At 38.0% G+C, this 72,089-nt stretch overlaps 2 protein-coding genes across 6 annotated transcripts; one reads left to right on the top strand and one right to left on the bottom strand.

Moving 5' to 3' along the window:
- Positions 1-23,815: 23,815 nt before the first annotated feature.
- Positions 23,816-28,707, bottom strand: LOC110889933 (DNA polymerase I A, chloroplastic/mitochondrial-like). 5 transcript variants are annotated; one of them, XR_004872300.1, is made up of 11 exons: positions 28,449-28,706; positions 27,328-28,064; positions 27,177-27,228; positions 26,281-27,085; positions 26,076-26,224; positions 25,880-25,971; positions 24,789-24,882; positions 24,520-24,612; positions 24,190-24,403; positions 24,037-24,126; positions 23,816-23,955 (listed from the first exon to the last, which is right to left on the bottom strand). XR_004872300.1 is itself a non-coding variant. In XM_035979683.1 (6 exons), the coding sequence occupies exons 1-4, from the start codon at positions 25,536-25,538 to the stop codon at positions 24,230-24,232; spliced, it is 375 nt and encodes a 124-aa protein (XP_035835576.1). In that variant the 5' UTR covers positions 25,539-25,553; the 3' UTR covers positions 23,816-23,955; positions 24,037-24,126; positions 24,190-24,229. The 5 variants fall into 5 exon arrangements, 1 of the variants encoding a protein (XP_035835576.1); XR_004872297.1 differs by having other exon boundaries at positions 24,789-25,569; positions 25,880-26,224; positions 28,449-28,707; XR_004872299.1 differs by having other exon boundaries at positions 25,880-26,224.
- Positions 28,708-31,983: 3,276 nt separating this feature from the next.
- LOC110887988 (G-type lectin S-receptor-like serine/threonine-protein kinase At4g27290) lies at positions 31,984-41,639 on the top strand. The gene is made up of 7 exons (XM_035979831.1): positions 31,984-33,280; positions 33,368-33,505; positions 40,110-40,291; positions 40,490-40,700; positions 40,772-41,009; positions 41,082-41,232; positions 41,334-41,639. Exons 1-7 carry the CDS (start codon positions 31,984-31,986, stop codon positions 41,637-41,639), a joined length of 2,523 nt encoding a protein of 840 aa, XP_035835724.1.
- The last annotated feature ends 30,450 nt before the right edge of the window (positions 41,640-72,089 follow it).

Raw genomic sequence — 72,089 nt, 5'->3', positions numbered from 1 at the left:
ATCAAACACACAATGCTTTTGGACGGCCCATCAATTCAAATCTCATCAAGTGAATGGCGTACATATGTGTTCAATATTCGGTTGGTGATCCAAACCACCCAAATCATGTCTTCTAAAGGGTAATCTAATCATACAACATTTACCCCTTTATCCTAGCCGAACTTCAGTTCCCACGGTCTACATGGCCCAACTTTCGGCCCACTACCATTTTATATTACTATTAGAATTATACCCTAACTTCTCATTCATTGGTGGGCATAAACGGTTGAGTGTGGGTCCATTCATGCATGCACACATATAAAAGAATGCCCACCTCCAAGTAATACCCTAATGTAATAGGAAGTGGTTATTTCTTTATATTTTCCACTAACCTGTGCAAATAGCATACATACATAACTCATAAAAAAAACATGTAGGGTCCTTTCAATCGGTATGTGCACCGCCCTTTTGAGATCACATGATCAGCCACCCTATGTGTCTATTTAGTGTACAACATTGACTAAATTTGTTAATAAGTGCTAGCATGCAATTGTCAGTTATGATGGAACCTCTATGCATGTGAGATCAAATTTACTAAAACAATAAATCTGGATCACAACCCATCTGAATATTAACTCTTGTCAAACATTAAATATTGGTGAACAATACTCACGTAAGGAGGTTTTGGATAAAGAAAAATCATCACATAATTACCACACATCATCATACAAACCCTTTTTTTTACATGCTAATCGGCCCATAGCATACACACCAATCATTCAATTTTATGTAACATACCAACTATTTTATTACATGGCCGATCACATAACAATTTCGTCATCTACCTAGATCACATCATTGCTTCATGTTTTAAAGAACATACATGTACACTTTAGTTAGCCAACATCATATGTATACAAGATCAAACAAGATCAAACTATTATCAAATAACATGAATACGGACTTACAAATCAGTGGAATCAATGGGCTCGACTAAACAAGATGATGTCTCTAAAGTGTAAGATAGCCTCGATGGAGGGGGGGGGGGTCGCCTGCCGATCGCAATCTTGAGGGAAAAGGGTAGGGTTTTGTTATTATGTTTAAAAGATACCATACCACCAACCTAGTGCATACGTACTACATGCCTTTAATTCCCATGAGTTGGGTTTAGGGTGTATGTGTATACAATCATGAAGTGGCCGGCCCAACTCTCCCACCCTCACTTGGGCTTTACTTGATCCATGTCTTATGTGTGTGCCAAGATATCCATATGCGGCCCAAATGTAACGTGTGTGCGTTTTAAACATATATACGATATAGACGGCCCAAAAGCATAATCGGCCCAAACGTCTAACAAGTTTAACATGAGAGGAAAACGTTGGAAAGGAATAATGAGAAATTAAGATCACGAACGAAATGGCACTAACCTTGAAAGTCCGGGTTGTCACATCATCCCCAACTTGAAAGAAATTTCGTCCCGAAATTTGACAAGTAAGCACAAAGGAGTGAAGTGATAAATCAAGACTGTTGCGGATTTTGCTCGGGTGCTACATCATCCCCAACTTGAAACGGAATTTCGTCCTCGAAATTCACCAGTTGCATCGGAATTGATTCAGCAGATTCATACGACTGCGGATACTTAGTCTCGAGTTCCAATGAACTCTCATAATTGGAAGTTGACAGTGCTCGCAAACCTCAACCTCCTAGGGCATGATTTCACTAGGCAGCTTGACAACTGCAACTTGTCGTTAGCCTCAGACTCTAAGAAGGTATCACAAGCGCTTCGTCGGACAAACTCTACTTTAGACTCGCGACATAAATGACATAATGAACGTTACCCAATTCGTCGGGTAACTCATGTTTTAGGCCACGTGACCGATTCTTTCCAGAATTCTGAATACCCAACGTAACATAAATTAAGCTTGTTACGCTTCCCAAGCGTACCACACCCTCCCGGGGTGAGACTTTCAACACGATACGATCGCCTACAACGATCTTCCAGCGTTTCCCAAGTTTATGAGCTTTCCTGACGGTCACGCGTTGCCACCAATCGACTCCTGATCCAAACAACCTTCCCAAGAGTTTCGAGTGCTAGTCCTTGACCAGTAATTAAGTTGTCAGCCATCTCAATCTATCAAGAAGGTCGGCATTATTGTCTATGTAATGCCTCAACAGAGCCGTCTAGTTACCAAGATGATAACTCCCGCAGTAGTACTCAACCATAGATAAGAGTCCTTCCAATTTGCACCAAAGCTAGTCACACACATGCTCGCAGCATGTTTTCGAGTGCCAGGAGAGTTCATTTTCTCTGATCGTTTGCCCAACGGCGATAAGCAATGCTCTGGTCCTGACGTGAGCCAAGGGTGTTGTGTATTGCCTGACATAAATCATGCATAGATCAAATTCAGAGGTAACAGGAGTTGGCACCTCGTGCCTAGAAGCCGCCTCTCTCAGAGGAACATTCACAACTGTGAAGACTCGTCAGTTTTCTTGATTGCAAGAAAGTGTGCTGGTAACGTGTGTCCATCAACGATCATCCAGGTGATAATGTTTCCGTTTCAAGTTGTAAGTAGACTAGTGATAAAATCCATGGCAGTCCGTTCCCATTTCTTGCGTTTCTGGTTGCCAATTTCCCACCTTGACTTTCCCACAAGTCAAACAACGTTCTCATGCGCTGCTATGTGGGCCTTCAGGCCCGGTCATCCGTACATGGTCTTCAGGTTTTAATTCATCCTATCTAAACTCAGATGAATATGATATCGAGGCCTGTGTGCTTCGCCTGCACCAGTTCCCCAAGGTTGCTGTATAGTGAGGTCCATATACGTTCCATGAAGTAGCAAATATCGTTCGACTTGCCAAAGGTTGCTTCCCCATGCCCCGCATGGGTCAATCTTGGGAACTTCTTCCTTCAGTTCTCCAATATGAACAAGGCGAGTCTGATCAGGTATGTTAGAGTCGATCGCAAGTTGCAAAGCTCGTGCACGTCCAGGTTTCACAGTCGTATTCATTCAAAGGTTCCATCCAGCGGTGCCATCACATGTTTAGCTCACATGGGAGGCCCTTGTGATCGGTCTAGGTAGTGCATTTGGTACCGTCCAAGTAATGCCTCCAACTTAAATCCAAAGATCAGGGCTTCCACCGCAGGTCGTGACTCGTGCAGTTCTTCCTGATAAGTCCATTACGTAAGTCATCACTTTCTTGTGTTGCATCGGCGTGTAAACATCGCAGAGTTGGGATTCGAAAGCTGAGAAGACGTCCTCCTGTTTTGTCCTTCACGAACACAGCACCCTACTGTGCTAAAGAGATTTAAGCTGCGCGATCTTCGAAAATCCCATGGTGAATCTGCGATAGAGTCTAGTGTGACCAAGAAATTGCTGCATCCTCGAAGGGATCTTTGGTGCCGAACAATATCTAACGGGATGGGTCTTTAGCGAGATCCACGTGTATTCCCACTTCGTTGATCATATGACCAAAAAGGTATCTCTCGAATCCAGAAGTTACCTTAAACAAGACTTCGCGCGGAGTGGCTCCTCCCTCAGGAGCTCTAAAATAAGATACAAATGCCGCCCATGATGTTGCTTCCTCTTGAAAATGATCCAGAACGTTATCCATAAATACGGTCGATTCATGTGGTCCATAAAGCTGCTGGTGTGTTGATTAACTCAATGGTCATGGTGTACAAAGTCGCAATGGTCGTATTGCGTTCGATATGCCGTTTCAGGAACATTCTCCTCTTGGTCTTCCGTCAATACCTGGTCGAGGCAAACAGTTCTTGATTGTCACCTTGCTGAGTTCTGGATAATCAGTACACATACGAAAAAGGCTTTATCTTCCCGAATATAGCTGGGGTTTCCCAAAGCGAACAAAAACTATGTCCAATAAAACTCCTGTCTAACAGTTCCTGTAGATAGTCCTTGCAACCCTCCTGGTGCAAGACGATATGTAGCACGAGTAATCAGGGCTACCCGTGTCGTGAAATCAAACTGAGATTCTGCCTAACAGTGGTGGAAGTAAATCTGAAAGCTCCTCGGGTAGCACACTGAGAGGAATCACGGACAATTGGTGGATCCTCGATCCTCGTTTCCTTAGCCTCAACATCAGTAACGGTTGCTAACATAGCGGGGTGATCCCTCCGTAGACACTTCTGGGCCTTCATAGTTGATATGGCGCTAACCTTTGCACCATTCTGTTGCTTTAGAACAAATAACGATTCTCCACACAAAATTTTCTTCTCACAAGGTATGTCTGCGTGATTTCTGAATAACCAATCCACACTAACTACTGCATTTTAACCATCAGGGGTGGTAGAAGGAAGGTCGATGTCGAACACCTGTCCCCCAAGGTCGAGTTTGCATCCCAGCGAACATATAAGGCTTCAATTGACTTGCATCAGCCGACTCCACAACAGGTTCGGTTTCAAGAAGCATCAGGGTTAAACAGAACAGAGACGAAGCGAATAGCTACCCATCCAAGCTATCGTGTTGCTATTACGCCTGGTATAGCCTATGCCAATACTAAATGTCCTTCCATGAGCTTCATTTCCAGTGTTGTTTTTGTCACGAGAATTTCCAATACTGCCGTCGTTCCCTTGGTTGTCTTCACCTTGACTTAACACAGTCAATCCTTGTCGAGGTCACCTTCATTTCAATACTATAAGCTACGATCACGAGTACCTTGATGTTGCCGCGGCTGTTGCCTCTAATATTGTTGCCTGTAACGGTGTCCTGCGTCCTTTCACCAACAAGGTCCTTTTTTTTTCACATTCCGTGCCACGTCCTAAGGCACTACTCATGGTGCGGGCGGTTACACAATCTGCTCTACAGTCAATCGTCATCGATTTTGTCCCGATTGGTTCGCAAGAGTCGACTCCCATGAGTCGCTGGCTGGGGTTAAGGATTCGATTGGAGTCAAATCGTTGTTGTTCGTTGCCGGTAACTAGGGTCTTTCAAATGCTGAAGTCGGTAAGGTACTACGTTTACCCTCTTGTCCATCATTCTTGCAAGTTGACTGAGTAGTACACAGTATGTCGCGAGAGTGTTGCAGAAGTGATCGCACTCCGGGATCTAAGGCGTCAACATGCTAAGTGCCAACAAACAAAGATAAGTGAGGATAGTATAGTCCAATCATTTGACGTTGATCCATCCAACTCAGGGACGTTCGTACTAGCACCTAACGTCCTACACAGTTCGCTAGGCGTTCAGATGTGTGATCAGGTGATACTCGATAGCATCGAGATTCGTAAGGATTCAGAAAGGGGTGAAAAGATCATGTTCGAGTAGGAGACAATCACTGCTATGACTCCTATAGACTGCTGAGTCCTAACATAACATCAATTAACAGAGCGGAACCCCTCTCACACTCGTTAAGCCTCACTGGGATTCACATGCACCCCACATTATTATTATGTGTGCACCCATAATAATAAGGCAATTTGCATGCTTATCTCAGTGCCTCTTAACTCGCGCTAAAAGGTTCCCCGAATTCGAGCAATAAAACCGATGATGCCACAACATAGATCATGAAAGTTCAAGAAGAGTCGCACTCTTAAAACACGTAACATGGGTTGGTAACATAGAAGTTCATACTGCAGTGCTAAGTGTGCATTCACGTGTGATGTTATTCATAAGAAAACACTAGATATACTATGCAATAGTAAACAAGAAACGAACCTTGCAGTCTGGAGCTGAGTGTCATGGTCGTATTCTTGTGGTCAAAACTGTTCGGTTATAGTCTGGTTTAATAAAAACGTTTTAAAACCAAGTTCACTATAACCAGTGGCTCTGATACCAAACTGTCACACCCCCAAAATACCACATGCGGAAACCCCCGCGAGGCGTATGACGTACCAGGATCCAAGCCACCAATCACATTGAACTCATAAATGTATTTAAATAAACATTCATTCATTAACATAAAGTGTTACAAATGTTACATGTCATTCATTGTATACAGCGGAAGCATAATTCATTTGTTAAGTATTTCATAAACCATATGTACATAAACCATTAAGCTTGTATGGAGATTCTTTGTTTCTCGACCCATGACCACTCCAGCCTTCCAGACAGCAAGTTCCACAACATATAACCCTATAAGCCTGCAAGCATGCAGACAAGTGTGTCAGACGACGCTGGTGAGTTCAAAGTTTTGTTAACGCGTTTAGTTACCAGTTGTGTGTTTAAAACAGTTCAATGTTTTGTTTTGATGTTGATATTACTCGATTACCGTATGTGGCGACTAGCTGTGAATGCCCAACCCCAATGCCTCCAATTAGACATTGGTCATGATGCCAAGGTATCAAACAACCTTGAATAGATGTAAGGGGTCTTATATATACACGATGTGAATGCCCAACCCCAATGCCTTTAACTAGGCATTGGTCATGATGTCCAGGTAATTAGTTCACGCCCGTCCTTTCGGCCCGGTGTGAGGGTGCCAAACCTAATAGCGCTATCAACTAAATACCTCGTTGCTTCTTCAGCAACACGGTAGATGTATGGGGTCTTACATGATTTATACTGTGTTCAATAACCAACATCCCAAATAAACAGTTTACCCAGTATTCCCTTTGGAAACGTTTACCAAATGTCCCAAACCACCGGGACGCATGCTTAGAAAAGTGCAGTGAACTCACCTTGGTTTGCTCGGTAAGATTAATTACTTGTTCAGCAAAATTGGTCAACCAAGCCCTATGATAGTTTCATATCACAATCAGTTCACGTACACTTAACTCGCATGATAAACATCTTGCATATTATGCATAAGATCTCAGTATACACCCCAGACATTCAGTGCACGTAATGGTTCGCGATACATGTTTGGGGTTTACACATAACACATCGATCACATATTCTTCGTTCACATTTCAAAAGTAATGTACTAGCAAGACACATAGTCACACTCGTGTTCTAATTACCAACACATAGATAAGCAGATTTCATACGTTAATAAACGATAATTTCATCAAACACACAATGCTTTTGGACGGCCCATCAATTCAAATCTCATCAAGTGAATGGCGTACATATGTGTTCAATATTCGGTCGGTGATCCAAACCACCCAAATCATGTCATCTAAAGGGTAATCTAATCATACAACATTTACCCCTTTATCCTAGCCGAACTTCAGTTCCCACGGTCTACATGGCCCAACTTTCGGCCCACTACCATTTTATATTACTATTAGAATTATACCCTAACTTCTCATTCATTGGTGGGCATAAACGGTTGAGTGTGGTCCATTCATGCATGCACACATATAAAAGAATGCCCACCTCCAAGTAATACCCTAATGTAATAGGAAGTGGTTATTTCTTTATATTTTCCACTAACCTGTGCAAATAGCATACATACATAACTCATAAAAAAAACATGTAGGGTCCTTTCAAACGGTATGTGCGCCGCCCTTTTGAGATCACATGATCAGCCACCCTATGTGTCTATTTAGTGTACAACATTGACTAAATTTGTTAATAAGTGCTAGCATGCAATTGTCAGTTATGATGGAACCTCTATGCATGTGAGATCAAATTTACTAAAACAATAAATCTGGATCACAACCCATCTGAATATTAACTCTTGTCAAACATTAAATATTGGTGAACAATACTCACGTAAGGAGGTTTTGGATAAAGAAAAATCATCACATAATTACCACACATCATCATACAAACCCTTTTTTTTTACATGCTAATCGGCCCATAGCATACACACCAATCATTCAATTTTATGTAACATACCAACTATTTTATTACATGGCCGATCACATAACAATTTCGTCATCTACCTAGATCACATCATTGCTTCATGTTTTAAAGAACATACATGTACACTTTAGTTAGCCAACATCATATGTATACAAGATCAAACAAGATCAAACTATTATCAAATAACATGAATACGGACTTACAAATCAGTGGAATCAATGGGCTCGACTAAACAAGATGATGTCTCTAAAGTGTAAGATAGCCTCGATGGAGGGGGGGGGTCGCCTGCCGATCGCAATCTTGAGGGAAAAGGGTAGGGTTTTGTTATTATGTTTAAAAGATACCATACCACCAACCTAGTGCATACGTACTACATGCCTTTAATTCCCATGAGTTGGGTTTAGGGTGTATGTGTATACAATCATGAAGTGGCCGGCCCAACTCTCACACCCTCACTTGGGCTTTACTTGATCCATGTCTTATGTGTGTGCCAAGATATCCATATGCGGCCCAAATATAACGTGTGTGCGTTTTAAACATATATACGATATAGACGGCCCAAAAGCATAATCGGCCCAAACGTCTAACAAGTTTAACATGAGAGGAAAACGTTGGAAAGGAATAATGAGAAATTAAGATCACGAACGAAATGGCACTAACCTTGAAAGTCCGGGTTGTCACATCATCCCCAACTTGAAAGAAATTTCGTCCCGAAATTTGACAAGTAAGCACAAAGGAGTGAAGTGATAAATCAAGACTGTTGCGGATTTTGCTCGGGTGCTACATCATCCCCAACTTGAAACGGAATTTCGTCCTCGAAATTCACCAGTTGCATCGGAATTGATTCAGCAGATTCATACGACTGCGGATACTTAGTCTCGAGTTCCAATGAACTCTCATAATTGGAAGTTGACAGTGCTCGCAAACCTCAACCTCCTGGGGCATGATTTCACTAGGCAGCTTGACAACTGCAACTTGTCGTTAGCCTCAGACTCTAAGAAGGTATCACAAGCGCTTCGTCGGACAAACTCTACTTTAGACTCGCGACATAAATGACATCATGAACGTTACCTAATTCGTCGGGTAACTCGTGTTTTAGGCCACGTGACCGATTCTTTCCAGAATTCTGAATACCCAACGTAACATAAATTAAGCTTGTTACGCTTCCCAAGCGTACCACACCCTCCCGGGGTGAGACTTTCAACACGATACGATCGCCTACAACGATCTTCCAGCGTTTCCCAAGTTTATGAGCTTTCCTGACGGTCACGCGTTGCCACCAATCGACTCCTGATCCAAACAACCTTCCCAAGAGTTTCGAGTGCCAGTCCTTGACCAGTAATTAAGTTGTCAGCCATCTCAATCTATCAAGAAGGTCGGCATTATTGTCTATGTAATGCCTCAACAGAGCCGTCTAGTTACCAATATGATAACTCCCGCAGTAGTACTCAACCATAGATAAGAGTCCTTCCAATTTGCACCAAAGCTAGTCACACACATGCTCGCAGCATGTCTTCGAGTGCCAGGAGAGTTCATTTTCTCTGATCGTTTGCCCAACGGCGATAAGCAATGCTCTGGTCCTGACGTGAGCCAAGGGTGTTGTGTATTGCCTGACATAAATCATGCATAGATCAAATTCAGAGGTAACAGGAGTTGGCACCTCGTGCCTAGAAGCCGCCTCTCTCAGAGGAACATTCACAACTGTGAAAACTCGTCTGTTTTCTTGATTGCAAGAAAGTGTGCTGGTAACGTGTGTCCATCAACGATCATCCAGGTGATAATGTTTCCGTTTCAAGTTGTAAGTAGACTAGTGATAAAATCCATGGCAGTCCGTTCCCATTTCTTGCGTTTCTGGTTGCCAATTTCCCACCTTGACTTTCCCACAAGTCAAACAACGTTCTCATGCGTTGCTATGTGGGCCTTCAGGCCCGGTCATCCGTACATGGTCTTCAGGTTTTAATTCATCCTATCTAAACTCAGATGAATATGATATCGAGGCCTGTGTGCTTCGCCTGCACCAGTTCCCTAAGGTTGCTGTATAGTGAGGTCCATATACGTTCCATGAAGTAGCAAATATCGTTCGACTTGCCAAAGGTTGCTTCCCCATGCCCCGCATGGGTCAATCTTGGGAACTTCTTCCTTCAGTTCTCCAATATGAACAAGGCGAGTCTGATCAGGTATGTTAGAGTCGATCGCAAGCTGCAAAGCTCGTGCACGTCCGGGTTTCACAGTCGTATTCATTCAAAGGTTCCATCCAGCGGTGCCATCACATGTTTAGCTCACATGGGAGGCCCTTGTGATCGGTCTAGGTAGTGCATTTGGTACCGTCCAAGTAATGCCTCCAACTTAAATCCAAAGATCAGGGCTTCCACCGCAGGTCGTGACTCGTGTAGTTCTTCTTGATAAGTCCATTACGTAAGTCATCACTTTCTTGTGTTGCATCGGCGTGTAAACATCGCAGAGTTGGGATTCGAAAGCTGAGAAGACGTCCTCCTGTTTTGTCCTTCACGAACACAACACCCTACTGTGCTAAAGAGATTTAAGCTGCGCGATCTTCGAAAATTCCATGGTGAATCTGCGATAGAGTCTAGTGTGACCAAGAAATTGCTGCATCCTCGAAGGGATCTTTGGTGCCGAACAATATCTAACGGGATGGGTCTTTAGCGAGATCCACGTGTATTCCCACTTCGTTGATCATATGACCAAAAAGGTATCTCTCGAATCCAGAAGTTACCTTAAACAAGACTTCGCGCGGAGTGGCTCCTCCCTCAGGAGCTCTAAAATAAGATACAAATGCCGCCCATGATGTTGCTTCCTCTTGAAAATGATCCAGAACGTTATCCATAAATACGGTCGATTCATGTGGTCCATAAAGCTGCTGGTGTGTTGATTAACTCAATGGTCATGGTGTACAAAGTCGCAATGGTCGTATTGCGTTCGATATGCCGTTTCAGGAACATTCTCCTCTTGGTCTTCCGTCAATACCTGGTTGAGGCAAACAGTTCTTGATTGTCACCTTGCTGAGTTCTGGATAATCAGTACACATACGAAAAGGCTTTATCTTCCCGAATATAGCTGGGGTTTCCCAAAGCGAACAAAAACTATGTCCAATAAAACTCCTGTCCAACAGTTCCTGTAGATAGTCCTTGCAACCCTCCTGGTGCAAGACGATATGTAGCACGAGTAATCAGGGCTACCCGTGTCGTGAGATCAAACTGAGATTCTGCCTAACAGTGGTGGAAGTAAATCTGAAAGCTCCTCGGGTAGCACACTGAGAGGAATCACGAACAATTGGTGGATCCTCGATCCTCGTTTCCTTAGCCTCAACATCAGTAACGGTTGCTAACATAGCGGGGTGATCCCTCCGTAGACACTTCTGGGCCTTCATAGTTGATATGGCGCTAACCTTTGCACCATTCTGTTGCTTTAGAACAAATAACGATTCTCCACACAAAATTTTCTTCTCACAAGGTATGTCTGCGTGATTTCTGAATAACCAATCCACACTAACTACTGCATTTTAACCATCAGGGGTGGTAGAAGGAAGGTCGATGTCGAACACCTGTCCCCCAAGGTCGAGTTTGCATCCCAGCGAACATATAAGGCTTCAATTGACTTGCATCAGCCGACTCCACAACAGGTTCGGTTTCAAGAAGCATCAGGGTTAAACAGAACAGAGACGAAGCGAATAGCTACCCATCCAAGCTATCGTGTTGCTATTACGCCTGGTATAGCCTATGCCAATACTAAATGTCCTTCCATGAGCTTCATTTCCAGTGTTGTTTTTGTCACGAGAATTTCCAATACTGCCGTCGTTCCCTTGGTTGTCTTCACCTTGACTTAACACAGTCAATCCTTGTCGAGGTCACCTTCATTTCAATACTATAAGCTACGATCACGAGTACCTTGATGTTGCCGCGGCTGTTGCCTCTAATATTGTTGCCTGTAACGGTGTCCTGCGTCCTTTCACCAACAAGGTCCTTTTTTTTTTCTTTTTTTTTTCACATTCCGTGCCACGTCCTAAGGCACTACTCATGGTGCGGGCGGTTACACAATCTGCTCTACAGTCAATCGTCATCGATTTTGTCCCGATTGGTTCGCAAGAGTCGACTCCCATGAGTCGCTGACTGGGGTTAAGGATTCGATTGGAGTCAAATCGTTGTTGTTCGTTGCCGGTAACTAGGGTCTTTCAAATGCTGAAGTCGGTAAGGTACTACGTTTACCCTCTTGTCCATCATTCTTGCAAGTTGACTGAGTAGTACACAGTATGTCGCGAGAGTGTTGCAGAAGTGATCGCACTCCGGGATCTAAGGCGTCAACATGCTAAGTGCCAACAAACAAAGATAAGTGAGGATAGTATAGTCCAATCATTTGACGTTGAGCCATCCAACTCAGGGACGTTCGTACTAGCACCTAACGTCCTACACAGTTCGCTAGGCGTTCAGATGTGTGATCAGGTGATACTCGATAGCATCGAGATTCGTAAGGATTCAGAAAGGGGTGAAAAGATCATGTTCGAGTAGGAGACAATCACTGCTATGACTCCTATAGACTGCTGAGTCCTAACATAACATCAATTAACAGAGCGGAACCCCTCTCACACTCGTTAAGCCTCACTAGGATTCACATGCACCCCACATTATTATTATGTGTGCACCCATAATAATAAGGCAATTTGCATGCTTATCTCAGTGCCTCTTAACTCGCGCTAAAAGGTTCCCCGAATTCGAGCAATAAAACCGATGATGCCACAACATAGATCATGAAAGTTCAAGAAGAGTCGCACTCTTAAAACACGTAACATGGGTTGGTAACATAGAAGTTCATACTGCAGTGCTAAGTGTGCATTCACGTGTGATGTTATTCATAAGAAAACACTAGATATACTATGCAATAGTAAACAAGAAACGAACCTTGCAGTCTGGAGCTGAGTGTCATGGTCGTATTCTTGTGGTCAAAACTGTTCGGTTATAGTCTGGTTTAATAAAAACGTTTTAAAACCAAGTTCACTATAACCAGTGGCTCTGATACCAAACTGTCACACCCCCAAAATACCACATGCGGAAACCCCCACGAGGCGTATGACGTACCAGGATCCAAGCCACCAATCACATTGAACTCATAAATGTATTTAAATAAACATTCATTCATTAACATAAAGTGTTACAAATGTTACATGTCATTCATTGTATACAGCGGAAGCATAATTCATTTGTTAAGTATTTCATAAACCATATGTACATAAACCATTAAGCTTGTATGGAGATTCTTTGTTTCTCGACCCATGACCACTCCAGCCTTCCAGACAGCAAGTTCCACAACATATAACCCTATAAGCCTGCAAGCATGCAGACAAGTGTGTCAGACGACGCTGGTGAGTTCAAAGTTTTGTTAACGCGTTTAGTTACCAGTTGTGTGTTTAAAACAGTTCAATGTTTTGTTTTGATGTTGATATTACTCGATTACCGTATGTGGCGACTAGCTGTGAATGCCCAACCCCAATGCCTCCAATTAGACATTGGTCATGATGCCAAGGTATCAAACAACCTTGAATAGATGTAAGGGGTCTTATATATACACGATGTGAATGCCCAACCCCAATGCCTTTAACTAGGCATTGGTCATGATGTCCAGGTAATTAGTTCACGCCCGTCCTTTCGGCCCGGTGTGAGGGTGCCAAACCTAATAGCGCTATCAACTAAATACCTCGTTGCTTCTTCAGCAACACGGTAGATGTATGGGGTCTTACATGATTTATACTGTGTTCAATAACCAACATCCCAAATAAACAGTTTACCCAGTATTCCCTTTGGAAACGTTTACCAAATGTCCCAAACCACCGGGACGCATGCTTAGAAAAGTGCAGTGAACTCACCTTGGTTTGCTCGGTAAGATTAATTACTTGTTCAGCAAAATTGGTCAACCAAGCCCTATGATAGTTTCATATCACAATCAGTTCACGTACACTTAACTCGCATGATAAACATCTTGCATATTATGCATAAGATCTCAGTATACACCCCAGACATTCAGTGCACGTAATGGTTCGCGATACATGTTTGGGGTTTACACATAACACATCGATCACATATTCTTCGTTCACATTTCAAAAGTAATGTACTAGCAAGACACATAGTCACACTCGTGTTCTAATTACCAACACATAGATAAGCAGATTTCATACGTTAATAAACGATAATTTCATCAAACACACAATGCTTTTGGACGGCCCATCAATTCAAATCTCATCAAGTGAATGGCGTACATATGTGTTCAATATTCGGTCGGTGATCCAAACCACCCAAATCATGTCATCTAAAGGGTAATCTAATCATACAACATTTACCCCTTTATCCTAGCCGAACTTCAGTTCCCACGGTCTACATGGCCCAACTTTCGGCCCACTACCATTTTATATTACTATTAGAATTATACCCTAACTTCTCATTCATTGGTGGGCATAAACGGTTGAGTGTGGTCCATTCATGCATGCACACATATAAAAGAATGCCCACCTCCAAGTAATACCCTAATGTAATAGGAAGTGGTTATTTCTTTATATTTTCCACTAACCTGTGCAAATAGCATACATACATAACTCATAAAAAAAACATGTAGGGTCCTTTCAATCGGTATGTGCGCCGCCCTTTTGAGATCACATGATCAGCCACCCTATGTGTCTATTTAGTGTACAACATTGACTAAATTTGTTAATAAGTGCTAGCATGCAATTGTCAGTTATGATGGAACCTCTATGCATGTGAGATCAAATTTACTAAAACAATAAATCTGGATCACAACCCATCTGAATATTAACTCTTGTCAAACATTAAATATTGGTGAACAATACTCACGTAAGGAGGTTTTGGATAAAGAAAAATCATCACATAATTACCACACATCATCATACAAACCCTTTTTTTTTACATGCTAATCGGCCCATAGCATACACATCAATCATTCAATTTTATGTAACATACCAACTATTTTATTACATGGCCGATCACATAACAATTTCGTCATCTACCTAGATCACATCATTGCTTCATGTTTTAAAGAACATACATGTACACTTTAGTTAGCCAACATCATATGTATACAAGATCAAACAAGATCAAACTATTATCAAATAACATGAATACGAACTTACAAATCAGTGGAATCAATGGGCTCGACTAAACAAGATGATGTCTCTAAAGTGTAAGATAGCCTCGATGGAGGGGGGGGGTCGCCTGCCGATCGCAATCTTGAGGGAAAAGGGTAGGGTTTTGTTATTATGTTTAAAAGATACCATACCACCAACCTAGTGCATACGTACTACATGCCTTTAATTCCCATGAGTTGGGTTTAGGGTGTATGTGTATACAATCATGAAGTGGTCGGCCCAACTCTCACACCCTCACTTGGGCTTTACTTGATCCATGTCTTATGTGTGTGCCAAGATATCCATATGCGGCCCAAATGTAACGTGTGTGCGTTTTAAACATATATACGATATAGACGGCCCAAAAGCATAATCGGCCCAAACGTCTAACAAGTTTAACATGAGAGGAAAACGTTGGAAAGGAATAATGAGAAATTAAGATCACGAACGAAATGGCACTAACCTTGAAAGTCCGGGTTGTCACACGATACGCGTGGTCTAGTAACACATGGGAAACCCCCACTAATCTTCGCAAACATGTCAGAAAGACCGCGATGCAAACTCATACGATACATGGTTTTCAAAACGAACAAATGATTTACGAAACGAATGCTATAACTAAACAACCAACTGTGAATTCACTCAACTTTGTTGTTGACTCGTTGTTACATGCCTTACAGGTCGTTAAATGCTTGGAGCTTGCATATGGAGGTGGTCGTTGTGGGATGCGAACTGATATGTCCCGTATTTAATAAATAAACTTTATGAACTTATTAAACCTACGTTTTGGACTTTAAACTTATGAACCATGGACTATGTTTTGAACTTATGTTTTATGCTTCTGTTGTTTAACTAAAATCGATTTACTTCCTTTTGGTCACCAATCGTATTGTGGTTGGCTTTAATTACTTAAATACGTAGTTCAGTATGATTGGTGGCTCGATCCTGGTCATGTCATGCCTCCAAGCGGTAGTACTCCGCATGGTGGATTTTGGGGGTGTGATACATTGGTATCAGAGCCATTGGTTATAGTGAACTTGGTTTTAAAAAGGGAAAAGATTTTTGATAAAACCAGACTATAACCTGTACAGTGCTCAACGATCCACAACGACGCTTCGCTCCACGTGCAAGACTCGACACCATAAGTGGTATGATTTATGTTATATTGTCGGTTAGATAGCTCACACTGTGCATTTGTTAACGTGATAACTGCTACTTGAACCTTGTGTGCTTACTCTCTACTGTCGTCCCACACTTACGCACTTTCACGACACTTTTCTCACTTACGTTGCTTCGTGATGAAGATCATGAGCAGACGCGGAGGACGTATCAACCTCACTCAAGCCCAGTTGACGGCTTTGATCAACGAACGAGTTGCTGAGGCACTCGCAGCTGTTCCCGCAGGAGGTATAACCTGCTACTTCAACCCATCTTAGAACGTTTAGATCCCACCTTCGCAAAGCAACCCTCGTGCTTAACCTTGTCTTTTATTCTCGCGCCACAGGTCAACATGCTCAGCCTCCTGTGTGCACATTCAATACCTTCATGGATTGCCGACCTAGCACTTTCAGCGGCACAGAAGGTGCTGTAGGCCTTCTTCACTGGTTCGAGAAGCTCGAGTCTGTTTTCGAGATGTGTGATTGCCCGGAAGATCGTAAGGTGAAGTATGCTACTGGAACACTCGAAGGAGCTGCGTTAACCTGGTGGAAAGCACAGGTCCAATTGCTTGGGTTGGCGGTTGCTAACGCCACCCCATGGAACGGCTTCAAAGAACTGATTAGAGAAGAGTATTGCAGTCGTGACGACATCCACAAGCTAGAGGTGGAATTTTTCAACCTGAAGATGACGGGGTCTGAGATTGAGGCGTATACTAAGAGGTCAAACGAACTGGCCATCCTATGTCCTTCTATGGTAGACCCTCCTTAAAACGCATTGAGCTGTACCTTAAGGGCTTGGTGCCAGAAATTCAAAGCCACGTAACCTCAGCTAACCTTGGCACTATACAGCAAATCGTCAAGTTGGCTCACCGTCTCACTGATCAGGCAGTTGAGCAGAACAAACTGCCCAAACGTATTAGCGCCACTACTTCTGATGCTCCCAACGACAACAAGCGAAAATGGGATGAAAACTCCAGTAAGGGTTCTGCTTCGGTTCAGTCTCAGCAGAGAAAGACTGATGGCTACCAGAGTCCTGGTCAGCAATCCTCCGGTAATCAAGGACAGGGTGGGTATCGAGGAAACCACCCGAAGTGCAACAAATGTAACAGACACCATAGTGGTCAATGCAACAAAGGACGTTGTCAGAGGTGTCTCAAGATGGGTCACGAAGCCAAGGATTGCAGGAGCTCACGGCCTGCAAATCAGAATCGCCAGCAGCAACAGCAAGCACCGCAAAATCAACAACAGCAACGGGGCAACAGGGGATGCTTTCAGTGTGGCGCTGAAGGCCACTTTAAGAAGAACTGTCCCCAGCTTAACCAAAATCAGAACAACAACAACAACCAGGGAAACGGGAACAACAATGGAGGTAACAACGGGGGTAACAACAATGGTAATGGAGCAAGAGGTCGTGCTTTCGTGATTGGTCAGGGTGATGCAAGGAATGATCCCAACGTTGTGATGGGTAAGTTTCTTCTGGATGATTTCTTTGTTACTGTTTTATTTGATTCGGGTGCCGATACTAGCTACGTGTCCTTAAAAGTTAGCCAAATGCTTAAGCGCACTCCAACACTTTTGAACACCAAGCACACGGTAGAAATAACAAATGGCAAAAGTTTAGACGCTACACATATAGTTAAAGGTTGCAAGCTTGTCCTTGCCGATCAGACCTTTTCTATCAACCTCATTCCTATCGTTCTGGGTAGTTTTGACGTTGTCATTGGGATGGATTGGTTATCTCAACACCAAGCGGAGATTATTTGCAAGGAGAAAATCGTCCGCATCCCTCGCCCTGGTAAAGAACCCCTCGTGATTCGTGGCGACAAGAGTGGAGCTGTTGTAGGCATCATCTCTTTCCTTAAAGCCCAGAAGTGTTTACGGAAGGGCCACACCGCTATCCTAGCCCTCGTTACTGAGGCATTCGCGGAAGAAAGGAAGATAGAAGACATTCCTATTGTACGCGACTTTCCCGAGGTATTTCCTGAGGAATTACCTGGGCTTCCGCCTCATCGACAAGTCGAGTTTCAAATCGAGCTAGCTCCTGGAGCAGCACCAATAGCTCGTGCGCCTTATCGACTTGCTCCATCAGAACTCGAAGAACTGTCTACGCAACTACAAGAACTTCTGGAAAAGGGTTTTATACGTCCTAGCTCTTCGCCATGGGGAGCTCCAGTGTTGTTCGTAAAGAAGAAAGACGGTACCTTCAGGATGTGTATTGACTACCGCGAGCTCAACAAGGTGACCGTGAAGAATCGTTATCCTCTTCCACGCATTGATGATTTGTTCGACCAATTGCAAGAGTCGAGTTATTACTCTAAGATTGATTTGAGATCGGGATACCATCAGCTGAGAGTCCGAGAGGAGGACGTCTCCAAAACAGCATTCAGAACTCGTTACGGCCATTACGAGTTTTTGGTTATGCCTTTCGGGTTGACGAACGCACCTGCGGTTTTCATGGACCTCATGAACCGAGTGTGCAAACCTTATCTGGATAAATTTGTCATAGTTTTCATTGACGACATCCTGATCTATTCTAAGAGTCAGGAGGAACACGAGCAACACCTGAGGCTTATTCTGGAGCTTCTACGAAAACAGCAGTTGTATGCCAAGTTTTCGAAATGTGACTTCTGGCTTCGCGAAGTCCACTTTCTAGGCCATGTGGTAAACAAGGATGGAATTCATGTGGATCCATCTAAGGTTGAATCGATCAAGAATTGGCCTGCACCCCGCACACCAACAGAGATCCGCCAATTCTTAGGTTTGGCAGGATATTATAGAAGATTTATCAAAGATTTCTCCAAGATTGCGCAACCTCTCACTTCACTGACTCAGAAGGGTGTCACCTATCGTTGGGGTGATGCACAGGAGTCCGCATTTCAGCACTTGAAAGATAGACTCTGTAGCGCACCTATCCTCTCATTGCCTGAAGGCACAAATGATTTTGTGGTTTATTGCGACGCTTCCATCCAAGGACTTGGTTGTGTGTTGATGCAACGTGACAAGGTCATTGCCTACGCATCGCGCCAACTTAAGGTTCACGAAATTAACTACACTACGCACGACTTGGAATTGGGAGCAGTTGTTTTCGCGCTTAAGATATGGAGACATTACCTGTACGGTACCAAGTGCACCATTTACACCGATCACAGGAGTCTCGAGCATATCTTCAAGCAAAAGGAATTGAATATGCGACAACATCGATGGGTAGAGCTCTTGAATGATTACGAATGCGCTATCAAGTATCATCCGGCCAAAGCCAATGTTGTGGCCGACGCCCTCAGTCGAAAGGATACTATACCTAGGCGTGTACGTGCGTTACAGCTTACCATCCAATCTAACCTTCCTGCTCAGATTCGCGATGCTCAAGTTGAAGCATTAAAGGCAGAAAACATCAGGGCTGAGTCCTTACGAGGATCGAGGCAACGGCTAGAGCAAAAAGAAAACGGTGCCTACTATGTTAACGGACGCATATGGGTTCCACTGTATGGAGACCTACGCGAGCTTGTGATGGATGAAGCTCATAAGTCTCGTTACTCAGTACATCCTGGTTCGGACAAGATGTACCATGATCTCAAGACTACATACTAGTGGCCTCGTATGAAAGCCAGCATAGCAACCTACGTCGGTAAATGCTTGACTTGTGCCAGGGTCAAGGTCGAATACCAGAAACCATCAGGCCCACTCCAACAACTAGAGATACCTAAATGGAAATGGGAGCAAATTTCCATGGATTTCGTTACTGGCCTGCCGAGATCTCAACGCGGAAACAATACCATCTGGGTGATCGTGGATCGACTGACCAAGTCTGCACATTTTCTGCCTATCAAAGAAACGGATAAGTTTTCTACTCTAGCAGACATCTACCTAAAAGAAGTGGTATCAAGGCACGGAGTGCCAACCTCCATCATTTCTGATCGTGACGCGCGTTTCACCTCTGAACTGTGGCAAGCTATGCACAAGTCTTTTGGCTCACGATTAGATATGAGCACAGCTTATCATCCACAGACGGATGGGCAATCAGAACGCATCATCCAAACTCTGGAAGACATGCTTAGGGCATGTGTAATCGATTTTGGTAACGGCTGGGAAAAGCATCTCCCGTTAGTGGAGTTTTCATATAACAACCGCTACCACACCAGCATCCAGACCGCTCCGTTCGAGGCATTGTATGGACGCAAGTGCCGATCACCTCTCTGTTGGGCAGAAGTTGGCGATAGTCAAATCACTGGCCCAGAACTTGTAGTAGATACAACCGAGAAGATTGCTCAGATACGACAGCGAATGGCGGCAGCTCGTGACCGTCAGAAAAGCTATCCCGATAAGCGAAGAAAATCACTTGAGTTCCAGGTTGGGGATCGAGTGCTGCTCAAAGTCTCACCTTGGAAAGGTGTAGTCCGATTTGGCAAACGGGGCAAACTCAACCCGCGTTATGTCGGACCGTTCGAGATCATTGAGAGAATTGGAAAAGTCGCCTACAGGTTGAATCTCCCTGAAGAACTCAGCGGAGTTCACGATGTTTTCCATGTGTCAAATCTGAAGAAGTGTCTGTCAGATGAGACCCTCATAGTTCCTCTCAAGGAGCTCACTATCGACGACCAGCTACGATTCGTCGAGGAACCAGTAGAAATTACGGATCAAGACGTTAAGATTCTCAAACACACCAGAATACCGCTCGTCCGAGTTCGTTGGAATTCCCGTCGTGGCCCAGAGTATACCTGGGAACGAGAAGACCAAATGAAACTCAAGTACCCCAGCTGTTTAAGAAAAATGCAACCACTACTGATGCTGAAGCTACCGCAGAATTTCCGAACGAAATTCCAAATCAACGGGGGGATGATGTGACACCCCAGGAAAACCAGGAAACCAACGCAACTTAACTAGCTTCCTCAGTAACCACGCGCTAAATTTCGGGACGAAATTCTCTTAACAAGGGGAGAATGTGACAACCCTCAAATTTACATATAACCGTACAGTTTATTAATGAAAATTAAAGTGCTTGACGACGGTGTGGAATTATTTAACTGCTCTCTGATTACTGTGTTATACTTACATGTGTGTATTAGCATACTAGTAGTATGCAGAAAACTTGACTAAATGGTCCTGAATATTTTCCTATGTATTAGGAATTAAATGTGTTACAAACATATATGTATAAGACGCCTTACGGAACAATTTAACAACTTAACGGAACAGTATCCGACCGAACAACCGGACATTACCCAGGACACCAAATATTTGCCAAAAATATTATTTAATTATTCTTGGCTAGTCATGATCCCCGTTTGTCATAACACCCACTAAAAACCATATAACTAATACATTACCTCAAGTTACTTGCTATCTAACTTATAGTTACATTTTAGTTGAAACTTTGCAAATATACCCCCCCCCTCCACCGATTTTTGGTCCCTCATGGACCCCACCATATATTTTCACCATACTCTAAATATTTGTTTTGATTTTTTTGCCATTTGTTTATTAGATTACTTACTTATGTAAGTAAACAAAATGTGTAAGAAATCTATAAGAAGCATGGTCTTGAGATATTCATCATTACACCAAGATTCACACTCAACCCTCACACCATAAACCATACTTCATTATCTTCTCATTGATTTTATTCCATTTTTATAATGGATGGTTACTTGTGGATCTAACCAAAATATTGAAAGAACAATTATAAGTATGAAGCTTGGGATTTGTCATAATCATTTTCAAGATTCACACTCAACCCTCATCACTCTTCTCTCTCCCTCTATTCATTTTACCACAACCGAAACCACCACCATCATCTTTAAACATCTTCATCTCTTCCCTTATACAAGTTCCATTTAAGTTAGAAGGTGAATCAAGAAGGTTACTACTTGTGGAGCTTCAAGAAGGGCTTTGTTCTAGTCTTTTTTACCATCACTTTCTCATCACTTCTTCACAAGATTTCATCCCTAGCTATAAACTAGTAGTAAGTCCTTTGTTACACTCTTGTTAATTTTGTTTCATCTCGTTTTTATGATCAAAGGGTGTAGTACGTTTAAAATCACTAAAGTGTCAAGAACAAATAGATAAATATTAAAAGTTTACTTATGATTGATACATAAAGATGAAAACTTGTTGGTTTAAGGTTAGTTAATGCATATATGATGTTTGATCGTCAAACTTTTGATAAACCCGTTGTTCGGACACTTGTTAATACATTTTAGTAACATTTAAACCACAAAACAGCAAGCTGAGTAATGATTTCAGCCGACTTCATCAGGCTGTAACAGGACCATAATTTAACGAAAAATGTATTTTCTGAATCCTAGAATTATGTGTTATAAAATACGGTTCTAATGGCACCGGAATCGTAATTTTTAGACTTCGTTTACTATTTTTAAAGTGTTAATTTGTAACAGCAACTTAAGCTGAATTTTGACAGCAATAAATGGGTGTTATACTTTCGGTCATAACCTGAGTTTTGTGATGAATCGGACCATTAAATTTATACAGTAGATGACAACCGATGCATGTGTAATTACCCCACTGGAATTTCATAAATCTGACACTCGATGAATTTTTAATAAATTGTTCCGTGGACTGTGGTCAGAAATTCATAAATCTGAGTTCAGTCCGGAATATGATTTTTTATAAAATATTGGTAGTGAACCGGACCCCGATATTTTTACACAATAAGATATGGAACGTTTAAGACATCTTGTAAAAATTTGGGAATTTTTGGAATAATTTAACTATTTTATTAAAACGTCCGAAAACAGCCGGTTTTGAATATTAATGCTGAATTGATATAAGTTGTGACTTGCGTGTCTAAATATCGAGTATGCTATCCGTGAATGATCTAACATGGTATATATGTTATGTGCATTACCGTATGTTTGATTTTGAGTGGGGAATGGATGGGAAACTTAGAGGGGCATAAACCGTTAAAACGATGCATGTTGTGTGATAGATACGTGTAGGAACTTTGTGTTCTATTTGAAAGCCACTAAATGACTAACTAGTAAATTATATTAGGACGTGATTGACCGACCTTGACTGTTAGCTATATTGAGAATCTAACCGAGCAAACCGAGGTGAGTTCACACTCTTTCTAAGGCATGAGATTCTCAGGAGTTTAGGAATGGGATTGATTAACTACTTGTACTATCATTACTATTAAACTACTTTTTACTGTCCTCGGATTGAAGGGCACGTACGTAAAACCTACGTACACGATCATAAGACCATCAACTCTATCACTTTAAGTCCCTCATTTATCGACTTAATCGCCGAGGCCTATGGCGAGCGGGTCATTAGTTAATAGCGCTATTTGGTTTAACAAACCTCACACCGTGCCAGTCGGACGGGCGTGTACTAATGGACTATGGGCAAAGGGTCAATGCTGATAGACATTGACTTAGGGCACCTCTTATATTTTCGTAGCAGTCGATACGCGTGGTCTAGTAACACATGGGAAACCCCCACTAATCTTCGCAAACATGTCAGAAAGACCGCGATGCAAACTCATACGATACATGGTTTTCAAAACGAACAAATGATTTACGAAACGAATGCTATAACTAAACAACCAACTGTGAATTCACTCAACTTTGTTGTTGACTCGTTGTTACATGCCTTACAGGTCGTTAAATGCTTGGAGCTTGCATATGGAGGTGGTCGTTGTGGGATGCGAACTGACATGTCCCGTATTTAATAAATAAACTTTATGAACTTATTAAACCTACGTTTTGGACTTTAAACTTATGAACCATGGACTATGTTTTGAACTTATGTTTTATGCTTCCGTTGTTTAACTAAAATCGATTTACTTCCTTTTGGTCACCAATCGTATTGTGGTTGGCTTTAATTACTTAAATACGTAGTTCAGTATGATTGGTGGCTCGATCCTGGTCATGTCACGCCTCCAAGCGGTAGTACTCCGCATGGTGGATTTTGGGGGTGTGACAGTGGGCCCTTTCAGTATCACTTCGTCATGGACCTGCGTTCAGAATACCAACTTTATTTAGCCTGCAAATAGTATATTCATCGATTACCGTAACTTTGGGATTTAAAAGAAAACCTGTAAGAGCAGCTTCCACCCAAGCTCTCGCAACCGAGCGTTTTTGGATATTTCCAGCATGGCACACATCGCCACATCAGCAGCGCTACCCTGAGTTCATAACACTCACAATCAGAACATTTTTTGGGGTGTTGGAGTGCAATAGAAGCAAACCTGAACGGGTGTATTAATTGCGGCCCGTTCAATGTGGCCTCTATGTGACGGAGTAGCGTTTTTTTGTGGACGGGAAAGTGCGGGCCCGGCCCAACAGTGTATATACACATCCAATACTCCGGGCTTCTTTTTTACGGGCTTCTTGCCATCTGAGCACTTCTTCTCTGCCGTTATACCATCTTTTAACTGTTTCTTTTGATTCGTTTACCAAAACCTGCAATCAAATAACGTAAAATAAATAAATACTAAAACAATAATAATATTTTTTCTTTAAATCCATCAAATTGTTAACCGTAATCGTTTAGTTCTTAATGTCAGGGGAATTTTTACCTTCCAATCACGTGCAAGACCAACGGGGGTTTTCCCGTACGCAATGGAAAAGTTGAGCATTTTCGCTTTTCTTCTTTCGGAAGCATACATATCCTAAGAAAAGAAATAATTAAATTATCTGTCACATAATAATACTATAGAAGGCCTTGTTTAATCAAAACACTAAAGCTACAATATAAACAAAAAAAACTCAAAATACCAACAATCTAATAAACAAAAAAAAACCCTAAAAAGCAAAATAAAGACATAGTATGAAAGAAAATCCATACCAACATCAGGAGAAACACAGTGAGGTTAAAGAGCAACATCGTCATTGATGATCGGAAGTTTTTCTTTGATTGGGGTCCGGGATGACACGTGTAGCTGCAAATAAAACATGTTAAAAATTTGTCACACCATATATGACTTTGAAGTTTGAATAATATATAGATTAAAAAGTCAAAAAGCGTAAATGTATACCTACAACAATTCCTTTTCACGTGATGAAGTTTGAATAATATATAGAATAAAAAGTTAAAAAGATGAAGTTGAAATATTAAAGCTACATGATCTAATGACCCTGCTTACAGATCAAAACTAATTGGTTTTTAATCAACTTATCCAACAGAGTGGCTCTAGCACTTTGTTTTAAAACCCAAGGTCCCTAAAATCATAAAATCTTATGATGAAAAATTTACTGATTCTTAAAAAATAATCATGTCAAATAGCTCGAAATTCACCCAAAGTGTCAATAATCTGCGCGACCCATTTTAACCAGAATTTGGATTGACCCTTTACATAATTTGTGCGACCCGATCACCTTGGTTACATGAGGTAAAAGCTTAAATATTGAGTTTCTTACCGCATCATCTCCTTTTTACAAAGATGATCAGCCACACGCCTATACCCGATTTCTGAAAATTTTTAGTAAAAGCTTACCTTTTTGTCTTCATCTTCTGTTCTAATTTAACCTCAACAAAAACTCTATAATTACAACAGCCATGGAAATTTTTAGTAAAAGCTTACCTTTTTGTCTTCATCTTCTGTTCTAATTTAACCTCAGCAAAAACTCTATAATTACAATAGCCAATAATCAATTATGAGGATTCCATCTCCTATCATATACAAAACACTCTTATAATATTATCATTACTTGATCAATATTCCAAACAAATTCAAAATGTTTGAAACAGAGGATTAGAAGTTGCAAAAACAACCTTAATACCTCCAATGTATCGTACGTTACCAGACTATATGGGACAACTTGATAACCTCAACATCAAACCAAGTATATACCTTTTAACCATTTTCCCATCCATTCAGAATAAATCGGTAAATAACCAAAATAAACCAACACATCACATGTTTCGTAAAAACTGACCCTATGCAGCCCCAGGAGTGCCAGTACTTTGGGTTGGACTGATCACCATGTTGGGCTGCCACATGTGCCAATAGTTACAGGCTTGCTAGTGTCTGACAAAAATTGGCATATCGACGAATTAACCAGAACTGATTTCATCGGAGAAGCAGTAGTAGCAATGACAGCGTTGAGTTCAGTTCGGTTTTATAGGTTTTACCAGTTGTAGATGAACAGATCCTGAACTCATATAAAATGCAAACCAATTACAACACCATAAGCATATATTCGTCCTGATATCGATATTGTGTCAGTGGTCCCTTCCACTTCAACCAGGCAACAACCACCTACCACCATCAAAGCCCACACCTGTAGAATTCAGAAATGAGTAAGAACAACAAATCTGCAAATATTGGACTCATTACCTTTCATAGTCGAATCCGAAGGTACTTCGTTCAAACTCGTCGGTCTTATTTTCAAATCCTAAAGATTAAGAAAACTACGATCAATTAACTCAAATAATAGAAAATTAAAAGAACCATAATTATGATCCTAACAGTAGATGATGGAATGGATTTTGTGGTTAATTTCCACGCCTATTGGTGAACTTCAAAGATTTGTACAATCTCCTTAACCGAGTACTGCGATATCTACAATAATAAAAAATCCACATTAAAAAATCACAAATCCTTGAATTCTAAAGAACAGGTGAGATTAAATTAAACAGTAAAGAAACTAAGCAATCAAGAATAGCGATTGGAAAATGTTACTGGCCTGTTCGAAAACGACTACCAAACTGCCATTAAACCAAATCGGATGAGAAAAATAGATGAAAATTTGTTATGTTACTGGCCTGTTCGAAAACGACTACCAAACTGCAATTAAACCAAATCGGATGAGAAAAATAGATGAAAATTTGTTATTCCTGATCAATACATCTAATGATGATGATGAACTCATGTAAAAAAATGACCAAAAAAATGAAGCATTAACAGTTGTCCAATCCTAAACATCCCAAAAACCTTTAAAGAATAACAAACAAAGGGGATGGGGTGTACATGTGCTTTGTTGTGATTACGGGAGAATGCTAATCATGATGCTGACAACAGATTCAATGATTGAATAACAAAATTGAGAGAAGAAACTAACCATATCGTGAAGAACTTTTGGCGATTTCTCTAGTCGATTAGAGTTTCGGTGGAGGTGGATACGAAAGGGCACAAACAAACCCTAGATATGAGAAAACACACCGTAAATCATTAGTAAATAGCAAACAAATCGATCTCTTCAAATCTGGAAGCATGAAACAAATCGTATTTACATGAAGATGAAGAAAACATCAAAACATTGTCGTCCTTATGAATCAATCTCATCTGAATATGTGTAAGATAGTTGACAAAATTGAAAAAAATAATCAAAGATGTATCAGATTGGCAATACGAAAACAAAGAGGGAATGTCATAATAACATACCAACGACGATGAATCTCTGAAAAATGAAGAAGCAGATTAGGAAATGGTATGTAGGGTTTGTGAAAAGTGAGGTTATGAGATATCGTGGTAACCTTATACCCCTAAACAAATGCAAATAGTGGGCCAATAACAAATTTAGTTTATATACCACTCCCAACAAATAGTTCATACAAATTAAACTTACCAGTTCACGTGGACAAACAACTTCTGATTCATGAGCATTGTTTGTTTCATACGGATCAAACTACGCTAGAATGATAATGCAATATCTACCACAGATGTGATCCCAAAGGCCATGAAAGCTTGCAACATGAAAGTTGAAAAAGTAAATGCATAAACTATCTATTCAACGGCATCCAAACATCAGCAAACATCAGAGATCTAATGGAATTGTGCAGTTATTCTTTTAGGTCTTTTTATTTTTTTAGAATTCTTTTACATTTTTTAGATCTTTAGAATTATAGAGATTAAAGTGAGCATCTAGAAATGATACTGAAAACAAAGTGACCAAACATATTGAAACACAAAGTGACCAAGCCACAGACCAATACCAATTGAAACCAGAGCCGCCATCGTTAACTGTCGTCCATAAACCCTAAAGGATTCGAAGACGAACACGGAACAACAAAATGGTGACAGCGGCGAATCTGTCCTCCCCATCATCACCAAATACTGAAACAAAGGATTTCCACCATCGCCAACGTCCAACGCCAAAAACCGAGTCAGGGATGATTATTCTAAAACAAACTTAACTAAATTAATAAAAAAAACTCAGAACCCTAAAACAATTTAGGGTAAAAATTAAATCGAATTGTGTCACTCTTAGATGAATAGATATATGTTAAATCAACGTTAGGGTTTCAAGAATAATCGATTAGAGTTGGTATAAAGATTATAGCAAATCAAAAAAATGATAAACAATCAATAACTTCGATTGAAAAATATAGTACATAAACAACACAAATAAAAAACATGCCTGAAAACTTTTATGATCAGATCTACAAAAAAAATAAGAACAATGATGATGTTAATAGCATTCGAATGAATCTTTATAAAATCAACATTCTGTGTAATCGAATAACATAAATAAACCAGATGTAGCTTTGATTTCGTAGACTTACCTTTGATCTTGTTTGATTAATTGTTAAAATCAAGCATATGCAGAAGAATTTTGAGAGGGAGAATGAGAAAGAAAAGTGAAGATGTCGGTAGGTGATGATACCAATAATTGAGATGAGAAGGATGAACATTAGAAAGGGGATCTTGTAATCGTGAAGAAGAAGAATGAAGCAGCAGATGAAACCGGCGGTGAAGTTTTCTGTTAGGGTTTACAGGGGGAATAGGAGAGAAAGTTGTCTCCGTGGCTTTTATATATATCCGAAAACACGGGTATTGAATGACCCAAACAAAAACGGAACCCGACCTTTTTTTTGTTAAAATCGCGAATGATGAAGGCATTTGAGAATTCCCTCCTAAACTCAAAAATATAAGTTGCCACATCAGCAAAAATGTCCCAAATCCAATACCACCTAGCCCAAATCACATCTCATTTATATATATATATATATATAGATAACTATACTTACCACTTACCGCATTTCCTAGAATCCACCTCATTCTCCAATAAATAATTAACATTCCTACCAGACGCATTTCCCCGGTGCGTCGCGGTCCGGCGCCGCTGGGCACACCGTGCCGCCCCCTGCGTCCTGAGCTCCGTCCCCGTCGCCAACGTCCATTCTTCGCCGTTCAGGACGATCCTCCAGGTGGGCCCCACCCCCGTCGCCGGAGCCAACACCATGCCGCCCACCCCCGTCGAGCTCCGTTCTCCGTCGCCGGTCCGTCTGCATACCGTGTAGTCTAAGGACATTTTGAAACGAAGAGATGTTATTATATTTGCTTATGCGTGTTATTATATGTATATAAGTTACCGAGAAAAACAGAGATATAAAGAAATACTTATTTAAAAAAAAATGTGAAAAATAAAATATACAACTTACAAAAGAGTAATCCAGTGGTGAGTATTCAATCATTCAAACTAATATAAAGTTCATGTAATATCATTTCCTAATTATTAAAACAGATAATAGGTTTTGGGTACAAGAATTACCTCTCCTAACTCTGAATTTAGCCTTTCACTGAATTCAATTCGACTCGGTATGAAGTTTTTCATATAAAAATATATTTTCAAGTCAGTAGTTAGTGAAAATGACCTTTGATAAAAGAAAATATATTTTGAAACATTCAATGACATTAGGTGATCAAATGAATTATTAACAACCCTACTTCCATATTTTCAACTTATGTTGTTTCTTAAATTTATTTATGAGGTGGAGAGTTCAATTTTTTTACTAATAAATACATGTGCTATAAATGAGTTTCACAATAGTAAAACCCGATGATGTGACTTTTTTGAAGGCTAAAAACCAGAAGAAAAAAAAATCCTATTGTGCATCCTCTTCAGCATTCACAGCACACGGTAGTTGATGACAGAAAAATGAGTGCATGATATGAAATGACTACATGCAAGTAAGAAATCTTCACATTTGCAACAATAATTACATGGCTCCAGTCTTCTTGAAAGAATGTGTTTTTGTACATCACGTATTCTTTTACACAATTGATGTTCACGGAAGGGAGTAACACAAGAAAAAATTAACACGTCATCGTCACGTCAACATCCAAGGATGGACCAAGGAAATGGAGAATGGACCACCCCCGTTATTTTCTTTTTTAATTCAATATGTTTTTTTAACATTTAATAAGTTATAAAATAAAATTAATATTAAAAAAAACATTACATAACTTAAAAAAATACTAGATTGATAAAAATTAAAAATTCTGAGAATTCCATTTTTAGCGATCTTTTCTTTCATTTTACGCAAAACAGGATGGTCTTCTTCCGGATACGAGTTGATATCGGTTGTCATTATCTCCCATGTTTTTAGTTCTACCGCCTCTTGCTTCAACCGAACCCGTTCGTCCACTTCACGTTGCTTCGCTTGTGCCTTTTGGGCTGTGACCTCGGTGTATGCTTTTAACTGAGCCATCAAGTCGTCCATTTTCAAACCGCCCCCCGACGAGCCTTGTTTTTGTTCGTTTAGCGCTTGCAACCTCGTTTGGAACCGGCACCCCCTTCTTATTGGTTCGCACAACCTCCCAAGTCCGGGCGTGTGGGAAAACGATCCGATGCTCATTTTCGTCAGAGCCGGCCCTAAAGGAGGGCGGGGAGGACAACCGAACAGGGCCCGTGATTTCGTAGGGCACGTAATTTAAAAAAAAATCCGATATTATATATGTAAAAAAAATTTAATAGGGTATAACCAAAAAAAGAGTGAATTGCAAGTTTTGTCCTTTATCTTTAGGCCATTTTGAAAGTTTTGTCCTTTATGTTTAAATTTGACGAGTTTTGTCCTTTATGTTTAAAAATCAAGCACGTTTTACCCTTTGGGCCTTAAATATCAAGCACGTTTTGTCCTTTATGTTTAAAAATCAAGCACGTTTTGTTCTTTATGTTTAAAAAATCCAGCATGTTTTGTCCTTAAAAATCAAACACGTTTTGCCCCAAAGGGTAAAACGTGCTTGATTTTCAAACATAAAGGACAAAACTCGTCAAATTTAAACATAAAGGACAAAACTTGCAAAATGGCCTAAAGATAAAGGACAAAACTTGCAATTCACTCCCAAAAAAATATTAACATAGGCCCACTTAAAAAAATCATGTTGTTTAAACTATTTAGCCCATTAGGTTAGTGAGCCCAACACCCAAATATTTTCTAAAAACTAATAAAAAAAAAGAATTTTGGGCGGCAACTCTTACGGTATGTCATTCATTCGAATACTATATTTTGTATTTTGTTAATTGCATTGTTTATCGAATGCTATATTTTTGCCAACGGTTCAAAGTTGTATGAAAAACTAGTTTAAATTTTTTATTTAGTTAAGATCTAAGGGCACTTTTTTTCGAGCTCGAACAGGGTACATAAATTCTCAGGGCCGGCCCTGATTTTCGTATCTACGCATCGCCTCTTGAAGAATTTTATAAAGTTGAGAGAGAGTTTGGGTTAGAATGGTTAAAAAAATAGGGTGAAAGATGTGTATTTAAAGATATAATAATTAATTATTTGTGTCTACGCCTCTTGAAGTATTTTTTAAAATATAGCCATTATTTGAGACATTTAATTCAAAATTTAATTTTTTTATATAAAAATTAGAGGCCCGGCATGACCGGCGTGGGAAGGACAGTGAAGACGGGGCCGGTCCTAGGGAGGCGGTGTTCAGGCCCGTCGCCGGCCCTCGCCGACCCTAGGCCGGACCCCAACGGAATAGTCTTATTACAAAAATATTCCAAAGCGAACCATAAAATTTACAAAAATATTCCAAGCATACCAAACAAGGGTACAACTTTTGAGATCTTTTATTTTCTTATTTACGTACGCTAATTTTATATTGTAACACCTATGTGGTCTAAAATTGTTTGTACTTAAATGACTACGAGAGGCTGAACAAAAAAAAAATATATGCGTTGATGAGTTCGCTGACGACCAGACGACATTGCCATAGTAATAATAAACAACACAAATATGGACATTCTTGATCCATCTAACATAAATTAGTATTGTGATTCATATTCATATTCATATTATTAATACGTTAATGGAGGAAAGAAGAGCGACAAAGACCAATATGATCTTTAGCTTCCTTGTACTTTATGCATCGATAACTTCTACGCATGCCGCAGACACCATATCTGCAAACCAAATTCTTAGATATAACGAAACCCTCATTTCACCACATGAAACCTTTGAACTTGGCTTCTTTAACCCCGGTAACTCCACCAACCATTACATCGGAATTTGGTACAAAAGAATATCCACCCGAACCGTTGTATGGGTAGCCAACCGAAACTCACCACTCACCAGTACCTCAGGCGAGTTAGCTCTCACCCTTCAGGGAGTTCTAATTCTCCGGGATGCCACTAAGGGTAATGTTGTATGGTCGTCAGCGAACTCGTCAACCACATCAGCCATGAATCCGATTGGTCAGCTTTTAGATACAGGCAACTTTATAATACAAGACGAGGCTGAAGACATTGATAAAAAAGAGCCCATATGGCAAAGTTTCGACTTTATGACAGACACTTTACTTCCCGGAATGAAGCTAGGCTGGAATTTGGTTATGGGGATTGACAGGCACTTCACGTCATGGAAATCTAGCGATAATCCTGCTTCCGGTGAGTTTTCTTATTTAGTTGATATTCGAGGATACCCTCAGGTGTTGCTAATGAACGGCCAGAGTATAAAGTTTCGGGCAGGTCCATGGAATGGACTCACGTTTAGCGGAGCTCCTGCTTTAAGACCGAACCTGATTTACAACTTCACGTTTGTTCTTAATCAGGGAGAAATATACTACCAGTACAATCTATTAACTAGTTCGGTTTTTACGAGGCTGGTGTTACAACCAAGTGGTCGTATAGAACGTTTGTTATGGATTGATAGCAAACAAGAATGGAGCCTTTATGTGTCTCCAGAAAGTGATCAATGTGATCGGTACGCGTTGTGCGGTCCATTTGGGAGATGCAGTATTGACAGGTCGCCTGTTTGTGAATGTTTGAAAGGGTTTGAGCCCACGTCTCCTGATCAGTGGAGGGTCGGAGATTGGTCTCAAGGGTGTAGACGTACGGTCCCTTTGGATTGTAACCCTGCAGAGGGGTTCAACAAATATACAAATCTGAACTTACCAGACACTCGGGGGTCATGGTATAACCAGACCATGACACTTGTAGAATGTGAGAAGATGTGTAAAAGCAATTGTTCGTGTACTGCTTACACAAACTCGAATGTCTCAGGGAGTGAGAGTGGTTGCTTGCTATGGTTCGGGGACTTAATCAATATTAGAACGTTTGCTGCAAATGTGGAGACTCTTTATATACGATTTTCACCTTCAGAGTTAGGTAACTAAAAACATCAATAGTTTTATTGCATTACTGTTCTTCATACCTATCTATCTAAATGTCAACTGAACATTATATTTAATACAGATTTAATAGACAAAAGTAAAAGCTCAGGTGCAGGGAGAAGCGTACGAGTTATTGTCCCCATAGCATTTGTGGTTTTGGTCGTACTAGTTTCAGTATGCCTGTTTTATCGTTGTAATAGGAAGAAGCAACACCAACAAGGTATGAAATTTGAAAATCAAGTATTTTGCTATCATGTCAAAACAAATATATCTAAAATCTGAACGTTAGAAGTCGCAAAATGTATTCATAATCATATAAAACCTTTTATAACTAAGAGGGTTTTTGGGATTACGTTTTTAAACAATTATTTAAATATTTCGTTTGTAAAACATAAATAATCAAAAAAATTGTTTGGATGAGAAAGTGATTATTTGCCTTCCAAACGCAGTTTTGAAAAAGCATGTACCTACATGCTTTTGAAAAACGCAGTTTTAAAAACGCAAAATGTAAGATTAAATATATTACGTATTAATATTTAATCTATAGCCATCTTAATCATTTACATTATAGAGATCAAAATATATAATAACCTATTATTTAATTAGTTGGTAATTGTTGATGGACCATATTACCCTTAGTAACTAATTAGGTTTCCTCCTGGGTGCTTATATAAGGAGAGTTATGTAGAGGTTTAAGGGTTACTCAGTTACACAATTCACACACCCCATTAGCCATAACATCATCATGAAACCTCCTCTCCATAACCGATACCCCTTTTCGGTTCTCTAAGTCCACATCATCAGTCAGCACCCTAAGGAGGAACCAGATCAAGATGACAGGCATGTCGAACTCCATTACTGGATTCTCCTCTGCACTATCTGCTGTGACAGGTATGATTTATATTGTTTTCCTTCATGCTCAAACAGAACTGAAACAACACAAAATCTATTTTGAAAATGCATAATCTATTTTGAAAACGCAAGATCAAACACCCTCTAAATATTTGCTGTAAACATATTATGATTTTGCAAACAGAATTCATTTAATCAACCATACCAACATAAGGATGTCCACTCTGACGTGTAAAAAGAATCTAGTTAAGGACATGTGTAGTGGTCAAGACCCATAACTTAATAAAAAAATAAAAAAGATAAAAATAATAAAATACTTAAAAATTTATTTTTTTTAAATTAAAGAAAATATTAAAAAATTTAAAACATCAGCAACGAATAAACACAAACATCAGACCACCGACTAGTGATCACGTTAAAGATTAGACCCAATAAAGGTTCTAGTTTTGAATAATTACCGTCATATAACGCGTCAAAAAGGTAAATAAGAAATATATGGTAAAGAGAATCGGGTCAAATAAAAATGCAATTTATGAACATTTCTTAATATTAAGGCTAGATAGGAAGGCTCAATGCGCATCGGGCGAGCTTTTGCCTTGTGGCCTATCCTCAAGCGCATAAGACCGTGGGGTATGGTGGGGCTTGGGTTGGGTCATTTGTTGACACGTGGAATGGGAGCCCCCACCATCTAGTGATGTGTCCGCGGGGTATGGCGGGGCGTGGGTTGAGCTTGGGTTGGGTGCACCGCGTGCCAAACGGTTTGAATTTGAAATTCAACTTTCAAATGGCCGCTATGACATGGCGGGGTCAGCGAATAGGAGCAAGTCAGCTAGCATGTCACCCCGGCCCAAGCCCGGCTTGAAACCCAAGCCCCAAGGACCACGCCCCAACCCAAGCCCACCCGGGGTGGTGGGCGTTTTCCCCAAACCCACGCCCAACCCAAGCCCCGTACCCCATAGTCTAAGTCAACAACGATTTTTACAAACATCACACGTGAAAATTTTTATATACAGTTTTGATATTTTTGAGTGCTAATTCTATGTATAACATTTCCTAAACACCAGTAGTTAGTGATGTATTTTTTTTCTTTTTTATGGTTTTTTTTTTCTTTTTGCTATTTCACTTTTTATATATTTAATATTCACTATTGTTACTAACACCCCTTACTTTTATAAAAACATTGTAAATTGTTATTTTGACCATCTCAAGTTTACGTGTTTATTTTATGTATGTAGGACAAATACAAAATGTTTCCGTGCTTATTTTTATGTATGTTTTCCGTTGTTCTATGTTTTGGTAACACATTTCCGTGCTTATCTTTATGTATATTTTCAGTTGATCTACGTTTTGTCATATATAATAAGTTTCCACTATACGTTATAAATTCAATTTTCTTTTTGTTTCAACGTTCTAGCAACGCGCGCGATACCATTTTTTAAGTAACGTGATTTTTTTAAGTAAATTTCAGTACAAAACCAAGTTGGTTTACGTTTTGATGTATATTTTACTCCGTACTGAGTGAGGTGAAATATAATATGTTTTTGTGCTTATTTTATCTATATTTTCAGTTGATCTACATTTTGATGTAAGTTTTGCTCAGAAACGTGTCGGATCAGATATTTGATGGTACAAATTCGAGTTGGTTTAAGTTTTGACCCTGAAGCAACACGCAGTGAGTCAAAATACTAGTTACTTAACATGTAGAAGTATTTTTAATTTAAAAGCATCAGAGGAGAAAGATAACTCAAACTGCAGTGATGTCAACGTGTTTGACATTGATTTCTATAACATCTTTCTAAAAGATTGTATTCGCTACTAATTTTCAACAGATTTGTATACTTTTTACTATTACTTTAGCTTTCTTAATTTAATAGCTTTCTTAATTTACTACACCCCCCTATTTACTTTTTTCACCCCCCTCCTCTTACATACTTACAGGTGGGGCCTGCGTGGGACTGACAGTTTTCCTCTCACAAGGGGGGTGTAATCAGGAAGGAGGGGGGGTGTGTATAGAATGGGCCTTTGGCTTATTATGTCTTCGAACAGACAACAGAGACACTGTACAAAACAACAAAATCTCAAAATTTTTCATATAAATTTTTATGTCGTCGTGTTGAGGCGAACTTATTTTGTGTTTACATGTGTTTTGAAATCAATACGAGCGCGTTGCACACAGAACCACTAAAAAGAATAAAAAGAAAATATAGAAAAAAACGGTAAAAGATAACCGAAAGAAAATCAACAAACAAGTTGTATGGTAATGATATTGTTCGTATGAACCCCGTGGTCAGTGATGAGCAAGTGGTACCGGGTACCGGTACCGAATTTCTCGAACCGAAAGATTTTAAGTACTAATTCTGTACCGACTTTTGGCTTCGTGGTTCCGGTTCGCTACTGGTTTTACTTTCATATACCAGTACCGTAACCGATATTTTCGAAACTAATACCTATTCGGTATCGGTTGGCACCTACCTCATCCCTACCCCTGAAACTAAAAAAAGAAATCACTAAAAGTTGAAGAAAGTCAACAAAAATTATTGTACGATACCGTTGTTATTCGTACGGTACCCGTGATCAGGGATGAGCAAATGGTATCGAGTAGCAGTACCAAATTTCCCGAACTAATAGATTTCCATTATCAATTCGGTACATGCATTTGGCGTTTTCTGTACCATACTGGTGTCGGTTTTTACCATCATATACCGATACCGGTTCGATACCGATTGACACCAAGCCTATCACAACACGTAATACAAAAAAGTCATTAAAGCTAAGAAAAAAAAAATGTATTAAACTTAAAAAGTAAAGAGAATAATTTTTATTATAACAAAATAGTAATATTAATATAAATTTTAAAAACTATATATAATATTATAATATTAAAGTTACTATTCATTAGTTTCTGTTATTAAAGTTATATATATTATATTATTTAATTAATTAATAATTAATTATTACTATTCAATAACTTCTATTATATATATATTAAAGAGTTCAAATGAGAAGAAACTTTTTGTAAGAAAAGAAAAAAAATAAAATTTCAATAAAAAAGATTGCTTCGTTTTACTTCATTTAATATAACTATTTAATGCTACTATAAGGGTAATATGGTAAATTTACAAAGATTATTAATTAGTAGTATTCATCTTTAATAGCTAACTACATTAAATTTGTAACTTATCTTCAAAATATATATTTTTTTTCAAAAAAAATATAAATAAAATAATTTAGAGTGTAGGATAAATTACATTGTGTATATGATAAATTGCCGGTTGTCTAGGATAAATTTCAACATGTGTAGGGTAAATTTCGAAAGGTGTAGGGTAACTTTTGATGTGTGTAGTCAAAAAAATAATAGTGTGTAGGACGATAGTTTGTTATGACTAATTAATTAGTTAAAGATGGTAATAAATTAGATAAGTAAAAAAGTATTTAATGTTTACAATTGTACCATTTCTTCTTTTTTTTCTCAATTAATTTTTTTTTTCAAATGAACCTTCTCCTATATATATATGGGGATGGTTGATGAAAAATCTACTTTAAATGAGAAAACAAAAAAAAAACCCTAAAAAAACATATGTAATAGGGTTGAGTTCGGCTACAAAGTCCATTTTTCCTACCAATTGTACAAAGTCATAAAACATCTCAATTTCAACCGTAAAACACACTCAAAACTCACAAATAACAGAGTGAAGATCACTAAAACACAATATCCAAACCCTAACAGTCCATAAAAACTTTAAACACACCATCGTAGAACTATGAATATAAAACACAATATGATAATTAACATAAAACACACTAAAGTTAGTCATTTGATAATCAAAGCCTTATCATCCAAAACACAACACAAAACCCACAAATATGACGTTTTAGTAATCTTCACTTTGTTATTTGTGGGTTTTGAGTGTGTTTTATGGTTGACATGATGGTGTTTTATGACTTTTTATACTTTGTAGGAAAAATGGACTTTGTAGCCAACTCCCGTCCATATGTAATATATATATATATATATATATATATATATATAGGGGGAGGTTCGTTTGAGAAGAAAATTAAATTGAGAATAAAAAGAACAAAGCGTACAATTGTAAAACATTAAATAGTTTTTCTCTCATCTCATTTATTATTATTTTTTACTAATTAATTAGTCATAAAGACTATTATCCTCCACACTAAATTTTTTTCCTAGACACATCAAAATTTATCCTACATGTTTTTTAAGTTTATCCTACACATACTGAAATTTATCCTACACAACTCGTAATTCATCCTACGCACCTTATAATTTATCTTACACTTTAAATTAATTTTTTTTTCTACTTTGAAAAGATATATATTTTTTTTTGAAAATAAGTTACAAATTTAATTTAGTTAGCTATTAAAAAGGAAGACTAACAATTAATGATCTATCTAATTTACCAATATACCCTTACATTCATATTAAATACAAAAATTATATGAAATAAAATGATGCATTCTTATTGGTTGAAGTTTGTTCTTTTTTATTCATACAAAAACTTTCTTCTCATTTGAACACTCCACTATATATATATATATATATATATATATATATATATATATATATATATAGGGAGAAGATCATGCGAGAACCACCTCTTTTTGCGAGAACCAATGTGAACACAACCAAAAATGCCTAAAAATAGCTAAAAAATCACACAATTTTTTTTAATATTTTTATATAAAAATCGCTACTCTTCGAAGCAAAAAAAAAAAAATTTAAAAAACATTTTTTTTTGCCACTAAAAGTAGAGATTTGAGCATAAAAATATTAAAAAAAATATTTTAGATTTTTTTTTTGATTTTTTAGGTTTTTTTGGGGTTTAGTTTTTAGCATTTTAGCTTGGGGGGGTTAGGTTTTTTTTAGGTTTTTTGGGGGTTTTAGTTTTTAGCATTTAGCTTGGGGGGGGGGGGTGGGTGGGGTTTAGGTTTTTTTTTTTTTTTTTTTTTTTTGTGGGGGGGGGGGGTGGGGGTTAGGGTTTTTTTAAGTTTCTTTAGCTATTTTAGGTTGTGTTCACATTGGTTCTCGCGGTTCTCACAATAAATGGAGTTCTCGCATGAGCCCCTCCCTATATATATATATATATATATATATATATATATATATATATATATATATATATATATATATATATATATATATATATATATATATATAATTCCATCAAAAAGCATCATGATGATCCCCAATTTGACGAAAATCAAACAAAATTGATAACATAGATAAGGTGTAAAATACCTAAATTCAAGACCGATGACGAAATTCAAGATTAAAACTCCACTAAACCAACAAATTTGAGTTAAGTTGTTAGTAGAGGGAATGATAATCAGACGTGGATGAGTGAGTGAGGATGATTCCATTGCATAATCACTTGTTTGCACATTCGGTCTCCTTCATACGTATTTTTTTAACCGCAAAGAATCTCATGTTTAAACACACCTTACTCGGAGCTATGTCCAAGGTTAACTCCTCGACCGCCATGAGATCGTGCCCCCTGATGCATAGGAATCGGATGGGTTACGTAAACCCTCGCCCCCATTGGGTTTGAACCCAGGATTAAAGCCTCGATTCGTCCCTTAACCCAAGTGCCCATCGAAAATGGCCCAAGCGGTAATCGAACCCGCGTCTCCACTAGGAAAGACACGCCAATTAACCACTAGACTAAATTCTCAGGACACCACACCTGCATACATGTTTCTTTTAGGGTTACCCATCCTGACCCATGCCATATTATTAACTTACCCATCCTAACCTATGCCATATTATTTTCTAAAACCTAACAAAGCCCATTCTGAGCCCCCTAAATTTAAATGTTAACCCAAAACAACCCATGACTTTCTTTGTAGAGTCCATATCAACCCAAATGTAGACCCTTGAGCCAAATTTTCCAAGTCTATACCTAACCCAACCCGCTTATATCTGCCACTTATATGAACTAGTTTTTTTACAGAAGTTGTGGTTGTGACCTTCATAGGGACACGTGGAAACGAGTTTGAACTTCGTGAAAATAGAAGTGATGATAATGAAGATATAGAGCTACCACTATTCAGTATGTCCACTCTACTTAAAGCCACAAACCACTTTTCAGTGAACAGAAAACTTGGAGAGGGCGGCTTTGGACCAGTTTACAAGGTATTATATGACCTCATGGCCTTCAATGTAGTAGATATGTTGTTCATGTGTTGCTGTATGATGTTTCATAATACATCTAAAAATCTAAACCAAATAACCGTTCAGTTTACGTCAAGTTGAAAATTCGAATTTGAATTAATACATAAAATAAAATAAAATGATTTTTGTGCCATAATTATAATAAAAAATATGTTTTAGGGGGTACTTGAAGATGGGCAAGAAATAGCAGTGAAGCGGCTAGCAAAAACATCCACTCAAGGACTTCAGGAGTTCAAGAATGAAGTTATCTCGATATCTAAATTACAACATCGTAATCTTGTCAAGCTCTTAGGTTGCTGCATAGAAGGAGCTGAAAAGATGTTGATTTATGAATACATGTCAAACAAAGGCCTCAATTCCATCATATTTGGTAAATCAAACAATAATGAAGAAAAGACAAAAATTACAAAGGTTTTAAATTAAATTTCTAACTCTTTACAGATAAAACTCAAAGCAAGCTACTTGATTGGCCTGCACGTTACCACATTATCCATGGAATTGCTCATGGACTTCTTTATCTTCACCAGGATTCCCGGCTTAGAATCATACATAGAGATCTCAAAGTCAGTAATATTTTGCTCGACACAGATATGAACCCGAAAATTTCAGATTTTGGCATGGCTAGAACTTTTGGAGGAAATCAGATAGAGGCAAACACAAATAGAGTGGTTGGAACATAGTAAGATTCATCTACCCTAACCTCTTTCCATCTTATTTAGTTAATCGCTAACATGAATTTGATTCCTCATAGTGGCTACATGGCGCCAGAGTATGCAGGAGACGGTATCTTTTCGATAAAGTCAGACGTATATAGCTTTGGCGTATTAGTGTTGGAAGTTGTGTGTGGGGAGAAAAACAGAGGATTCATTTACAAAGAACATTGCAACAACTTGATTGGATATGTAAGCTTCTTGATCGTTAAGCATAAATAAAGTTGGTTCTACAGTTTTGCCTTTTGAAACAACAATACCTAATACTTGTTTATTTTCATTGTTCTTGATAGGTATGGAGACTACATAATGAAGACAATTCCTTGCAATTAGTTGATAAGTGCCTTGGTGAATCAATCAATGAGTCTCAAATCCTACGATCAGTCCATGTTGGTTTGTTGTGTGTTCAACGTGACCCGGAAGATAGACCAACTATGGAGTCTGTGATCATGATGTTGGGGAGTGAGAGTCCATTGCCTTCACCAAAAGAACCGGGATTTTACATTGAGAAAACCATGCAAAATACTATTCGATATTCACGATCCTGTGGAACAGGTTCTAATAACAAACTAAGCATTACAATGTTGATTGGCAGATAAAATGAAACTTGAATGTAATAAAAGAAAAAACTCATATCTTTAAACTATTTATGAATTTCCAATTTATCAACATAACTTATTTTTTGTGTAAAACATGAGTGTTGATCAATTCTATCGGTATGTAATGGAGAATATACAAACATAATACCTGTTATAACATTCAGACTAGTAGATAATCTAAAAATAGAATAAACCATAGAGTTTGACATGTAAGTCAGCTTGAACTGGTAAAACATCAATTTTTTGGAAGATCAAAACCCTAACTGTTCAAAAGACCCTTAGTCCATTTATACGATTATCATATAGACATCGACTACAATTAAGTATTATCGATTACAATACAGTTGAAAATGTGGGTTCGTTAAAACATTTTAAGAATTTAAAATATTCTAACTTCTTATATAAAAATTTGACGTTTAGAACACCGTTTAAAAATGTTAAAAGCATTTTAACATCTTGTATGAAATTTCGCCATTTCAAACGTAACAACGAAACTTTTAGCGGAAACTTTAATCTTTATGTGTTCGGTTCCTCTTTGAGCTTGATCATCCTCCAGTAAATCAAATAATACCTATATTTCATATAAACATGAAATGAGTTAGTCATAGGGAGTTTATAAGTGTTTAGTTCAAGTTCAGATATTAAAACGAACAAGAAAAACAAGTTTTTCCAGCTGTTTGAGCTCTCGCGGGCCGCGACCGAGTCAGCCAAAGCTTTCACGGGGCGCGACAGCCGTCGTGCAGCGCGACGCCGCCACCATAAGGTTTGGTGCTGGTGCTGCATATTTCCAGCCAACTTATTTTTGACGGAAACGGGCATAACTTGCTCGTTTTTTATACGATTTACGTCACGTTTCTTCCTACGTGATCGTAAAATTATCCTCCATCCCATGGAGTTAACATCCGACATACGGATTAACAAAATTTTAGACTTTTAAGCCTTCGGCTTAAAAAATGATATTATTAACTTTTGACCCGTACATGTATTAATCAAACAAAGCTGTTGTTTGATCACTATTTCTGATGAATCTTATATTTTCGATATTGTCTATCATATTAGGTTCAAGTCCTAGGTTTACATACATCCTTTAACCAGTTTCTAATTAAATACTTATTTTGACCCGTTAAGGGTATTTAAGCATTTTTCCGTATAACTCATGCTCCTTTACTTCTTAGCATCTTATTTCCACATTATTTATCAATCGATCTTCCACCACAACTATAATTTTGGCGGAGTTAATGTGGGAATTTATATAATCCGAGTTTTTACCCCTCGAATCATTATTTTACGGCAAAGACTCCTATAGAGTCATTTGACCAAAGATTTATATCTTTCCCTTTTCATACTTATTCTAAGTATTTATTTACTCGTAAAAATCGTTTCCAAACAACCTTTAAAGGTCGTTTGCACAATTTAGATTACAAGGGCGTTTTGGTCCATTTTAGCCTTTCATTTACAATGAAGGACTTTTAAAAGCATGTTTGATCCAAAATCCCTCTTTTTAGTTATGATTTGGTTTGAGAAGTCATTATGTTTCAAATCATAATGACCATCATTTCAATCATTCGGTTTACTCTTTAAAGTAACGAAATGTCTAGTTTGACTTCATTTAACTCTTAACGAACCTTTCATTCCAAATGAGTAGTTAACCTATTACACATACCTGGCTCGGATCAATATATTGACCCATTTTGAAATCTTGCCTTCATAGCCGCTAAGTAATAGCTATGTAAATACCATTCGATATTTATTCTTATAATCATATAACTCGACATATCATTAGTCGATATTGTCAAAGGGTGGTATTTTCACCTTTTGACCCATTTGGTCTAATTGACCATGTTTCTTTGCGAGATGAATTTATTATCATCTCGTCAACATGACTCGCTCCGGTTTACAACGTACAGTCATTTTATTTATAAATCATTTCTTGATTCTTTTGACCCCTTAATGTCTTACTCCATAAAGTGTCTTTCTAAAACTAACGATTATTGTCAATGAGTGACCGAATTGCCGTTTTACCCTTATTATTGTATTGGTTTACCTTATAAGGTAATCACTCAAAACTCGCTATCTATTAGTCATTTCATGACTAACTAATCATATTAGCTCGTTTTAACCATTAAACATGGTTTAATATCATTGTCTTTTGTTCCGAACCGCATATGTCATTTTGGAATATCATAATTCAATTATGACTTGTTATTATTCATAACCTATAAAACCAATAGGTATTAAAAGAAAAGGTGTAAGCTTTGACTTACCTTGCATCCTGATATGCTTTTCTTCATACTCGATTCATTTGACACGCTTCATTCCCAAGCTTCCATCTAGGTTGTCAAGCGTCAAACTATCATTGTAAGTTGTAAGATGGTTAGACGTCGTAATCATTCATGACTATTCCATCGTACACTTCTCATGTCGAATTTATCATTCGATCATATTATTGGTCAGTTTGACTTTTTAAAGTCAATTGCTTATTGACATAAAGAATTACACGATGTAGGTTAACTACTCGTTTAATTACTTGGTCAATTATCCGGTAAACATCATTCTTATGCTACCGTTTTTACCCACTTTTATTAACCAAGTTTATGCAATCGAATTTTATCAATTTAACACAACTTGATCATTTTTTAACACATGATGATATCATACGTCATTCAACATGAATATATCATTGATTTTTTTCATCTTATCATATTAAACTCACTACTTAGCAAGTATGATTATGTACTCAAACACACAATTTGTAGGATCGTTTTCGAGCCTTAACGAGTCGATCAGAAGTGTTCGTGTCCAAAACAATAGGCGGAAACTAATGTTTTGGTGCAATCTCAGCTGTATTCACTTTAACTGTTGTTTTATTGCTCAATTGATCAAATACAAGCTCTGACAACACTTCGGCAGCCCTTCGTGGCTTACCGGAAGACAACACCTAGAACTATATTACTGATTTCACCCCAAATGAATCCTATTTATAGTACTCTTGATTTCGCTCCAAAGACACACAAACATTAAGAGCGAAATCACACCTACACCTATGAGCGAAATCAGGTCATAAGACACCTTCGGGCGAAATCAACATAACAGGGTTTCACTCCAAATGACCACATGTCATTTGGGGCGAAATCAACTTCTAATACATGTTTCTATGATTTCGTGCCCTGAACTATCCTATACCACGTAAGACTCGATACAAGACGTAGTCGACAGACGGATACACCAACAAATTCCCCCTCGGATGTTGACGGAGTCTTCAGTGTCAAGTCTTCGGTTGTCAACCTTTAGTCTTTATCAGTCTTCATTCTTCCTCTGAAGTATTTGTCATTGCAATAATCCTCATTCTCTATCTTTATCATCAACAAACTCATCTCCTTTGGATGTTGAATCTTTAAACTTCATCAGTATCAGCAAATCCAGGATCAATACTGGCTTTCCCTGCTTTATCAACATTGTCTTCAGACTCCCCCTCTAAATCTACTGGGATCGTAGTCTGGAATTTTCTTATTCATTCTAAGATCGTGATCAGGCTCTCATCTGGTTCAGGATCGTCACCTGACTCAAATTTACAACTGCACAATCTCTACCCAACACATAAGTTTCTCAAAAATTAAAACCTTTTAAAATTTAGAAACTGTGTCAGAAAATATACACCATGATTTGTTCTTTACACACCTCTCCCAAACATGTTCTTCATGCTTAGCACATGGAATTTTGAAAAACAGCTTTTCAACATCAGTTGTCGAAAATCTTTTTGAATTTTATAAAGTTTATGCTAAAACACACGAAAATCTTTGTGGATTATCTGAAAGAAGTAAATGCAGAATCGAAATATTTACAGACAATATCTTTGTGAGTTTGTGCAAGAGGATCATATAAGTTTTTGAGACATATCACTAACACCGTTAAGCTTGATTTCATTTTAAGTTCTAAACAATTCACCTAGGTTGTCAGTATATTTGTCCACTTGAATTTTTACACAAAGTTCAACTGTTTCGAGATATGCAATTAGTGTCTTAATTACTTAAACTTATTCTTGTGTCCCACCACTTGAATATACTCCCATATTCAGATCCCAATATTCAGTCTTACAGGTGAGTATACCACAAATGATATCTGTAAAAGGGTTAAATTGCGAGGGCCGTGAGAGCTCAGGTCGATACTTCCGTATATGCAGAGAGATGACGGCTTCGACTTTTCGGTGTGTCCCCTTTAGAGGATCTTTTGATTTCAACAGCAGTGACTATCAATTTTATTGTTTCATTAACATGCTGAGGGTTGTGCTTATGCAAGAATTAGCGGAAAGTATTATTCGGGGACTAGGTCAGTATTTCCATACAGCAGAAGTCCCGGAATAATACCCCAGATATCAATGAGTATAAAGACCTAGTATCTCAGAAAGAGGGACCTTTCAAACAAGATTTCAGGGGTTACCTATATATCCAAGAAGTTGTTACCCACAGAATAAGCAAGTTTGATTTAGGTTTATATCTCATTACAGTTTACTAAATATGTAAAAACCTACTGACACATCCGCAGTGAGACTATTTATCACATTTTTAACTTTACATTTCTTTAGCGTGTTGTGATAGTCCACTGATGTACTATCATTTCCTCTTTTATGCAACGAAACTCATTTTTCATTTTTATCATGTTTTGGGCTTTTTTCAGATTTTTCTAATGTTTTTGGATTTTCTGAAAATTTCTTACTCCCCCTAAAATTCAAAAACATTTAACGAAATTGAAAACAAACTGTACAGAACATGACAACTGATATGAATCGCCTCAATTCTCCATCCGCTTGGCATAAACAATCAGAACTCCCCCTCACAACAAACTATTTTCCCATTAAGATTTCAAAACACTCAAGTTTTTTTTAATCAAAATGGTTTTTCTGGAAAATAAGTTCGTTTATCAACCATTAGTAGGTTTTGGGGTCATTTCATCACATTGTTTACCAATCTTATAAATAATAGTTAAATCAAGTTCAACCTAATGACCTTGATTAACCACTTGTAGAAACAATGATTGGACCATTTGAAAGATCAAAAACCAAACATTTCAAACCATTTTTTCAACCAATTACCATCTGTTGGTTGAATTCTCAAGGTGCCGATTCCTACTCCACGCTTACAAACCTGGGAGTTCCGGCAATTCCTGCTTTTCAAAAAAATTTTATAAGCATTTTAAAGAATGATGCCGATTCATGCTCCGCGATTACCAACTTGGGAGCTCCGGCATGTCAGGTTTTTATCTTTGAAAAATATATCCACCCAAGCCTGACCTTCCTTGGGTGTAACAACATCTTCTTCTTCATCTTTTCTTTCAACAGACTTGTGAACACGTCTTTTAGAAGCATAAAATTCTTTGACATTTTTGGCCATACCATTTACCATTTGTCCAAAGATACGTTTCACATTTCTGTTGAAAGTCTTTTCAATATCAAATTTCTTCTTTTCAAAATAAAATTGATTTGAAATTTTGGTTTTGCCAACTTTCTTCATAAAATTTTCAGCACGCAAGGGTGGAAAATTTTCATCATTCATAGTTGGAACTGATCTTTCAACCTTCTTCTCAACACGTGGCTCCTCTGATTTTGTGGAATCAGATTCATCACCAGAATTGTTACCTGAACCTTCCACAACCCATTTTTTATTTTTTTACATTTTCTTTTCTTTTCTTTTCAAAGCACTCTTTGAACATTCTCCCTTCTCAAAGGTCGAATTTTCAAAGCCTGTAAATTTTCGGGTTAAAAGTTCAGTTTTCTCGACAACTTTCTCTTTCAATTTACCAGAGACTTCCTGTTTTGGTTTGAATGTCGTTGGACAATTCCTAGCAACATGACCAACAGTTTTACACTGAAAACAGGTTCTCTTTTCAATCTTTCTCTGAACAACATTCTTCGTCAACTCTTCTTGCTTCTTGGCAAGGAATTCTTGATTCGTCTGCTTTCTGAATGCTTGTTCTTTCTCATCCTCTGTCGTTTTCCCTGAAACAAACACAGTTTTTGTTTTATACACTTTTTCATTTTTATAATTTTTCGGTTGATTAAATCCAAGACCTTTCTTTTTGAAATTACGATTATGGTTTGATTTCTTTTGGAAACTATAACCACAATTGTAACCTATTTTCTTGTTAATTCTTTGTTGTTCTCTTGAACTATATTGCTTAGGTTTTCCAGAAAGATTTAAATTTTTTATTTAAGAAATATTAATTTCTGTGATTTTGAAAACCTTGTTAATCATTTCAAGTTTGACACTTCTTATTGGAAAAGTCTCATCAGAATATAATTTGTCAGAATCTTTCAAAGTATATGCTACTTTGAATGGTTCATTATTCAAATTAGATTTCGATAGTAAAAATTCTTTATCATAAACCCGTTTGTCTTTTTTGATTGTCGGCTTTGACGTATCAGACTCAGACTTTGACTCTGGTTTGGACACCGGTTTTGACTCCTCTATGTCATCCTTATCCAACACCTGATCAACCACACTTTTTATCAACTTTGACTTATGATCAGTGTCAGACGACGTGTATGTGACATCAATATTTTCTGGCAAGTTATCTGATGGCCCAGACTCCCAGTGTAAGTTAATTGCCTTTTTGACTCTTTCAGAATTTGGATTTCGTGGCGAATATCCATTTTCGACCGGGGGCGGACATCTATTGTAGACCACACTTGGTTTCTTACAAGAAATCTTCACCTCATCTTCATCTTCTGTCACAGATTTCTTTTCTTCTGAAGTCTTTACTTCTTCAAATGTCTTCAAATCCTCAACAATTGGATAGATCCTGTCAACAACAAAAGTAGAACATGAGTAACTTTCTAATAACTTGTTGACTCTTTCAGTTTCGATTCTTTGTGTTTCCAGCTTTAATTCCAGCTCAGCACACTTCTTTATGTGAAAGTTGATATTATCAAGCTGTCTGATATATGCTCCTTTGAGTGTATTCATAGCTACAGCTTGTTCACAGTTTGAATCAGTGTACTTATTGATCTCTCTGTTCATTGTGTCATATGATTCTTTCAATCTGTTTATGTTGTGCAACAACTCATTGTTCTGCTTGATTAAAGAATCACAGTTCATGCACTTTTCAGGAACTTTGACAGGTTCTGCATCAACTTTGACTTCAAATTCAGGAACAATTTTGACTGTTCTGTTTGATTGGAAAAATTCAGCTCTTCTCTTTCTCTCGGCTTCTACTTCAGCTTTTAACCTTTCTTCTTCTTCCTCTTCTTCAATCTGTCTCTGTCTTTCTTCTGCAGCTTCCATTACTTTTCTGCACTTTTCTACTCATTTCAGATCGTAGGCATTTGCAATGAAAGCTTTAACATTTGAAGTGTCTTTGGTCATCTCTTTGGCCATGTATTCTTGATCTGGACAAAAATTGTCCCAACAAAAACCTTCAGCCAATTTTTCATCATCTTGTTCTGCCAAACACACTTTGCTGTTCATTGGAAGATATTTATCCCAGCTAAACTTATCATATTTGCCCAGACACGCTCTTTTTGAATCTTCTATCACACCTCTCCCATGTGCAGTTTGTGCCTGATGTGATGCTTGTGATGTGATTTGATGAAAAATCGCCCTTTTGTGATAGTCGTTGTTTTCGAAAGGGTTCTGAGCTCCACTAGCGTCACGATTTGTGCACTCCCTCTTGAAATACCCCTTTTCCCTGCAACGGAAACAAGTAACTTTAGACTTATCAAAACCTAAAGTTGAAACATTTGCATCACGGAAATCATCTCTTCCCGTAATTTGTTTAAACTTCTTAGCTCGTCTCAACACACTAGCCATGCACCATTTAATGTCCATTAACTCCATTTCCTCGCATCAATTTGATCATAATCCTCTTTCGTGAGCATTGGATTACCGATCTTTCCGGCCACAAAACTACTATAGGATTCCAACACCATTCCCAACAAAGACATTTGATTTTTAGCAACTTCTTCAGAATAATCTTGAACACTCTCAAGATTTAATACAATATTGCATTGAAGTTTTCTTCCATTCTTTGTTGCAGAAATGTTTGGATCGAATGATGAAAATCTTGTGCTGCTTGATCCCTGGGATTTCTTTTTAGAAGAGTCTTTCACACTGAAAGCAGTTTCAACTTTTGGAGAATGATTTGTCGTTCCAGTAACACCACTCTTGTAATACAGGCTGATGTCCTGTTCTCCATCATAATTCTTCATCCTGGCGATCTTCCTTTGCTCCATCTCTTGAGCTTCCAGGTGTTTGATGAAATCTCCCAGTGTCATATTTTTATAATCTTTTCTGTTGGATCTCAGCATCATCAGAAAAGTTCCCCAGATTTCATGAGGTAGCGCATCTGCAAGTTTTTCAATTAATTCATCAGTATCCTTTTTAATTCTAAGTTTTGACATATTTCTCACCAAGTTACAATATCTTTCAATTATTTGCTTGGTGTTTTCAGATTTCAAACCACGGAATAAATCGAATTCTTTCTTCATGAGCGACATTTTGTTTTTAAGCATATCATTGCTTCCTACAAACTTTACTTCCAATTCAGTCTAGATCGAAAAAGCAGTTCTGTCATGTTGAAGCAATATCAAAATGTCCTCCTTGATTGCTTGCTGAAGCAGACTCACCATCAATTTTTCGTCTCTATATTTCTTTTTCTCTTCAGTACTCATTTCTCTAATTATTTGCTGCACACCATTTGTTGTGGGTCTAACATATGGTTCTTCAGTGTGTTCCCACACATCTAAATGATAAGCTTCAACCCAATTTCCAAACCGTTCAGACCATGCATTGTAATCATCAATATCCATGAGCTTAGGCGGTTTCTGAGATGTCCCAGTTTCATTTTCAAGTAAAGCATTCTGTGTGATTGTAATCGGGCTAGCAAAAGCATTATAGAATTCGTTGTCCATCGTTCAATTGTCCAAGAGTTCACAAATTCCAAGTTTAGGCAAAATTAGGGTTTGGAGCGAAATCAACCAAGTTCAGTTCGAGCGAAATCCCAAAATCCCACTGGAGCGAAATCAGATGTAGTGTGCAACTGGAGCGAAATCAGATGTAGTGTGCAACTAAAGCGAAATCACACTTAGTGTTGGAGCGAAATCAGACTATATGACAGTTGGAGCGAAATTAGGCTGTTATCTCGAGCGAGACCTCTATTTCGAGCGAAATTAGCTTGAAACTTTGGAGCAAAATACCAACTAACTCGTGATTTCGAGCGAAATCAGGTGTCAATTATGAGCGAAATAACGATGACGTCACTATTTGCACGCACAGTTTCAAGCGAAACCCTCAAAATCCTAAGTTTTACTTTGATTTTAGCTTTGAAACTTTCAAGGGTTTACTAATACATGATTACAAGTGCTGTGTGTGAAATTGATTCGATTTTACCGAGAAAAATTTTCAAAATTTAGAAAGAAGATGTAGAAAATCAGAATATGCAGCTGAAATGGCAAGAACTCTTCCTCCTGAGCTCTGATACCACTTGTAGGATCGTTTTCGAGCCTTAACGAGTCGATCAGAAGTGTTCGTGTCCAAAACAAGAGGCGGAAAGTAATGTTTTGGTGCAATCTCAGTTGTATTCACTTCAACTGTTGTTTTATTGCTCAATTGATCAAATACAAGCTCTGACAACACTTCGGCAGCACTTCGTGGCTTACCGGAAGACAACACCTAGAACTATATTACTGATTTCGCCCCAAATGAATCCTATTTATAGTACTCTTGATTTCGCTCCAAAGACACACAAACATTAAGAGCGAAATCACACCTACACCTATGAGCGAAATCAGGTCATAAGACACCTTCGGGCGAAATCAACATAACAGGGTTTCGCTCCAAATGACCACATGTCATTTGGGGCGAAATCAACTTCTAATACATGTTTCTATGATTTCGTGCCCTGAACTATCCTATACCACGTAAGACTCGATACAAGACGTAGTCGACAGACGGATGCACCAACACAATTTGTTCAAGTATTTCCTGATTATTATAAAATATGATGATGCTAATCATAATTATATCATCAAATTCATCATATGCTTAAAACCCACTTATCCTAGTGTGGTAAATCATATAATCATTCAATTTATAACATCATATGTATAATTTTCACTTAGGGTTTTGTTCCTAAGCACTTATACATCACTAATTCAATCATAGCTTCAATAATTCAATCATATTCGCGATTATGATGATTATTCAGATTTCACAACTTCACAAATCATCAAAATTTGACATACCTTATGATCCCCTGGCTTGGGTGATCGTTAATTCACGTTCAATTATGAATTTGAGCTTCATTTGATGTTTCATTTTGATGATTTTGTTGGAATTTAGGTTTTGGCTCCAAGGAGCTTCTGAGGTCGACGAGCAGAACACACACATATGTGTGTTTTTGTTTAAACCTCTTTTATGTAATAAACTTTCATGTTTATCTACTTTGGCCCGTCTTGTTTGGTTAGTTTATTGAGTAGGCCACAACCCACTTAATGTTTATCTACTAGGTTAAACATTCCTAGTTAATTTAGTGAGTTCGGGGAGATTTATGACTAAGTTTATTTTAAGTCCCGTTAACTCGGGCTTCCATAAACTTTATTTTCTCAAAAGCTTTCTTTCAGCTTTTATTCAATATTAGGCTTATTTATTTAAAAATACTAATATTCAACGGTTTACTTTCACCATTACGGTAATTTACCCGTCTTTTAGTATTAACGTGGTTGGATTACCAAACCCGTTTTTGGGGTGTTACAAGTCTATCCCCCTTATAGAGGTTTCGTCCTCGAAACATTTCTTACATAGTTCATTGAGTTTTAAACTCAATGCATTTGATCTGAGTAATCTTTTAAGCATTACTCATATTTTAACCAATTGTTAGTATTACCATAAAAGTATGGTAATATCTTTTTGGTTACAAAACGTCTATGTATCTCATACGAACTAATGCAACTCGAAATAACGTAATCTCGTTATTTCCACTAGTTTGTTTAACTTAGCGAAATCCATTGCTTTCATACTATCGAATTCTTCATGAATCCGTTAATTTAATCCGTTTGGATATTTAATTGAAAGCTTTCACTTTTGACAAACAACAATTTTGTTTATGAATTATAACCTTATGATCCTTCAAAATAGGTGATCAATATTTTCTGTTATTGAGGTCTCATGGACCTTTGTTGTTTACTTGATCGAGTCGCGAATTTGGCCACTTGATCATGTAATTCTTATTGATTTTATTTATTCCACGTTATTCTTATAATAAATAGCGTATTATCCAAATTATTAATTTGAACTTCGACCTTAACCGGTCTCACTAACTTGACTTATTAGTCTAGTTACTTTATACCCATTGCTCGGGCTATAATGTGATTGTACTTTACATTACTTTTCTTGACCTTGATCGTGTCACATCATGTTTAGGTCTGTTTCAACCTTACATTATCGAAAAATTTATTTTCGGATGTATCGTCTTGCACTTATCAGTGTCAAGACCTCTATCTTTTAATATTTACTATTTAAATTCCTATCAGAATTCATATTTGTAGAAACGTTACCAGGATATTGACAATTAAGAATTTATTCTTTTATAATCTTCGTTTTACGCGGGGATTCTCAACTGGTTCCTCACTTTGTCTAATTAACCCGTAGGTTCTATCACTTAGCCTCGTGGGCTATTCCATTAGACTTTCACCTTATTAAGGCGAGGTCTTTATACTCTATTTCTTTCTATTCATGACCCGTGGGTCATTTTAGTCCCATAGACCTTTACATTATTTATAACCCGAAGGTTATGTTGATCCCGTAGACATTTGTTACTCATTTCATTTTTTAAAATACATGTTTGGTGTCAAGGCACCCTATCTATGTTTGAAAATCATTTGGTTTCAAGTTTAAGATCCGTTAACCTTGACTGTAATTCGTGACAACAATCGTTTTATTTTGGATCATTCTCCCGACTCTATGACTTCTCACGTCATTTATGCGTCGGTTCATCTTATGCTCACCGTTATCCGGTTTACATATATTCGTATTTAATTATGTCCCATTACCGGGCTCATTATTTTGTTGGGTCTAAATCGTGTAGTCTAATGTTATCAACGAATCAAGTCAACAAAGTCAACGCCAACAAGTCAAAGACAACGCGTATGTCGACATGAGAAGATCGAAGAATGATATGGCGCATGGAAGTTCGAGATATGACAGTTTTATTGCTTTGGATAATTAAATATATTTTGTTTAGACAAAATATATATATATTAGCTCATTTAATTAGTTTTCATGTTTATTACTAGTTTTGACAATTTATTAACCCTAGGGACTTAAATGTAAATAGCCTAAGTGTGTTTAGGCTATAAATAGAAAGTGATGTTTTAGGGTTTTAGTGGACAAACATTTCTAGAAAGATTTGGGGGCTAATTGTGTCATCATTTGTGCAAATCAATGTAGTGGGTTTTATTGCTATATTTTTGGTGTGTTCATCTTGATTTACTATCAAAATCAGATTTTTGGCTAGATTTGATCCTACAATTTGGTATCAGAGCTTGGTACTCGAATTTGAGATTCAACAATCTTCAAATTCATCCTAAAAAAAATCTGATTTTGATTTGAAAAGTTTTAAAACTTTTAGGGTTTTTGACTTTATTCACTTTTTCTTCAAAAATCTTGTTTTTAAAAGGTTTAAATTATGTGTTTGCTGATTGTGAGTTGAGACTAGTATTATTTGAAAGATTCATAGTGATTTTATATCATTTAAAGAGGTTTCAGCTCAAATCAGAAGGTTTTAGATGAGTTTTTGAAGTTTCTGGGCGATTTTTTATGAATACAACGACTTTATTTTGAATACAGCGAATTTATTGAAAGTTCCGGCGAATTTGGGTTTTCCGGCAACTTTCCGACGGAATTAACTTTTCCGGCGAAATTAAATCTTGAACGCGAGTTCAAGTTCTCCGGCGTATTTGGTAAATACGCCGGTAAGTCACATATTTCTAGGGTCGTTATTTTGATTTTTTTTGTTTTTTTTTGCCAGCATAGATAGACAGAAAGGGGGTAGAAATAGAATAGGTTTAATCTTTTTCACTTTCATCCAGAAAGCACTATAGCCTCAATCATTTTATTAACATCAGTTGTTCATAAAAACAAACTAGATTTCTTGCAAGAAAACAAGACTTCTTGAGATCTCCAAAAAAAAAAAAAAAAAAAAAAAAAAAACCACTAAAACCAAAACCACTTCACCGTGAACAACCGATCCGAACAGATCTGCCGTTAGCAGCGCCAGAAACAAACGGAGTAGCTCTCCGCTGTCACACTATCGTTGACTACCCTTTCTACCACCACAGCCACCCTCTTCAACCACCATCCCACTGTTTCGTCACCTACCACACCTGGCCGTCACACAGTAACATCGGTCACCACCACTTACAATGGGGAACTAAAAATTTTATTCAAACACAATTCATAATATTTTTTTGAAGTCCGAAAAGAAAATAAGATAAAAGAAAAAGGAAAAGTGATTTGGTTGCAGTAACTTTTGGGGATAGTTGAATACAATAAAAGGTCAACATAATTCTAAAATCCTCAAATCTGGTTTAATGATATTTGAAGTCCGGATGTTATGTATGAGCATGTTGGCCTAATTAAATTACTTTCCAAATGAAACGTGGGGAATGAATGTTGGCTTCAACAAAAGTTTTTTTTAAGGAAAAGTTTTTTTTAAGGGTGGGAATTTAAGAGTCTAACTGTATTTATAAACCTTCGAATCCAAAGTTCATGATGAAATGCTATTTAATTTCGGATGTTTTTTAATTGGGTCGGGTATCAATACTTTTAAGAAAACGTTTGGGCCTATAATTTTGATCAGTTTCGGGTCGAGTCTTAAAGATTTTCATTTGGGGCCTAAAATTTTGATTAGTTTTTGGGCCAGGTTTTATAATTTGTATTCGCAAAATTGAGTTGGGCCGGGATTTTTAAGTTATTTTTGGATCTTTTCGAGTTGATACTTTTCGGGTTGATACGAGGTTACTGTCAAAGTAATTTGACCTGGGTTTTGAGCTACAAATATTTTTTTGGGGGGATTAATTAAAAAAAATGTTTCAAAATCAGTTGACTCGCATTGCACAAGTTGAACATGAAACAGGAACCGCAACACGACCTCCAAAGTTGAAAGGATCAGCCAATTTCAGCAGTTGGAAAAACCAAATCAAGTCTTTTTTCGAGTACACTGACTATAATCAATGGATCTCGATCACTGTCGGACCTCACGTCCCCATGACCGTTCGTGATGACATGCATGTAGTCAACAACGATCCCTTGACTTACACAGATAAAGACAAGGCATTGATTCAACGTGACCGTCGGGCTCATGCTACTTTAACAATGGCCCTATCAACAAACGACTACAACATGTTTGAAGAGTACACGACGGCAAATGAACTTTGGTTGGCGTTGATTGATTTCTATGAAGGAGACAAGAAATTGATTCGGGACAAAAGGAACATGGTCCAAAAGGAATATGACATGTTTGGCGGCGTACGCGGAGAAAGCTTATCAGAATACACCAGGCGATTTTTAAACATGAAGGCAAAAATGAAAAAGGCTGGTAATCTCATCACCAACCGCGCTGCAATTAGTAAAATTTTGAACTCACTTCCAAAATAGTGGAGCTTAAAATGTATGAAAATTAAACAAAGCTTCTTAAACAACTGGAATCCAATCACGTTATCAGATGTGATCGATGCTCTAGAATCTTTCGAAAGAGATCAAGCCGAACATCCTCATAAATCTGTTCAATCTGCTGATGCGCACAAGAACATGACATTTGTACCCCCAACAACCTCCAACGACTCTAGCTCACAAGCTGGAAACGCGTCAAACTTCAACAATGATTCCGCAAACTCTGAAAAAGCTCCACAATGTAATGAAAAGAATATTGTGGTCGATGATGCTCAAGCTGTGAAGAAGGAAGAAGGGAGCAGTGCAGCAAGTGAAAAGATAGAAGAAAAGATTCCTGATGAGGCGACGAAAATGGAATCCAACAAAGAAAGGGATGAGGAAGACTTGGCAAACAGCATTCCTTACGAGTTTAAAGTAAATTATGTTCACAACCATGTGTGAACGTCGTGGCACATTACAAATCCCTCAATCGTGACCTAATTAGAGACAAAGAAAAAGTTTTGCAATTTAACAAAGAATTGAAAGAAAATGAAGCTGCATATCAGAGAAAGTTGAATTCGACATTAGCTGAAATGCAGACTTTAAAGGAATTTGTTTTCAGAAAAGATTTTGTCATAAACGACTTAACTGAAAGATTAGAAAAATCTCAAAATGAAAACAATAGATTGCAAATCATAATTGATAAATGGAACGTCAGTAAAAAGGCATTGATTGACATTAAAAATTGCCAACGACCGACATATGTGAAGGATGTGATTGGGTACAAGGACAAGCTCGGAAACGAAAGAAAACTCTTCTTTCCGCCACATAGCAAGAACTATGTACCCATGCCATCTCCTCATCCTGATAATGATTTGATTGATGAAAATGATCTTATTGCTCAAAATGTCTCTTGTGAAAATGAAAAAGTTACTAACCATTCTGATAACAATGCAAATGTGAGTGAGCGTGAAGAAGATGGATGCGATGATGACTGTGGTGGAACAAAAATAGGGATAGGTTATTCAGGCGACAGTTATTCCACTGTTAACTGGTTCGCGTGGAATTGTGATAAAGCAAACAAAACTTCCACTGTTAACTATAATGGACATGTGCCTAAACCTAAGACCCACAACCATGATAATGTAGTGGTTGAATGTCCAGATTTGAATTCTGCCTTTTGTGATGAAAAAGTTGTGTGTGAATCTCTTGTGTTTGTTCCAGAATTGAAACAAAACAGATTCGGAAAATTCCTCACGGAGAAAATTCCAGAATTTGTTCCATCTCACACTAGTACGTCAGAGTCAGAAAAAGAGCTAAATGAAGAAAGCAGCAGCAAAGACACAAACACCACAACTTCAGAAGGTGGCGAAGGAAGCTCAAGTGATGACCACGATTCAGACTTTCAGTCAATCCAAGAATGGGAAAGCTCAAATGACTTGGAAACTTCAGTAACGGATGCTTGTAAAACGGTTGAAGACCTTGAACCATCGGGTGTTCAAGAACCAACAATCTCCAATGACACTGCAAGTCCAGTCAATCAAGATCCACTAGAAGAACAGTTAGTTAATGAAGACTACACAAGCTCAGATGATGAATCAGTGTTGAATGAAAGTCTTGGGGAGTCAAAGAATAAAAGATCATCTGAAGGTGTTGAACCTCACGTTTGTCAATATGCTGAGTCAAGCTCAAAGCAATCCCCGCCTCTAGCTGCATCACACGGAAATGCAAAGTCTCAAAAGCCATTCAAGGCTTGTTTTAGGTGTGGAAAAGAAGGTCATGTGCTCAAACAATGCCCAGAACGACACAATCCAGACGGTAAAGGCAACCAGTATTGCTTCTCTGGATCAAAAGGTAAAAATCACACATCTTTGAAAGACCAGATGAAAAACTTTTCATCCAGGTCTCCACATGTGAAGCCGGTTTCACATGATTCAAAGATAAAAAGGACCAACACATCAAAACCTCAATCTTTCCCTCCGGGTCTTAAACAAAAGATTGTTTCAAACTTTAAATCTTTTACAAACAAAATTTTTAAACCAACACAAGTTTGGCGAGTCAAACAAGTGGTTGTAAAAGAAATCAATGAGGGAAAAGATTTGGCATATCGGGAGGTTTATTATTTTGATGAAAGTGGACAACCCAAGACTACGATGGCTTGGGTTCCACTCTCTAACTGAATTGCTTATGAGTGTAGGAACATCCAAGGAGGACTGTTAGTAACACCGGTTATTATCAGTGGTTGTTCTAGATACAAGTTGGGGAAAATCACAGGTTTGGTCATGGTATCTAACCTGGTTGCACACTAAACTGCACTGTAACACACTCATTTTCTTGTTGACATATGCTTCTGTGTGCCTGATGTGGAAGAAGATACATGTTTTATAATTTTTAATTTTTTAGTAATTGATTGTACATAAATAAAATTTTAGGGGGAGTATTAAAATACTTCCTAGACCATGAGATGTGATTATTGCAAAATAATCATGATCTTATATGAGAAATGATAGGAACTAACTTGATTATGTCTTTGCATGAATAGGATCTGATGGAGAATACGACTCCAAGTTAACGATATGTCGGTAGGTTCAGCATTTCAGACAAGTAAACTGCATCTTGGTGATAAAGATAAAGTCTACACAAAAATTCTGGATTTCCACAACATTATGCATTCTTGTGGGTAACACGTTGCGGCATATGGCTTAATGGTCTTGAATCTTGCGTTGACAGATTGCCAAAGTCTGAGATTTCGGGTCTTTATATTGGTATTTCATTCGGAGGATATCATAGTTGTTCTTTTGCTGCATCCAGATACATGCTGACCTAGACGCTATGATATTCTTTTAATAATAAGTGCCAAAAAAAAAAAACGGCCAAACCCTTTCATAATAAGTGCCAAAATTGGCCAAAACTTTAGATGGATTAGTTTGGTCTCTCTGCTGTACGAAAGTACTGACCTGTTCACCAAACTATCTGTCTCAGCCCTCGGTAGTTCTTGGGATCTCTGTTGTACGAAAGTACAGACCTGATCTCCGCTCTATCGTTGAAGAGAATGAAACCAATATACTCACCTGTTATGAGGAATCTTTGTGCATACCTTGATCGCGGGGGTATGTCCTGATGTGGGACTCACGGGCATAATGTCTCTATTCTCAATACCTTGTGTGGGGGCCATTGAAGACTTGTCAATATACCAAAACATGATAACAAGTTCACCGGATGTATGTCGAAAGAATGGTGCATGGATTTAAGCGGACAAACATACCAGCAATCGTTCTTGAGTCGTAGTTATCCTAAAGAAATTTGAAGTGTGACTAGGCTTTTCAAGTTGGTATGATCTTGTATTTGATCAGCTCTATATCTCAAAGGTTGAAAGTTAAAAAAAAATGTTAAAAAAAAATCTAAAATCCAAAAATATTTTGATTTGTGTGCAGTTGTTTTTCTAAGTCTTCCATATCACATCAATCGTGTCTCAAACCGCTTGAGATACCCTTTCCATTGCACACTACAGATGAATACGGTTTTGTCTGTACTTTGAATCAGTCTAAAAGAAAATGTGGAGTTGTGTTTATGTCTGTGAACAGGTTACTTCGAATATTTGCTGCAATGATGGCCGATCATCAATTGAGCAAGATACCAGACCAAAGCACCTGTTTCCCGAAGATTGCAGAAGATACCGAGCTAGGAATCCTCCTCCTACATCTTCTGATTCACTCAAGCAAAAGAGAGTTGGAAAAAGTTGTTCCTGATTGTCAAAGATGATGCATGCAAAAAGGGGGAGCTTATCCAGATAATGTACTCAAAGAGCAAAGTGTCAAAAGAAGATCTTCGGTGAAGAAAATTTGGAAAGCATCAGTCTAGGGGGAGATTGTTGGGTCTAAAATTGAGACTGAAGCTTGCCAGATTGAAGATCACATCATGCATGATGTTGACAGTTTTAAAGATGATGCAAGAGTTTGATAACATTAGCCTAAGGGGGAGATTGTTGGGTCTAAATCGTGTAGTCTAATGTTATCAACGAATCAAGTCAACAAAGTCAACGCCAACAAGTCAAAGACAATGCGTATGTCGACATGAGAAGATCGAAGAATGATATGGCGCTTGGAAGTTCGAGATATGACAATTTTATTGCTTTGGATAATTAAATATATTTTGTTTAGACAAAATATATTTATTAGCTCATTTAATTAGTTTTCATGTTTATTACTAGTTTTGACAATTTATTAACCCTAGGGACTTAAATGTAAATAGCCTAAGTGTGTTTAGGCTATAAATAGAAAGTGATGATTAGGGTTTTAGTGGACAAACATTTCTAGAAAGATTTGGGGGCTAATTGTGTCATCATCTGTGCAAATCAATCTAGTGGGTTTTATTGCTATATTTTTGGTGTGTTCATCTTGATTTACTATCAAAATCAGATTTTTGGCTAGATTTGATCCTACACTTTTGCATTTAACACTACCGATATCCGGCTTGCGCTTACTTATGCCATCCGGCAATATATCGTATTCAATCCATTTAACTTGTTAATGTGAAATCCATCACTTATAAACAATCAAACTTTAATCTTTATTTAACCCGTTCAACCTCAAATAGTTGAACATATTTATTCAAAACCTCTATTTACGAAATTTTATAGTCTTTTAGTCATAACTCATAATCCGAGTCCTTTGACTTTCAATCCGCTTCCCGTCTCTAGGTTTACGCATGTGTTTAAATTCTTACCCATCAACCGGGTGATTTATTGAAGTCATTATTAATGCAACCCTTTGGTTATGCATTTAAACTTCAGTTTGACTTGTTTGGTTTTCTTAGCGAAATCCCTCGCTTTATTTAACCAAACCGTTATTCTTTATCTGACCATGCTTGATGGTCTTTTTAATTTCTGAATGATGATTATTATTGTCACGGCCCTTGGCCCCGGTTTGACCCAGTCCAGAGCCGCGAGGCAGGAAATCCCGTGGTATTTAATTTAAAGTGACAGCGGAAGTCTTTTAATACAGGATCTTTTAATACTAAAATGCCCGTTTACTTTATTACACAAAGTTTAGGGATAAAACCCTGTAATTTACAATAAGGTGATTTTACGGGGAAATCTTTATTTCTCAAAACATGTTTCTTTATTTATTTACATTGAGCCACTCTTTTAAGCTGATAGTGCGTCGCGACACTTTTCTTGGATCACACCAGATCACCTGAAACATGTTTGAAAAAGGTTTTGTCAGCGGGGAAATACTGAGTGAGTTCATTCAGTTTTATACAAAAACATATTTGTTATAATTCATAGTATTAAGAGCGATTACAATGTTTCCATATCAACCAACTACCCACAGTATTTGTCACTCGACCGGATCTGTGACTGTGGTCATATCACTGTTGGGTCCGTTCACCCATAAGTGATGTAAATCACTATTTAGGTCCGACTACCTAATAGTGTATATCATAATTTTAGGCTCGCTCACCTAAAATGATAAACAGTAGTAATGTGCACAATACCCCACATACCGGCTGTAACTTGGTGATTACAAAGACTTAATCCCTGTAATTATAACTTTGAAAAATAATTTGGAGTACTGTAAAACAGTTGATAAAAAGAGAATGACTCACTTTGCAGATTTAACGAGCAGTGTATAAGCCTACTGATTAGCCTTGTTTAACCTAATTTAGATAACAATGTACACAAACGGGGTTAGTAACTAATACAGCAGTTACGACAATTCACAAAATTAAACCCTCACAACGATTTACAAAGTGTAATACTTAAAAATCCAGCGGATTCACAACGAATGACAGAGTATGGCCTGATTTCGGACATCACTCAAACATTCAAGTCGAAATCACGATGAATGATAAAGTATAACCCAATTTGGGTAGCACTTAAACAATCGTTGGATAGTTTCAATCGATCGGACGTTGAATCGTAATAGCGCTCGAGTTATTACCCTGTTTTGCGGCAGCGATTCGTGAATCGTGTGTGTTTAGGACTGTTTCTGCTATAACTCAGCGTACACTTTGAGTTTTTACGTCGTTTCAGTGCCAAAATTCAATTGCCAATGCCCTCTATTTATACACGAATTTTGACCACCCTCGCGTGACGCGAGGGGTACCCCTTGGGCTTCGCGTGGCGCGAGGGGTCACCCTACTCCATAGGGTAGCCCTTTGCGTGTGTAGCCTTGCTGAGTTGAAAGTTTCTTAAAATTCGAATTCGACAGCAAATTGTTTAGATAATCGTTACTAGGGTTTACCCCCCCACCCCTGAGTTTTAGGGGCCCTGATATTGATTCTGATTGTTCTGAAAATTTTAGGGTTTATGCAGAATTACTTGGGTTTCTCAATTAGGGTTTCCTTAATAGATAATTAACATACTAAATATTAATTTTAGTGAGAGTTGTTACATACTCCCCACCCTAAGAAAAATCTCGTCCTCGAGATTTACTGGAATAAATGAGGATATTTCCGCTTCATTTCTGATTCCAGCTCCCAAGTGTATTCTGGTCCTCTATTTGAATTCCATTTGACTTTGACTAATACTAGTCGTTTGTGCTTAAAAAATTTGATGTTTCTATCTTCTATCTGCAGTGGTTTCTCTACGAATTTTAACTTTTCATTTACCTCTACATCTTGAAGAGGTACTACCAGGGATTCGTCAGATAGACATTTCTTGAGATTGGATACATGAAACACATCATGTACTCCAACTAGTTCTTCTGGTAGTTGTAAACGATAAGCAACTGGTCCTATTCGTTGCATTATTGGAAATGGTCCTACGTACCTTGGACTCAGTTTTCCTTTCTTACCGAATCGTATTACTCCTTTCCAAGGAGAAACTTTCAAGAGTACTTTGTCTCCGACTGGAAATTCTAACGGCTTACGGCGATTGTCTGCATAGCTCTTTTGACGATCTCGAGCCGTTTTCAGTCTTTCCTTGATCTGAGTTATTTTGTCAGTAGTTTCTTGCACAATTTCAGGACCTAATAATTGACTTTCTCCTATTTCTGCCCAACAAACGGGAGTTCTGCATTTGCATCCGTACTGTGCTTCGAATGGAGCGGCTTCAATGCTTGAATGATAACTATTGTTATAGGAGAATTCAATTAAGGGCAAATGATCATCCCAGTTTCCATCAAAATCTATTACACATGCTCTAAGCATGTCTTCCAGAGTTTGTATCGTCCTTTCACTTTGTCCGTCCATTTGTGGATGATATGCCGTACTTAAATTTAGTCGGGTTCCCATTGCTTTCTGGAAGCTAGTCCAGAAATGTGAAGTGAAACGACTATCCCTATCCGATACAATGGAGAGTGGAACTCCATGTAAGGATACTACTTCGTCTACGTACAACTTTGCTAACCTTTCCATGCTAAAGGTTTCTTTCATGGGTAGAAAATGAGCTGATTTGGTTAATCGATCCACAATTACCCAAATCGCATCATTACCTTTTCTGGTTCTGGGTAACTTAGTAACAAAATCAATTGTTATGAGTTCCCCTTTCCATACAGGCATTTCTAACTGTTGTAGTAGTCCTGAAGGTCTCTGATGTTCTGCTTTTACTTGTGAACTGGTTAGACACTTAGATACATATTCAGCTATATCCTTTTTTCATACCTATCTACCAGAAATTATTTCTTAAATCTTGGTACATCTTATTGTTACCTGGATGCATGGTATACCTAGATTTATGGGCTTCTTCTAAAATCTTATTTCTTAATTTTCCTTGTTTAGGTACCCAAATTCTTTTCTTATGGAATCTCCAAATTCCATCACTTCCTTGTTCCAGTTCCTTTATATACCCTTTCATTCCTTCAGTATCATCCTTGATTGCTATTTCTTGAATTTTCTTCAATTGTTCCATTAAGTCTAATTGCACATTTAATCTAAGCATACGGACTCGTCGTTGCTTCTCATGATACTTACGACTTAAGGCGTCTGCAACTACGTTTGCCTTTCCTTCGTGATACTGAATATCACAGTCGTAATCACTTAGGATTTCCATCCATCTCCTTTGCCTCATGTTTAATTCTTTTTGCCCAAATATGTACCTTAAGCTTTTGTGATCTGTATAAATAGTCTTACTTCCGTACAGATAGTGTCTCCAAATCTTAAGGGCAAAAATTATGGCTCCTAACTCTAAGTCATGAGTCGTATAGTTTCCCTCGTGCTTCTTCAATTGTCGGGAGGCATACGCAATTACCTTCTTGCGTTGCATTAACACACATCCAAATCCTAACTTTGAAGCATCACAATATATTTCAAAATCTTCAGTTCCTTCTGGCAATGCTAAAATTAGAGCATTTGTTAACCTTTACTTTAAAATCTTAAAAGCTTCTTCTTGTCTAGGTCCCCATTCAAACTTAACTGCTTTACATGTCAGTTTAGTCAAAGGTACAGCTATTTTAGAAAAATCTTTAATAAATCGTCTATAGTATCCAGCTAAACCTAAAAAGCTTCTGATTTCCGTCGCTGTTTGTGGGACTTTCCATTTAGTAATTGCTTCTATTTTAGCAGGATCTACATTGGATACCTTCGTGATTCACCACATTGTTGGTGCACTACATCTATTGATTTCGTCTTGGATCATGTTATGCATTGTATTGTATAGATTAGGGCGCGTTTTACGAGAAAACTGGAGAGTATAAGTGTTTTAGAGACTAGGTCCGCTTATGCGTCAGGTCCACTTATACGGACATAGTAGGTCCGCTTATTAGTCAGGTCCGCTTATACGGACATGTCCGTATGTGGGGACCTACTTGCACTATAAATACCCATAAGCGGATCTCATTTGTAACTTGGTGATTTCCATACCGAAGTGCTGCCGGTGTGAAGAACGAGCTGTAATCATTGTCAAATCAATAAATCAGTAGATTAAAGTGAAGAACAAGCTATTTCTACCTACGTTTCTTGTTATTCCGCACCTGAAACATAGGAGAACACCTCTGAACGACTCAATCGGGTCAAAACATGATCCTACAAGTATTGTATAGATTAGGGCGCGTTTTACGAGAAAACTGGAGAGTATAGGTGTTTTAGAGACTAGGTCCGCTTATACGGACATAGGAGGTCCGCTTATGCGTCAGGTCCGCTTATACGGACAAAGTAGGTCCGCTTATTAGTCAGGTCCGCTTATACGGACATGTCCGTATGTGGGGACCTACTTGCACTATAAATACCCATAAGCGGATCTCATTTGTAACTTGGTGATTTCCATACCGAAGTGTTGCCGGTGTGAAGAACGAGCTGTAATCATTGTCAAATCAATAAATCAGTAGACTAAAGTGAAGAACAAGCTATTTCTACCTACGTTTCTTGTTATTCCGCACCTGAAACATAGGAGAACACCTCTGAACGACTCAATTGGGTCAAAACACGATCCTACAAGTGGTATCAGAGCTTGGGAGGAGGTTTTCTACAGAAAATAGCTGGAATTCATCATCATTTCTCACTTCTACACCTTCTTTCATCATCAGAACGAGATTTAACGGTCGAAATCCGCTCAAAATTTCACAGGTTGTAGGTGATACAGGTGTGAAACATGGATACCGAGTTCTACAACGCCTTTGCAACACTGTCTACCCCAGCTGCGATTGCTCAGGCCATGAACTTAGAGAACGAGACGGGAACCACCCAGAAACCCCCGAAATTGATGAGTATAGAAGAATACTACGGGTGGAAAGATCGATTCGAGAACTGGGTTCAGGCAAACCATCTTAGGTCATGGGAATGCATACTGAAGAAATACGTGTTGCCTCGAACAGATTTACAAGTTCTCAAAGAGTTATCAGAATTCACGGATCAGGAACGGACTATGTACAAAGCTGAGAAAATGATGATCAGTCTGCTGCAACAAGCAATAAAAGAGGATATATTCATTCTGCTACAGCATGACAAAACTGCAAAGTCAATTTGGGATGCACTTAAAGTCAAATTCGAGGGAAGCGAGAACATGATAAAGAGCAAGAAAGCGCTGCTTAAGAAAGAGTTTGATCTGTTCAGCAGCCTACCGGGTGAAGATACAAAGAAGTTGATCGAGAGATATTGTCACCTTGTACGATCAATCTCGATGTTGAGTATTACAAAAGATCGTGAAGAATGGGTGGATAAGCTAGCCGATGCACTACCACAAAAAGAGTGGGGAACATATCTGATGATTCTGAAAAACACGGGTGTTTATGATGGGTTAACGATTTCTCAGTTTATCGAAAAGATCGAGAGTCAGGATCTGGAACAGCAGAAGATCGCTAGGATGAACAGTCCGAGTGGTCAACAGGATGTGAAGATGTACTATAAAGGTAGTATTCCAGTTCCTGAAGCTGAGAGAAGTCCGAAAATCCAAACTGCTTTCAGTGCTGGTGATTCAACGGAAAAAAGCAGATCAAAGTTCAAGCAAGGCAGTAGTGGATTCTCATCATTTCCGAGTGTCAATCCTAAAGAATCAAACACAAGCTTTCAGTCTCAGAGTACTAAAACTGGAAATGGCTACGTGATTCAGTGCAACATAGCTCTAAACGTTCCAGAAGGCCAAAGCTTTTCAGAAGACACTGCTAAAGACCACATGGCTCTACTTGGTTCTGTATTGTTATCTTATGAGGGTCTAGTAGCTGGTCGGATCGGGAATCCCATGCTCACCAAAGAGGATTACGATCAAATAGACGCCGAAGAGATGGAATTAATGGATATCAAATGGTGTCTTGCAAGTGTTCTTCGACGTGCTGAAAAGTTCAAAACAATTACCGGGAGAAATGACTTTCTTGATGCTCATGTATCTACTTTAGGTTTTGATAAATCTAAAGATACTTGTTTTCGATGCAGGGAGAAAGGCCATTTCAAACGGGAATGCAAGAACAGAGAAGCTAGTGGTGCTCAGAATCCGTTTGGGAAAGACGATTACTACAAGAAAGCCATTTATCAGCAAGTTGGTCAATCACAAGACTCACAGACGGCTCATGGTAGAAAGATTGAAGATTCAAAGAGAGCATGTTTGGTGAACTTCAACTGGAGCAACTACATATCTCCTGATAGCAAAGCCTATTTAGTTGATCAAGATGATGAACAACTACCTGAAGATTTCAGCTGGGATATGTTTGTTGATGAAAAAGGAGACTTCAAAGCTTTCATTGCAAAGATTGTCAGAGAACCAGATATGTTTGATACCTGGATGAAGTCTATCGGAGTGAATGTGAAGAGTGAGGATGAAAAGTCTGTTACTTCTGACAAAAGCTCAGAAAGTTCTGATGAAAAGTCACAGATTTCAGATGAGAGTGTTCAAAATGTTGCTAGTTCTGAAAAAGAAGTTGTATTTGATCAAACACCATCTGATTCTTGTTTATCAGATGCTGATTCTGAACATTCTGTACAGTTTGATCAATCACCAGTTGATAGTAGCAGTGATGATGAAGAAGAGAAACATATTAGTGTTGCAAAATCTCATCTTTCTCCTGAAAGTTTTCATTTCTATTTTGCAGAACGCTTGGAGAAATTGAAGGAGAAAATAGCTGCTAAAGAACAAGAAAAGAAATCTGAAGATGATGTTCAAAATGTTGAACGTGTTGCTGAGAAGGTTACTGAAGTTAAGAAAGTAATTGAAGCTGAGAAAGTGAAAGAAGAAGAAAAGGTGATTGAAGTTGTGAAAACAATCGAGGTTGAGAAGATTGTTGAAGTCGTTAAGCCTTGCATGAAATGTTTGGAAGGTTGCAAGGAATGTGCAGCAAAAGATGACATAATTGCTGAGTATAAGAAGAAGAAGGAGCAGTTATTGTTCAACCTCAACTATGTGAAAGAGTCGTACGATGTCTTGAACAAAACAGTAACTGGTCTCCAAAAGACAAACTCAGAGAGAGAACAAGCGCTGACGATGATGAATGCAGTCATGATGTCGAAGCAGAAAGCCATCAATTTCTACATCGAAGAAAGTGCTAAATGGAAGCAAGAGTTGGAGACAGAAAAGATCGAGAATGAGAGAATTAGACGTTTGCTACAAAGTTATTCTAGTTTTGATTATCTCATTGATCGTATTTACCCAACTGTTGCAGGTATGGAAGCTTTTCAAGACGAGAAGCAAAAGAAGAAGAAAGATTGTGGTAAGAAACCGACTGTTAGCTATAACAAGTGTCCGCCTCCAATTTGGGAAGGGTATTCTCCTAGAAAACCAAACGAGGAGCAACTTGAGAAAGCAGTCAATATAAAGCTAAAAACCGACACAACTGACGTTTTACCAGATAACATTGATGTCACGTTTACCTCGTCCGATACCGATCATGAGTCTGAGTTAATTAAAAAGGTGGTCGATCAGGTGTTGGATGCTGATGAGGAGTCCGAGTCAAAATCTGAGTCTGGAGGGTCAAATTCGTCTGTCAACAGTCAAAATTCGTCGGTTAAACGGTCTTATAGTAAAGAATTTTTGTTATCAATAGCAAATTTGAATGATGAAACATTTGAAGTAGTTTATACTTTGAATGGTTCTGACAAATTATATTACAACAACGAATTTCCAATAAGAAGTATTCGCTTTGACATGATCAAAAAGGTTTTCAAAATGATAGAAATCAATATTTCTGAAATAAAAGATTTAAATCTTACTGAAAAACCTAAAAAATACACTTCAAGAGTTCAACAACGTCTAAACAAGAAAAAGGGTTACAATTCTGGTTCTGGTTTTCAAAAGAAACCTAACCAAAATCGTAGCTACAAAAAGAAAGGATTAGGCTTTGTTCCACCAGAAAACTATAAAAATGATAAAAATTCTAAAACAAAAACAGAATTTGTGTCAGGTGGAAGCTCAGATGAGGAACAGAAGAAACCATTCTGGAGACAGTCAAATCAAGAGTTTCTTGCTGAAAGAAAGAAGAATGGAACTGAAGTGTTTTGTCAAAGAGAGACTCGAACCTGTTACAAGTGCAATGAAGCTGGTCACATTGCATGGAACTGTTCGACAAATGCAAAAACAAAACAGGGAGTTTCTCAGAAATTTAAAGAAAAAGTTGTTGATGTTGAACCACCAACCAATAGACTTAAAATTTTTGAAAATTCAAAATATGAGGTTGGTGAGTGTTCAAAGAAGAATTTTTACAAAAAGAAGGAAAAAGACAACCAAGTGTGGGTTGTTAAAAATAATGATGAAAATGTCGGCGATGAATCTGGTTCCACAAAGCTAGAAGAGCCATAGGTTGAGGAGAAAATTTCAGTGAATGATGATGAATTTCCATCACTGAAATTTGAAGAAGTTAAAAAGAAAATTGGAAAAGTAGATATTTCAAAACAATTTTACACTGAGAAAAAAGAATTTGATGTCGAGAAAACATTTAATCGAAGTGTAAAGAAAATTTTTGGGAAAATGTTGAATGGGAAAGCGAAGGGGGTTAAAGACTTCTATGCAACTAAAAAGGCAACATACAACCCCACTACGCAAGAATTGAAAGCCATCAAGTCTGAAAAGACTTGGATGGAAGTCTGCTTTCCATGATAGTCTTAGGACTATGCCGGAGATCCCAAGTTTATATCGTGGATCATGAATCGGCATCATTCATGTTTTGATGATTGTGTATGAAGATTTTTGATAAGTGTTTGAATGTTTACAGGATTGAATGACTACGCCGGAGATCCCAAGTTTATATCGTGGATCAGGAATCGGCATCATTCTAGTGTTTGAAAAGTTTGTTTGAAAGATTTTGATAGTGTTTGAATTTTACAGGTGAAAGGACTACGCCCGAGCTTCCAGGTTGGTAATTGAGAAGCAGGAATCGGCATCTTTCTAACTAATCTTATAAGTGTTTGCATGTTTACAGGATTGAATGACTATGCCGGAGATCCCAAGTTTATATCGTGGATCATGAATCGGCATCATTCATGTTTTGATGATTGTGTATGAAGATTTTTGATAAGTGTTTGAATGTTTACAGGATTGAATGACTACGCCGGAGATCCCAAGTTTATATCGTGGATCAGGAATCGGCATCATTCTAGTGTTTGAAAAGTTTGTTTGAAAGATTTTGATAGTGTTTGAATTTTACAGGTGAAAGGACCACGCCGGAGCTTCCAGGTTGGTAATTGAGAAGCAGGAATCGGCATCTTTCTAACTAATCTTACAAGTGGTAAAGAGGTTTCTTGTAGATGTATCATTCCTACAGGAAAACCTACAAATAGTTTAGTTGGAGTTACTTACAAGTGGTATTTGTTTGGATATATTTTCAAGTGACTACTATTTTCAAGTGGATCAGAGGATTCTTAATTGCAAATGGTAAATCAGGGACATTAAATTGTACTTGATTTACTATTCATATGAGATTGATAAACAAGATGATGAACCATATCCCCATGCTTCATAAGTAGTAAACTTAAAAGTGGTAAACACAAACTCATTTTCCGGAAAAATCATTTCGATTAAAACAAACTTCAGTGTTTTGCGATCTAAATGAGAAAATGGTTTGTTGAAAGGGGGAGTTCTGATTGTTTATGCCGAGTGAATTGAGATTTGATGTGATTCGATGTCAGTTGTCAAGTTTATGTATAGTTTGTTTTACTTTTCATGTTTCAAGTGGGTCAAAAGTCTAGTAGTTTTCAAATTTCCTTTGAAATGTGTTTGCATTTTAGGGGGAGTAAGAAAATTTCAGAAAATCCAAAAACATTAGAAAAGTTGAAAAATACAAAAACATGATAAAATTCAACAATGAGTTTCGTTGTGAAAAGAGGATATGATAGTACATCAGTAGGCTGTCACAACATGCTAAAGATTTGAAATGTTAAAATGTGATAAACAATTTTATTTTAGATATGTCAGTAGATTTTTCACAAAATTGTTACACATTTAGTAAGTTGTGACGAGATATAAACTAAATTTCAAACTTGCTTATTCTGTGGGTTAACACAAACTTGGATATATAGGTAACCCCTGAAATCTCGTTTGAAAGGTTCTGTATTCTGATATACTAGGTCTTTATACTCTATGATATCTGGGGTATTATCCCAGGACTTCTGCTGAATGGAAGTTCTGACCTAGTCCTCGGATAATACTTGCTACATGTGCTTGAAACATAGCATAAAGCCCTCAGCTGATTAGACAATAAATTTGATAATCTGCTGTTGAATGCTAAAAGATCCTCTAAAGGGGACACACCGAAAAGTCGAAGCTGATATCTCTCTGCGCATACAGAAGTATCGACCTGAGATCCCTTGGCCCTCGCATACCCCTTAAATTATTTACAGATATCGTCTGTAGTATATTTACCTGTAAGACTGAATATTGGGATCTGGATACGGGAGTATATTCAAGTAGTGAGACACACGAATAAGTCAGTATCTAAGACATTAACATCATATCTCGGATCAATTGAACTTTGTGTGAAAATTTCAGTGGACCAATATACTGAAAATCTAGGTGAATTGTTTTGAACTAAAAATGTAATCAAGCTTAACGGTGTTAGTGACATGTCTCATAAACTGATATGATCCTCTTACACGAACTCACAAAAATATGTTTGTAAATATTTCATTTCTACATTCTCGTGCTTTTACAAATGGTGTCAGTTACTTTCTTTTAGAAAATCCAAAAAGATTTTGTGTGTTTTAGCATAGATTTTGAAAAAGTCAAAAATATTTTTGACAACTGATGTAGGAAAGCTGATTTTCAAAATTCCGAGTGCTAAACATGATGACATTCTTATGAGGGGGAGTGTGCTTTAAATGTCAAATTTTTAATCAACAAATGGTTCATCATAGAGAGTAATTTGAGTGAGAGTTGTAGTTGGTGCACAAATTGATATTTTTAGAAAATTTATTTCTGGGTTAAGAATGTGCAGGAATAGCCAGGTGTCGATTTTGG

This window comes from Helianthus annuus, chromosome 11, assembly GCF_002127325.2.
Source record: "Helianthus annuus cultivar XRQ/B chromosome 11, HanXRQr2.0-SUNRISE, whole genome shotgun sequence".
NCBI lineage: Eukaryota > Viridiplantae > Streptophyta > Magnoliopsida > Asterales > Asteraceae > Helianthus > Helianthus annuus.
Note: the sequence above shows the minus strand (reverse complement) of the source record. Positions and strands in the feature narration are given on the sequence as shown.

Coding starts and splice junctions, on each gene's coding strand:
- LOC110889933 (XM_035979683.1), bottom strand. Junction 24,613..24,788: donor CTGTGTTTCTCCTGATGTTG/GTATGGATTTTC, acceptor TTCTTTTCTTAG/GATATGTATGCTTCCGAAAG. Junction 24,404..24,519: donor GTCTTGCACGTGATTGGAAG/GTAAAAATTCCC, acceptor ATTTGATTGCAG/GTTTTGGTAAACGAATCAAA.
- LOC110887988 (XM_035979831.1), top strand. CDS start 31,984: ATGGAGGAAAGAAGAGCGACAAAGACCAATATGATCTTTAGCTTCCTT. Junction 33,281..33,367: donor ATTTTCACCTTCAGAGTTAG/GTAACTAAAAAC, acceptor TATTTAATACAG/ATTTAATAGACAAAAGTAAA. Junction 41,233..41,333: donor GCAACAACTTGATTGGATAT/GTAAGCTTCTTG, acceptor TGTTCTTGATAG/GTATGGAGACTACATAATGA.